Source organism: Phascolarctos cinereus, unplaced genomic scaffold, assembly GCF_003287225.1.
Source record: "Phascolarctos cinereus isolate Bilbo 61053 unplaced genomic scaffold, phaCin_HiC Scaffold_4;HRSCAF=312, whole genome shotgun sequence".
In the NCBI taxonomy this organism is placed as follows: Eukaryota; Metazoa; Chordata; class Mammalia; order Diprotodontia; family Phascolarctidae; genus Phascolarctos; species Phascolarctos cinereus.
The window spans coordinates 436,131,814-436,203,902 of NW_027555847.1; positions in this window are offsets into that span (position 1 = coordinate 436,131,814).

Here is a 72,089-nt window from a genome sequence, read left to right on the forward strand (position 1 = left end):
TCTCCCCCTTCCTCCCCACCACCCTTCCCAAGATGGTGCACAATCTGATATAGGCTGTACATTTGCTTTCCTATTAAACATATTTTCACGTTAGTGAAGTTGTAAGTAAAAATTAAAACCAACAGGAGGAACCATCAGAAAGAGGAAACAAAACTCAACAGAAGAGGGGAAAAAAAAGATAGCAATTCAACTTCCCTAGTTCTTTTTTGGATCTGGATAGCATTTTCTGCTATCTGCTTCTGTTTTATGGGAGAGTTCATCCCATTCACATTCACAGTTATGATTACTGTCTGTGTCTTTTTCTCCATCCTTTCCCCCCCCTTTATGCTTTTCTTTCTCCTATCTCCTTCCCCCCCACTAGTGTTTTGCTTTTGACCACCGCCTCCTTCAGCTCCTCCTCCCTTCTATTATCCCTTTCCCTTTTCTTCCCCTTTACCCTTACTGCTTCTTCCCTCCCTTCTATCCCCCTCCCTTTTCTTTCCCCTTTTCCCTCCTACTGCCTATAGGGCAAGTTAGATTTCTATACCTAACTGATTATATTTTTCCCTTCTTGAGCCAAATCTGATGAGAGTAAGGTTCAAACAATGCTCACCCCCTTCCCTTCTTTCCCTCTGCTATAATAGGATTTTCTGTCTTTTCCTGTAATGTAATTTACCTTTGTCTGCCTCCTCCTTTCTAAGTACATTTTCTAAGACCAGACTAATCCACTTACTTGGATCCATTTAACCCACTTGATTATATATTTTTTTATCATTACATCAAAGTCAACTAATATCCACCCCTTTATGTATACTCCTTTAACATGGTGTAATAACAATACAGTTCTCAAGAGTTGCAAGTGTCATCTTCCCTTGTAGGGATGTAAACAGTCCTCCCTTATTAACAACATTATTGTATCTTTCTGTCCCATTTACCTTTTTATGTCTTTCTTGAATCTTGTACTTGAAGATCAAATTTTTTGTTGAGCTCTGGTCTTTTTATCAGGAAGTTTGGAAGTCCCTATTTCATTGAATATCCATCTCCTCCCTTGAAAAATCATGCTCATTTTTGCAGGTAGTTGATCCTTGGCTGCAATCCAAGCTCCTTTGCCTTATGGAATATCATGTTCCGCCCTGGTCTTTTAATGTAGAAGCTGCAAGGTCCTGTGTAATCCTGACTGTGGTTCCATGATATTTAAATTTTTCTTTCTGGCTGCTTGCAGCACCTTCTCTTTCATCTGGTAATTTTGGAATTTTGCTATTATATTCGTTGGTGTTGTCAATTTGGGATCTTTTTCAGGTGGTGAGCGGTGTTTTTTTTCTATGGTTATTTTACCTGCTGGTTCAAGGACTTCAGGGCAGTTTTCCTTTATGATTTCCTGAAAGATACTGTCCAGGCTCTTTTTTTCATCATGATTTTCAGGTAGTCCAATAATTTTTAAATTGTCTTCCTGGATCGATTTTCCAGGTGGTTGTTTTACCAATGAGGTATTTTACATTTTCATCTTTTTTTTCATTTTTTTGTTTCTGTTTGACTGATTCTTGCTCTCTCATAGAGTCATTAGTTTCCATTTGTCCAATTCTAGTTTTTAACAGATTGTTTTCTTCTGTTAGTTTTTGTACTTCCTTTTCAATTGGCCAATTGTATTTTAAGGGATTTGTTTTCTTCAGTGTACTTTTTTCCAGTTTGCCAATTGTTTTTTTAGGGACTTGTTTTCTTCAGTGTACTTTTTTTCCAATTGGCCAATTGTATTTTTAAGGACTCTTCTACCTCTCTCATTGACTTTTAAAATCCTTCTTGAGCTCTTCTAAGAAGGCTTTTTGGGCTTCAGACAGTTCATATTCCCTTTTGATGTTGCAGATGTGGGTTTGTTGACAATGTTGTCCTCTTCAGAATTTCTGTCTTGATCTTCACTCTTCTCACAATATGACTGTATGGTATGTTTCTTTTTACTCATGGTGTCTTTATTCCCTGTCCTTTAAAGAGATTGAGCTCTCCTGCTGGGGAACAGAGGGCACTGACCCAAGCTTCTTGTGTTGGGAGCCTAGGTCTTGGTCACTGGCTTTGTGTGCTGGGGCCTCTTATATTGGCAATTGGAGGCTGTAGGGTTCTGGCAGCTTATCTTGTGTTGGGCTGGAATCAGCAAGGCTGGAACTTTTAGGCAATTCTAGGTTGCCTACTTTTCCTTTCCTTTAGCTTTCTTCAGCTCCTTTTAGATGGGTGCTTCAGGGTATTTTTCTGCCTGGGGTCCCTTGCAATGCTGCCTCCCTTGTTTCTGCTAATGCACTGGGAGATTCCTTTGAGGTATAATGCTGAGGCACCTGGTGGTTTTCTGAGCTGGTTTCCACTGGTTCCACACCCTCACTGAGGCACTAGGAGGTCCAGGTGTTGGTGTTTGTCTGCTCTACCACCTGGGCTTCTGGATCTCCTCCTGGTTGACGACTGGAGGCTGTAGGGTTCTGACAGCTTACCTGGTGTTGGGTTGGAATCTGCAAGGCTGGAACTTTAGGAAGACTCTAGGTTGCTTTCTTCAGCTCCTTTCAGATGAATGCTGTAGGGTGCTAATCTTCCTGGAGCCCTTTGTAGTGCTGCTTCCCTTAGTTTAGTTCCCTTTGTAGAGGCACTGGAAGATCTGTTTGCTGGGCTGCTGCACCGCTGTTCCCTGTCTTTCTTCCAGTTCAGGGTTTTCTTTTTTTTCTGGGGTGATATTTTCTGGGTTTTCAGAGGTTGATAGGGGAGGGTGAGAGCTACTACCTTTTTACTCTGCCATCTTGGCTCCCGGAAGCAGAAGACTGAATAAATTTTTAAAAAAGAAAATGGAAGGAAACATAAATTCAAAATATCACATTTCAAAAAAAAATATTGATCTACCTGAAAAACATGATGAAACAAAGAGCCTAGACAGCATCTTTCAGGAAACTGCCCTGAGGTCCTAGAATCAGACAGTAAAATAGTCATCAAAATAATCCATTGCTCACCTCCTGAAAGAGATCCCAAATTGAAAATACCAAGAAATATAGTAGCCAAATTCCAGAATTACCAGATCAAAGAGAAAATACTGCAAGCAGCTAGAAAGGAAGAATTTAAATATTATGGAACCACAGTCAGGATTCTGCAGGACCTTGCAGCTTCTATATTAAAAGATTGTAGAGTGAGAAATACAATATTCTGTAAGGTAAAGGAGCTTAGATTACAACCAAAGATCAACTACCCAGTGAAACTGACATGATATTTCAGGAAAGGAGATGGAGATTCAACAAAATAGGGAACTTCCAAACCTTCCTGATGAAAAGACCAGAGATCAACAGAAAATTTGGTCTTCAAATGCAAGACTCAAGACAGGCATAAAAAAGTAAACAGAATAGAAAAAAAAAACACAACACATCATTAATAAGGGCAAACTGTTTATATCCAAACAAAGGAAGATGACACTTGTAACTCTTGAGAACCATATTGTTATTACACCATTTAAAGGGAGTATACATAGACAGAGGGATAGGTATATGTTGACTTTGATGTAATGATAAAAAAAAATCTAATTAAGTGGGTAAAGTGGATCTAATTAAGGGATTGTACTGAGAGAAAAGGAAAGGGAAAGGCAGACTAGTATAAATTACATTGCATGAAAAGGCACAAAAACCTATTACAGCAGAGGGAAAGAAGGGAGGGAGACAAGCATTATTTGAACCTTACTCTTATCAGATTTTGTTCGAAGAGGGAATAACATAATCAGTTAGGTATATAAATATAACTTAGCCTATAGGAAGTAGGAAGGAAAAGAAAAGTGAGGGGTTGAATAGAAGTGAGGGAAGAAGTAGTAAAGGCAAAGGGGAAGAAAAGGGAAGAAGATAATAGAAGGGATGGTTGACTGAGGAAGGCAGTGGTCAAAAGCAAAACACTAGTGAGGAGGGAAAGGAGGAAAGGAGAGAGAAAAGCATACATGGGAACAAGATACAATGGAGAGAAAAACACAGATAATGATCATAGCTGTAATTGTGAATGGGATGAACTCTCATACAGCAGAAACAGATAGAAGGATGGATTAAAAAACACAATCCTACAATATGTTGTTTACAAGAAACACATTTGAAACAGAGGGATACACACAGGGTAAAGATAAAAGGCTGGAGTAGAATATGTTATGCTTTAGCTGAAGTAAAAATGCAGGGGTACAAATCCTGATCTCTGACAAAGCAAAAGCAAAATTAGTTCTTATTAAAAAGAGATAAGGAAGGAAACTACATCCTTTTAAAAGGCACTATAGACAGTGAAGTAATATCATTACTAAACATATTTGCAACAAGTGGTATAGCATCCAGATTCTTATCTGAAAAGTTCAGGAAGTTACAGGAAGAAATAGCCAGCAAATCTATACAAGTGGGGGACCTCAACCTCCCCCTCACTGAACTAGATAAATCTAACCACAAAATAAACAAGAAAGAAGTTGAGGAGGTGAATAGAATTTTAGGAAAGTTAGTTATGGTAGACTTCTGGAGAAAATTGAATGGGGATAGAAAGGAATATACATTTTTCCTCAGAGGCACATGGCACTTACTCAAAAATTGCACATGTACCAGGGCACAAAAACCTCACAATCCAATGCAAAATGCAGAAATATTAAATGCATCCTTTCCAGGTCATGATGCAATAAAATTAGATGTAATAAAGGGCCATGGAAAGATAGACTAAAAATTAATTGGAAACTAAATAATCTAATCCTAAAGAATGAATGGGTTAAACAACAAATCATAGAAACAATCAGTAACTTCATCCAAGAGAATGACAATAATGAGACAACATGCTAAAACTCATGAGATACAGTGAAAGCAGTTCTCAGGGGAAGTTTTATATCTCTAAATGCTTGCATGAATGCAATAGAAAATGAGGAGGTCAATGAATTGGGCATGCAACTACCAAAAAAAAACTTGAAAAATGAACAAATTTTAAACCCCCAATTACATACCAAATTAGAAATGCTGAAAACCAAAGGAGAGATTAATAAAATTGAAATCAAGAAAACATAAATAAAACTAAGAGGTGGTTTTATGAAAAAAAATAAAGTACATAAACCTTTGGTTAATTTAATTAAACAAAAGAAAGAAGAAAACCAAATTATCAGTATCACAAATGTAAAAGGTGAACTCACCACCAATGAAAAGGAAATTGAAACAATAATGAGGAGGTTCTTAGGACAGGAATGGGTAAAGAAAAGGCAAGAGAAAGGTAAAAGAACAGAGGGCAGATTAAGGGAGATGGTAGTCAGAAGCAAAACAATGATGATGAGGGGCAGAAGGAAAGGAGAGTGAAAGGTATAAACAGGGGAGAAATAGGATGGAAGGAAATATGCAGTTGGTAATCATAACCGTGAATGTAAATGGAAGCAGAAAGCAGAGTGGATTAAAAATAGAATTCTACAATATGTTGTTTAAAAGAAACATTTAAGACAAAGAGACACAGAGAATAAAGGTAAAAGGCTGAAGCAGAATATATTATGTTTCAGTTGAAGTAAAGAAAAAAAAAGCAGGGGTAGGGATCCTGATCTCAGACAAAGCAAAAGCAAAAAAATAAATAAATAAATCTAATTAAAAGAGACAATGAAGGAAACTACACCTTGCTAAAAGTTACTGTAAACAATGGAGTAGTATCAATACTCAACATGTATGCAACAAATGGTACAGCATCCAAATTCTTAGAGAAGCTAAGTGAGTTGCAGGAAGAAATAGACAGCAAAACTATACCAGTGGGGGAGCTCAACCTCCCACTCTCTGAACTAGATAAATCTAACCACAAAATAAACCAGAAGTTAAGGAGATGAATAGAATTTTAGAAAAGTTACATATCATAAAAGACTGGAGAAAATTGAATGTGGACGAAAAGAAACATACCTTTTTTCTAGGTGGTACATGGCACCTACACAAAAACTGACAATGTATTAGGGCATAAAAACTTCACAATCAAATGCAGAAAGACAGAAATATTAGATCATGATGAAATAAAAATTATGTAGAATAAGTGGCCATGGAAAGATAAACTAAAAATTAATTGGAACTAAATAATCTAATCCTAAAGAATGAGTAGATAAAACAACAAATCTTAGAAACAATCACTAATTTCATCAAAGACAACAACAATAATGAGACAAAATACCAAAACATATAGGACACAGTCAAAGCAGTTCTTGGGGGAAATTTCATATCTCTAAATGCTCACACAAATAAAAGAGAGAAAAAGGAGATCAATGAATTGGACATGCAACTATAAAAAAATAGAAAAAAGATAAATTAAATGTCCCTAATTAATTAACAAGTTAGAAATTGTGAAAATGAAAAAGGTCAATAAAATTGAAAGTGAAAAAATTATTGAACTACTAATTAAAACTAAGATTTTTGTTTTATTAAAAAAACAAATAATAAAATAGACAAATCTTTGGTTAATTTAATTTTAAAAAAAGAAAAACATATTACCAATATCAAAAATAAAAGAGGTGAATTTACTCCCAGTGAAGAAGAAATTAAAGTAATAATTACTAGCTAGTTTGTCTAACTGCATGACAATAAATCTGACAATCTAAATGAAATGGATGAATATTTACAGATATATAAAATGCCTAGATTGACAAAAGAGGAAATAAAATACTTAAATAATCCTATTTTAGAAAAATAAATTGAATAATTCATCAATGAACTTGCTGAGAAAAAAATATATATATACAGGGTCATATGGATTTACAAGTGAATTCTCCCAAATATTTAAAGGGCAATTTAATTTTGATACTGTATAAAGTATTTGGAAAATAGGCAAAGGAGTCCTATGAAATTCCTTTTATGACACAATTATGATTCTGGTACATAAACCAGGAAGAACTGAAACAGATAAAGAAAATTATAAACAATTTTCCTAATGAATATTTATGCAAAAAGATTAAATGAAATATTAGCAAAGAGAGTACAGCAATTTATCATGAGGATAATACAGCATGACCAGGTGGGATTTATAACAGGTTTTCAGGGCTGGTTCAAGAACAAAACTAACAGAAATTATATGATTATCTAAACTGATGCAGAAAAAGTTTTTGACAAAATACATCACCCATTCCTATTAAAAGCACTGGAGAGCATAGGAATAAATGGACTTTTCCTTAAAATGATAAGCAGAGGAAAAATATGGAAAAACTTGGACTTATGAAGGAAGATATTATCCACCCTCAGAGATACAGAGTATGAAGAAGTATAGTATGATTTTACATAAAGATGCATAGCAATGTATATTACTCTCTATATCTCTATACTCTATATTAGTATAGTTATAAATATCCAAGTATATGTATATTTATACAAGTGTATATATGTATGTATGTTTGTGTGTATGTGTGCATATATATGCATGCACACATACACACATATGAACATGTGTGCATGTATATATGTATGCATGTATACATATGCATGTATGCTTGTATATCAGTGTATATCATATGTGTATGTATGTACACACATACGCATACACACATGCATACACATACGCGTGTGTGTGTGTGTGTGTGTGTGTGTGTGTGTGTCCACTTTAATTGTAGCCTTCTTTGCAGAGATGGAGAAGGGGGAAAAAAGAAAAAAGTACATAGCCAAGAACAAAAGAAAACTTAAAAGGAAATGTAGAAAAGATGGACAGCTCTGAACACAATGTGTAGTATTTCATATATAGGCTTTCTTGAAATGGAAATTTATTGCTGTATATTTTGAATCCTTTTTTACATTCTACTGTGCACATGACAATGCTTGTTTTTCTTTTCTTATTTTCTCATTGAGTTTTAGTATTTAAGTTTGTAATCTGTTTATTTTTCTTCACTTATTATGTATTTAAATTCTAGTATTGAACTTTAAAATTAATTGGCATAAAAATGATCAGCAGTATTTATCTAAAAGCATCAGCAAACAATATTTGCAATGAGAATCAGCTAGAAGCATTCCAAATGAGATTAGGTTTGAAACAAGGATACCCATTATCATTGTTATTATGCAATATTGTACTAGAAATATTAGCGTTAGCAATAAGAGAAGAAAAAATAATTGAAGGAAATACAATAGGCAGTGAGGAAGCAAAACTATCACTTTTCGCACAAGATATGACTTTATACTTAGAGAATCCTAGAGATTCAACTATAAAACTATTTTAAACAAATAACAACTTTAGCATATTTGCAGGACATAAAATAAACCCATATAAATCATCAGCATTTCCAAATATTACCAACAAAGCCCAGTAGCAAGAAATAGAAAGAGCAATTCCATTTAAAATAACTGTAGGGAATATAAAATATTTAGGAGTCTACCTGCCAAGAGAAACCAGGAATTATATGAACAAAATTATAAAATAATTTTCACATGAATAAAGTCAGATCTAAACAATTGTAAAAAATGTCAGTTACTCATGGGTCAGCCAAGGTAATATAATAGAAATGACAATTCTACCTTAATTTAGTTATTCAGTGCCATACCAATCAAAGTACCTAAAATTATCTTATAGATCTAGAAAATAATAGCAAATTTCAATTGAAATAACAAAAGGTCAAAAATGTTAAGGGAATTAATAAAAAAAATGCAAGAGTAAATTGCCTATCTATACTCATTCTAAAACTATATTACAAAGGGGCAATCATGAAAACATTTTGGTACTGGCTAAGACATATGTGATAGATAAGTGGAATAGGTTAGCTACACAAGACATAGTAGTAAGTGATTATAGTAATGTACTGTTTGATAAATCCAAATAACTCTAGCTTCTTGGATAAGAACTCATTATTTAACATAAACTTCTGGGAAAACTAGAAAATACTGTGGAGAAATTAGGCATAGGCAAACATCTCACACCCTATACCAACATAAGGTTGAAATGGATACATGATTTAGACATGAAGGATGATATGATAAGCAAATTAAAAGAGCAAAAAATAGTTCACCCTCCAGATCTATGGAGAACAGAAGAATTTATGACCAAAGAAGAGGTAAAGATCATTATGAAATTCAATATGGATATTTTTTATTACATTAAGTTGAAAAGGTTTTGCACAAATGAAACCAAAGCCACCAAGATTAAATGGAAAGCAGAAAGCTGGGAAATATATATTTTTTTACAACCATTGTTTCTGATAAAAACCTCATTTCTAAAACATATAAAGAGCTGAATCAAATTTATATGAATATAAGTCATTCCCCAATTGATAAATGGCCAAAATATATGAACAGACAATTTTCAGATGAAGAAATTAAAGCTATAGTCATATGAAAATGCTCTAAATCACTATTGATTAGAAAAATGCAAATTAAAACAACTCTGAGGTAGCACTCTGCACCTATCAGATTGTCTAATATGACAGAAAAGGAAAAAGATAAACTTTGGAGATGTGGGGAAATTGGGACACTAATGCATTGTTGGTGATGTTATAAACTGATCCAACAATTCTTAAGAGTAATTTTGAGCTATTCCCAAAGGGCTATAAAACTGTACATATCCTTTGATCCAGCAATACCCCTACTAGGTCTATATTCCAAAAAGATCATAAAAAAGGGAAAAGGACGCTTTGTCCTTTTTTGTCAAAATTATTTATAGCAGATCTTTCGTGGTGGCAAAGAATTTGAAATTGATAGTATACCCATCAGTTGGGTGGATGGCTGAACAAGTTGTAGTGTATGAATGTAATGAAATACTATTATCCTCTAAGAAATGATGAACAGTTGGATTTCAGAAAAATCTGGATAGACTTATGTGAACTGATACTTAATGAAGTGACCAGAACCAAAAGAACATTTAACTATGATAGACGTAGGTCTTCTCAGCAATAAATTGATCAAAGACTATTCCAAAGGACTCATGATGGAAAATGGTATCCATATTGAGAAAAAGAACCATGGAGTCTGAATGCAGATCAAAGCATACTATTTTTACTTTTTTTCTTTCTCTTTTTTTTCTTTTTTTCCTGGTTCTTCTTTCACATGACTAATGTGGAAATATGTTTAATATGATTGTACATGTATAACCTATGTCAGATTGTTTACTGTCTTGGGGAATGGAGAGGCAAGAAGGGCAGGAGAAAAATTTGGATCTTAAAATCTTGGAACTAAAAAATCAATGTTGAAAACTACTTTAAATGCAATTACAAAAAAAAAATCAATTAAGTACAAAAAACCCCCCTAGAAAACATAGGAATCAATGTAGCTTTCTTTTTAAATGATAAGTAGTATCTATCTAAAACCAAGAGAAAGTATTATTTGTAATGGGAATAAACTTGAAGCCTTTCCAATAAGATCAGGAGTAAAGCAATGTTGTCTGCTATTATTCAATATTATACTAGAAATGCTAATTACAGCAAAAGGACAAGAAATTGAAATTGAAGAGACAAAAATAGGCAATAAGGAAACAAAACTATAACTCTTTGCGGGTTATGATGATTTGCTTAGAGAACCCTAGCGAATCAAGTAAAAAAAAATTAGCTGAAAATTTAATAAGTTTAGCAAGTTGCAGGATAACATGGCCATATAAATCATCACTGTTTCTGTATGTTTGTAACAATTTCCAACAGAAAAAAAAAGATAGAAAGAGAAATGTCATTTTAAATAATTGCAGACAATGTAAAATATTTAGAAATTTACATGCCAAGACAAACCTAGGGACTATATGAACACGACTATAAAACACTTGTCACAAAAACAAAAAATCTAAACACTTTGAGAAATATTAATTGCTCATAAGTAGGCCAATCCTACCCATATCATAAAGATGAATAGTGTATGTATATATGACAAAATGATATAGTATACAAAATATGACATATTCTATGTTATATAATGAAAATGGCACTTCTACCTAAATTAATTTAGTAATTCAGTGCCATACCAATCGTACTTCTAAATAATTATTTTATAGAGCTAGAACAACAGTAACAAATTCATCTGGAAGAATGAATTTCAAGAATCAATTAAAAAAAATGTAAAAGAAGGTGCCTAGTCATACCATATCTCAAACTGTTACAAAGTGTTAATCAGCAAAATAATCTGGTACTTTCTAAGAAATAGAACGATAAATCAATGGATTAGATTAGCTACATAATACATAGTAGCAAATGATGATAGTAATCTAGTGTTCAATAAACCCTAAGAGCTAAACTTTTAGAACAAGAACTTTCTCTTTGACAAAGATTGCTGTGAAAATTTGAAAGCAATTTGACATAAATTAAAGATAAAACTCTCACACTGTATATCACAATGTCAAAACGGACAAATATTTTAGACATAAAGGACAATATCAAAACTAAATTAGGGAAGCACAGACAAATGTACCTTTCAGATCTGTGGAGAAAGGAGGAGTTTATGACCCAAGAAGAGACAGAGAAAATCAAAAGAAGTAAAATAGATAATTTTGGTTACCTGAAATTAAAAAAGCTTTTCCACAAACAAAACTAATGCAGCCAAATGAGAAGTAAAGAAGGAAACTGAGGAAAATGTTAACAAGTTTCTCTTATAAAAGCCTCATTTTTCAGATACATAGAGGACTGAATCAAATTTATTAAAATCAAAAAAAACCCCTAAAAGCTATTTCCTTGTAGAGAAATGCTCAAAGGACATGAACAGGTAGTTTTCAGAAGAAAAGATCAAAGCTATCAATAGACACATGAAAAAATGTTTTAAATCACTACTGATTATAGAAATACAAATTAAAGCAACTCTGAGATATCATTTTATATATATCAGATTGACTAACATGACATAAAAGGAAAATGAAAAATGTTGGAGTGAATGTAAAAAAAAATCAAGACATTAATGCACTGTTGCTGAAGTTGTGAACTAGTCCAACCATTCTGAAGAATAATTTGGAACTATGCACAATGGGCCATAAAACTGTGCATATTCTTTACACTTTGACTCAGCAATACCAGTACTATTTCTGTATCCCAAAGAGATCAAAGGAAAAGAAGAGGTTATGTTTGTAAAATAAGCTCTTTTGTAGTGACAAAGAATGAGAAATTAAAGGGATGTTCATCAATTGAGGGATGGTTGAACAAATTGTGGTATATGATTGTGATTGAATTTTCAGGTAAAAAAAAAACATGGCAAGACCAATATCAACTGATCTAAAGTGAAGTGAGAAAAACAATCATAATATCATTCACATTAACAGCAATATTATAATGATGACCAACTGTGAAAAATTTAAGTACTCTAATAGATACAATGAGCCAAGACAATTCCAAAGGCCCAATGATGGAAAAGGCTATACAACTCCAGAGAGAGAACTGATGAATTCTGAATGCAGAGTGAAATATACCTCTTTTTTTACTTTTTTTCCCTTTTTTTTGTCTGTTCTTTCTTTTGCATAATGGCTAATGTAGAAATATATTTTGCATGACTTCACATGTATAATCAATATCAAATTGCTTTACTTCTCAGAGAGGGAGAGAATTTAAAACTCAAAATTACAAAAATAATTCTTAAAAATTGTTTTACATGTAATTAAAATAATTAATGAAAAGAATGAAACACATTTTAAATAATCTATACATTAGTTTATGATCAATGTCAAAACAAAAGGAGAACTAGAGGCAAGATAACATATGGGACAAAAGATATAAGATGGCTAAAAAAGAGTCAGGAAAAGGAAAGGGAGGGGGGAGTTCATCTAAACTCCCTTAATAAAATGTTCATTTCCTTATTTGTTTTTCTTTTACAGTGGAGGGGGGAGAGTGGAAATGAGGATGATGATGAAGACTTAGATACAATTTACGTATCAAGTACAATAAGAAGTGAAAACATCAAGTGGGAAAATATTAGCAATAAATATCTTCAATAAAATAGGATTCCAAGATGCATAGGAAATGAACATAAATAACAAAAACTAAGAGCCATGACCCAATAGAATGAGTAGCAGTTGCTTATGTCCTTGGTAAGGAATATGATTACCGTACAGTTTTTTAAAAAATGAATAACTCTTGCGTTCTCAGCCACCAAGAAAGTTCAATCATCCTCCCAAAGTTTACTCTGTTTCAATGTATCCCAATATTTTGACCAGTCCGTAATAGTATGTGCTACAAATTGAATAGACAAGGTTATAAATGGCATATTGTTTCTTTACTCAATAACAGAATCAACAAAATGGAATAAAATGGATTTTTTGTTACATTGCCATATGTCAGCACCCATAACTTTATCCAGACTCTAGCTGCTACAACTTAGGAGTTTTACAAAGTTCTAGCTCTAGTGTATAGATTGACCTCTCATCCACTACTTCCCTCAGAAAGAGCCAGAGTATCCCCTAATGCCCATCTACTCAGAGCCTCCCAGAAGACATATTCTTTTATCAGTTTTCAGTATCACCACTTTTCTGCTCATAGTTCTGTTGGTGACTGTAGCTCCAAATCTGCCTTAAGACTGCTTACTCAATGTGGTTGGCTACTCCAGTAGGCAATCTGGGACTGGGATTAAATCTTCACTAAGTGCTCATTATTTACTGAGTGGCAGAATAGGGTCAAGGGCAGACTGTACCCAGACAGAGAATCCTCTATATAACAATCTTTTTGCCTTTTCTCCTTATTTCTTTCTAGTCTATGCCCCTCTGTGTGTCCCTGGCACACAGTGAACACTCAATAAATGCTTGTTAATTGACTGCTCAACTGACTGAAAATCTCAAAGAATTTGACCTTTTCTTTCCCATCTCCTTCACTTCCTATTGGCCCAATAATCCTTACTCCCTGATGAGGTGGTGAAGCTGCTTGTACTCCCTGTTTAAGGGATAAAGATCAGTATAGATGAACTATAATATATACATGCATACAAACTACAAATGTATCATATAATTTTTGGAAGGGAATAAAGTCATTTGTAAAGCATTGCTAACTGAAATTAGAATCATAAAGAAATAAGTTAAAATCCTGCTTCTGATGCTATCTCTATGACCATGGGCAGATCACTTACCCTATCTGAGATGTGGATAACTTGCTAAGACTATAATATGAAACAAGTTGCATTATATTTGATGGAAGTAATCACATGTAAACAATAGCCCAGATTCCTGATGCATTTATATAATTTAGCCATGGATGCAGAATTCTATTTCTATTTACTTTATGAAGAGGCTTTTCTACTTTATTTTCTATAATAAATTAATATGCCTATATCCACTCAATTTTTGTTTATATTTTCTCACAATGAGTTGTTTTTAAAGTATTTTATTGGGAAATAATTTTTGTTCCTAGAATATTACCAACTTTTTATGATATATATTAAATTCTACATATAATTTGGCAGATATAATTCTCCATACAAACGTGTATGCTATATGGCTGTCACATAGGCAGTGTGATACACTGGGTAGATAGATGACTTTGAAGCTAGGGATATCTGGGTTCAAGATTACCTTTGACACAGACTAACTGTACAGCCCTGTACAAATCATTTAACCTGTCTGTGTTCCCAGGAACTTACTGTGATTATCAATTTCGGAGCAGGTGCTGATCTGCATTGATAGAGACAATTTATTTACCTGGAGCTCTGTCCAGCAACACAATCAGATTCAATCCTCCCTGAACCCTGCTAAAAATACCATATAGCAAAAGGTCATATTATTCCATATTAGACTGTTTCAGTGATTCCAAAGAAATCTGTTTAAAAATGAAAAAAAAATTGACAGATTTGTCTTTGAAACATCAAACAACTCATCTATTTGATTTGTTCCACACTAAACTGAGTTTTGTTTTTTTTTAATGAATTGACCAGATGTGTTTGGTACTTCTAGACAAAGGATTGAAGTGTTATCGATTTCTCACATTTATTGGAGAATATCACATGTAAAAATAACATTTTCCCAACAATTATCTTGTGGTTTAAAATAGTCATACATCACTAGCAGTGACAACCCATGCAATTCTCCATGACCTTTCTGTGCTAGGCCTCCCAGCCTCATTTATCAAATGCTGTTTCTGAGTTTTCAGAGTTCATGATGTTTAAATATAAGACGGGACCAAGTTTGAAAGAAGTGCCGTCATATGTTAAAGTTATATTACTAGGAATCAGTCTATTCATTCACATTCTCACTTCCAGACTGAACTAAAGATGTCATGAAGTATTACATTGTAAAAGAGTTAGGAACCAGTAGTCCAAATAAAATCAGATGAAGAGGTCAGGTTAAGTGGAATGTTTTGTTTGTTTGTTTTTAGTGTTATTTGCTGATTCATTTCTTTCTAAAGCTTCAGTAACATGAAGGTAAAGTTAATGGCAAGAAATTATTTCACACACTAGTGGAAAATAATACAAAGTGACCTTGTAGCAGAAGAAAGAGGTATATTTTTAAAAATAAAATGTAGACTACACTATTGAATCCTTTAAACTCAGAGTTCAACTCTTACATGAATAACATGGTTCAGGCAAAGTATACTGGGTTTGTAATCTGAAGTTCTCAGTTCAAAATCTAGCTCTACCATTTATTACTTGCATGAACATGGGCAAGTCTCTTGACCTCTTTGGGTGCCAGTTTCCTCATCTGTAAAATGATGAAGTAGGACTAAATGGCCTTTAATGTCTCTTGCAGCTCTATATGTATGATTCTACTATCCCAATTTGAAGATAAGGAAAATGAGGTCAGAGAGTTTAAACGATTAGCAAAATGTTACACACCTGGTAGGCAAGAGGGCCTCAAGCCCTAGGATGGAGATCTCCCATCTCCAGGGTCAGTGTCTTTCTGCTACACAATTTGAATGTCCCCTTACTTGGACTGTGACCTGTACGTTTTCAGACTGATGAAATTTGTCAAAGTTTTCATATGGGAGATTAATTAATAAGATTCAAAGGACAAACTGAATAAGAAAAGAAGTAAATGAAATAAGAGAATGGGAGAAATGAGTAGAAATAACAATTCATTTATCATGATGACTACTATAACTGACAGAATAATCTCTACTTCATTTAAGGTTGTGTTTGAAGGAGCTCCATATTTGCATATGCTTTCTCTTTCTGCATTCATTTGTTATTAATAATGCTGTTGTTTGTAGGCTGAAGACATAATGGAAGGCATGATTCCTAAGTAAAGAATTTCTAAAATTCTTCAGGAGTGTGTGGCAATGGGCATATGGAAATACTGCAATGAGGAAGTAATAAATTCTAAACAAACTTGTCCTTGGTGACTTTCTATTAGGTACTTGGCCATGTTCAGTGTTTGGGGATCAATATTTCACAGTTGTGTTGGTTCCATTAACCATGTAATAATGAGAGCATTTCTAGAAACTGCAGAAAGTAACTGCTCTCGTAGGTATGGAAAGTGATCTCTGTCCTTGTTGCATTGCCATGGACTTATTTGCATCACCATTTTGTGCTGCTTTTCTCCTTTGAAATCTTTTAATTTTGCATTGTCCTTTTTTTCCCCTCTTCTCTGCAGTCAGGAATTCTGATTTTTGAAAAAGGAGAAAACAGACTGCCCTCCATCTTACAGAAACCCAAAATGGATTTAAAGTCAATTCTTGTACCAGTCAAATACATATTCCTTAAATCCTCTTTCTCCTACTGAGAAAAAATGTCAGGCACCAGAAAACATTTCTTGAGGACCTCTTGGTTAAAACACAAAACAAAAATAAAAGTAAATAAGAAATAAAAAGCATAGTGCCTTGCAAATAGTAAATGGTTCACAAGTGCTCAACTCATTCAAAACACAGAACTAGGCCTTACATGGGAATACAGAGGATATAATTATGGTCAGTTCCACCTTCAAGGAAGTTTTGATCTAAATTATGAGAACTCTTCTCTAATTTAAAATTCTCTATAAAGTGACCCCCTGTGATTGATAATCCCTCCCCAACTATAAAACTAGTATGACACTAAGGACTTTCGTATCATGGAATTAAAACTTAATGAAAAGTTTTGATGTATACAGTTGTTGTGGGAAAAAATAGCATTTCTTCTGGGCATTAATCAACATAGATCCCTGTGGGATTTGGAGAGAATAGCCATGAACTCTGCATATGAAAAGAAGTTATATCAGAACTCTTCCATTTTAACTACTGGTAACATGTGAAATAAGGAATTGTGGGAATATATAGAATGATTCTTGGATATTATTTTTAGGACTTAGTTCTCTCTGAATAAGTAATAAGTAATCCTTCTTCTACCCAACATTAATGTAATTACAAGTTTCTATATAGGGAGTAAAAGAACCACCTCTATTCAAGTCTTCTAATGAAAGATATAACTTCCTATAAAAAGGAGTTAGGGAAATTAGGGAGCAATAGAAAGAGAACAGAAAGAACAGAATGATTGGATGACCTCTAAAGTGTCTTACAACTCTGATTTTGCAAAATCACTCCCCACCACCACCAATGAAAAGTTGAAAAGCAATTTTAGAATCCACTTTTAATAAACAAAATAAAAGCTTTTTTGTTATAAACTCTCCATTTGTAGTTGTTAGAATGCCAAAAGTTTATCTTTGGATCAAGGGTCTATTAACACCACGGAATTAAAAAATTGAAATTCTTTGAAGGTTACTATAGGATAAATCCACAAATACAAACTGATCTAGATATTCAGATTTGGGTATGCGACGATGAGGTTAGAAAAATGCCCTTGTCAATGCTTCCTTCATAATGTATTTTTCATTTATCCTTCTCCAACTTACACCCATTTGGAACCATCCTTATTTAAGCCTTCATTATTTCTATTCCTACACTCCCCATAATAGTTTCTCTCCTTCCAATCATCCCACCTTCATAAAATGAATCCAGGTTATCTTGCTAAAACACCAATTTCATCATGTCACTCTCCTGCTCACAAACTTATTATAAAAGCTAATTGCCTACAGGATCAAGTTCAGATACCTCCAAAATTTTATTGCTACCTACATTTCCCCTTGCAGAATTTCGCTAGGCAAATCTTTCTTTCTACTCAAAATGAATGTATTATCTCCACTGTTACTTGCCCCATTTTTTTTTTGGTCATGCCACATTCCCTGAAAAAAAAAAAGTCCTTGTACATTCTTTCCAGCTCACCAAATCTTACCATTCCTCAAAGGTCCAACTCAAGATCCTTCCTTCTCTTCCATACCACTCATTATTTTTATTTAATCATTGCTATTTGTTGTTTCTTACATTTATGCCTTTCTCTTCAACTAGATTATCAGTTCCTGGAAGACAGAGACTGTATAGTTTGATATCTTTTTATCCTCTAAAGTGCCACTGTGCATTACACAAAGTAAGAACTCATTAAGTATTTCCTGCATTGACTGAAAAACAACAAGCCTTTGACTAGGTATCCTGCTGCTAGTATCCCAAGTACCTACAACTTTTCATGCATCAGTAGACATTTTTAAGAAATACATCTGAGCTGGGCATGGAGGATGCTGTTTTCTTCTCAGCTTGAATGTATAGCTGGGAAGGGAATATGGGCCACTTAGCATAGTTCTTTGTGTATAATAGGCAGGAAACAACATTAGTTGACTGACTAATGGAAATTAACATATTTTGGAGATGAAAGGGGGGAAAATAGCATGAAAAATATGAATTTACAACATCTAATGTTGATCAGGAACCAGAGTGTCATAAAATGAGAGAAATTTCAGAGTAAAGGTATACTTTAATATAGGCTACTATAAACTTTCATGGCATCACTTTGCACAAATTTTAGTTTATGCCTGCTACAAATGTTTGTAATAGGAGGTGAAAACACTACAAAAATATTGTTGTGATCATTTTCAAGGTACCCCTAAGAAATGAGGATGGGCAAATTTTGAATTTCCATTGCCTAGGGGGGAAATGTAAAGTGAGATTTTGAGACATTTACCCAGTGATATACCACACAGAATAATGAGTCTCAGATGGTTTTCCAAGTCCAAATATCATTCTCTATATTCTAGATAATTGTTCTTTCTTACTCAATAGAATATTTCTCCAGACACTTTTTGGAGCACTTATAGTAGAATGACTATTATAGAGGTTCATGGAAAACTTCCAGTGTTCTAAAAATGTAAGAAACAAGCACATTTTTCTTTGTATATTCACAGTTGAGCAAGAGATGTTTGGGGGGTGTGTGTGTGTGTGTGTGTGTGTGTGTGTGTGCATGTGTTTCCTTTTCCCTACCCTCAAATGTTAAAAAGTGTGATCAAAGGCAAAAATTTTACTATTCCTCAGTAAACTGGAGGAATGAAAACATACATGAATTTTCATCAGTTTGCTCTAGGCAGAAATTTGCCAGTTTGCAGGAAAGTGGCTTAAAAAACTGAAGCCAAGATGAAATACTTGAACTTTTGTGTGCACCTATGAAAGTAATATTTCTCGTTTATCAATTGATATGAATTTCTGCCAAGCCCTGCATTACTTCAGTATAAAATAGCTTTAGTCCCTCCAAAATGTCATAAAATAGTTTTGATTCTACAGAATATTTTTGGAAAAGGATTTTTTTCACCTTTATTGAGGTACATACCATCATTTCACCTTGATTTCCTGGTGCTCTCATGCTTTGGAGAGGGGCCTACATGCATATACCTCCGTCTGACCTCCATCCATCAGAGCTGGGAGTTAATATGTGTGATCAAAGGAAAATAAGATGAGGGTAAAGAAGTTTATCCTGTATTTGGGAGGAGAAAAAGCACATAAGCAATAAACACACATTCCTTCTAAAACTGCAACCTGCAACTTTTAAGGAAGCAGGAGAGCTCTGTGACTAAGAATAAAGCTGAAAAAGAAAGCCCAGAGGTTATAGCCTTGACTACTCATGGTCACTAAACTGTGGCAATGCCAAAATGCTCATTCCAGCCATCTCTATGATTGATCATATCACCACAATCAAATCAATTGTTCGGTGTACCACATCAATTGCTAAGACTGATGGAATTATTGGGTTGAACAAGCTGCGGGCTGTTTACTGAGTATTTTTATAGTTCTACCCTGTGAAGCCTTCTCTTAACCAAGGCCTCACTTGTTATGGAATTTCTCCTCCAGCCTCACTTCCATACTCTATTATCTGTGGATGAATCCTCTAAGTTATGAAATAAATGTAATCAAATCACCCAAAATCTATAGGTCATTTAAGACGTATAAGCTACTGTGGCCAATGCTGTAATATAAAATTGAATCAAGAATATAACTATACACAAATACATACACACACACACACATACACACACACGTGTGTGTGTGTGTGTGCGCGTGTGTGTGTATGTGTACCATATACATGTATATTATAAATTGGCATGCACATGTAAATTCACACTCATAAGGAATCACGGGATGTTATTTACAAAAATTATTAATATACACATAATATATGATCATAGCATCAGAAGTCTAGAAACTATAGGGACCACTTAGTTCAAAACTTTCATTTTATACATAAGGAAACAGAGGCCTAGGAGGTCAAAATTTTTACCCCACACCACATAGATAATAAACATCAAAATTAGGAGTTAAACCCCTGTTCTCTGACCCCAGAAATCAGTATTCTTTCTACTATGCTACATTTCTATGTGCTTAGAGGTTGGTAGACTTATTGATAAATCATGCAAGTGCCCTTTAATTTATTTTTTTTTCCTTATGAAATCAATTCAATTCAGCTCCCTTCTATTCAGAAGAGGGAAGGCACTGGTGTTGAGACATGTTGGGGAAAGCCTCCTGTAAAAGATGTGATTTTAAGAGGGACTTTGAAGAATGCAAGGACATCTATAGAGTGGAGGACAGAGAATATTCCAGGCATTAGGAACAGCCAAAGAAAATGTCGGGAGTCAAGAGATGGAGTGTCTTGCTCCTGGAACAGCAAGGAGTCAAAGAGTGTCACCGGATGGAAAAGTGCATGTCAGGGAGTGATGTGTAAGAAGACTGGAAAGGTAGAAGGCAAATAGCTTAACAGGAGCTTTTAATGCCAAACAGAGAATTTTGTGTTTGCTCCTGAAGGCAATAGTAAGCCACTGAAATTTATTGAGTGGAGGGAAGGTGACACAATTGGAACTGTGATTTAGGAAAATCACTTCAGTGACTGAATGAAGGATGGATTAGAGTGGGTAGAGATGAGATGGGCAGAAGCATGAGGCTATTGCAGTAATCTAGGCATGTTGTGATAAGGGCCTACACTAGAATAGTGGTAGAATCAGAGAAGAGAAGGTGACATATTGCAAAGATGTTGCAAAGGCAAAATCAACGGGCCTTGACAATTGGATGGGGGGGGGTAGAGAATGAAGAGTCTAGGATGACTTCTTGATTGTAAGCCTGAGGGACTAGGAGGATTGTGTTGCCCCCTGAAGTAAATGGAAACATACAGGGTGAAAAGGTCTAGGAGGAAAGATAATGAATTACATTTTTGGAAATATTGAGTTTAAGACATGTAGTGGATATACAGTTTGAGATGTATGAAAGGTAATTGGAGATGTGAGACTGAAGGTCACCAGAGAGATTGGGGCAGGATAGGCAGATGTGAAAATCATCAGGATAGAGATAGTAATTAAATCCATGGAAGTTGATGAGATTACCAAATGAAGTAGCACTGAGGTAGAATAGAAGGGGCCCAAAGCAAAACCCTGAAGGACACCTTTGGTTGAATGGTGTAGTTAGAAAGAGGATTTAGCAAAAGAGACAGAAGAGGTCATATTGGTAGGAAAAAAACCAAGAGAGGCTGGTGTACACCTGAAAACCTAGAGAGAAGAGAGTATCAAGGAGGAGTGATCAAGTCTCAAAGACTGCAGAGGAGTAAAAGTGAATAAGAATTAAAAAAAGGCCTCTGGGTTTGACAACTGAGATGATTAGTAACTTTGGAAAAAGCAATTATTATTTAGGCCTCTTAATGTTGGTATTCCCCAGTGACACTTTATTTTGGACTATTTTATCTTCCTGTTTTATTCAATCCCTGAACATTTCATTCCATTCTATTTAGTCCCCTATATCTAATCAATTAACTATAGCAAGCCCTCCCAATTCCACTACTCAAACACTACCTTTTGACTATATTTTCTTTTTTCCATGTGTACTAACCACCACTACCCCCCATGTTCATGCCTTCCTCACACCTGGCCTGGTTTTTTCTGCTTTTAGTGTCTCTTCTCTCCAGTCTATCATTGATCCAGCTGCCAAATTAAATCTCCATAATGTTTGAGTGTGCTACTTTAATAATTTGAGTCCTGTTATCTTATGAGAAAAATAATGAGGTTGAAATAGATGAATTCTAATATCCTTTCCTGTATTGAGTCTATGATTCTATAATACTATATTATTACCTTTCTCAAAAGTATTCAGGGACTTCCTATTGACTTTATGATAAAAATTGAACCCCTTACCTAAGCATTTATGGTCTCTACAATGTTATGTTCATGTAGTTTTTTGTCTTTAATTCCCTTCACTTTCTAACAAAAGTGGACAACTCGATATTTGCTGAATAAGACACACTATCTTCCACTTCTGCACATTTGCACAATCCATCTTTTATGCTCTCAATGTAATCTTTTCCCAGCTCTGTCTTTTAAAATCATTAGCTCCCCCTCACAATGCAGCTGAAGTGCTACTAATTCCAACTAGCTTTTTGAGGAATTTCTAGTTTAAAATGTTCCTTCCCTTTTCATTTCCCTGAAACAGTTTATCTGACAAATTCTTTGGCTCCTATAAACACTAGCTTGAATTACACTTGTATGTCTGTGTATTGTGAATTAATGAATAATATGGGTTTATTTAATACTTCTTGATGTTGTTCAGTCATGTCCAATTCTGTGGGACCCCATATTGGGTTTTCTTGCAAAGGTACTGGAGTGTTTTGCTATTTCCTTCTCTAGCTCATTTTACACGCGAGAAACTGAGGGAAACAGGGTTTACTGAGTTGCCCAGGGTCCCACAGCTAGTAAGTGTCTGAGGTTGAATTTGAACTTGGATCTTCTTAACACCAGACCTAGTGGTCTATCCACTGTACCATCTAGCTGTCCCACTTCCTATGTGCCAAAAAATGGTCATAAGCACTGAATATGCAAGCAGTTAGTTGGTACAGTAGACAAGAGTCAGACAGAGTTAAACAACTGAACAACAACAACAATACCAAATGCAAGTAGAAAAAGAAAAAAAATATTTCCTGCCTTCAAGCATACAATCTAATGGGGAAAATAATACACAAAAAAGAAATGTGTAGAGTGAGGAAATTTATTGGACCAGAAAATTACAGGGATGACAGATGGAAACATATGTAAAGTACGTTAACATAGATCATTCAATAACTATGGTAGTGTTGTTTTTGTCATGGCTCCTGGTCTCAGAACTGGAGGAATAGAAGAGTTGTAAAAAGGGCACATGAATGACAGTGAGATGTTTAGGGAGGCAGTGATGAGGTAGCTAGCTAGAGAAGAGAGTAAAAGAGCTTTCACGAAATAATGTTTTAGGTTATAGAGCAACCAATTGGAGGTGAGACCCCAGGTAGAAGTTTTGCCAGGACATAGTCTTGCCTAGATGATGTCAAGGAGTTGGTGACAGACAAGTAATAATTGCATGGTTAGTTGAGTTGAATTTTACTATTGCATTATGCTGACATTATAGTTTATAGAGTCATCGATAGTGTGGAAAGAATGCATTCTACTGTGGAAATTGTTCTGTGGGAAAAGTGAAGGATTAATTGTAAGGGGGTTTTGGTTAAAATCCTACCTTTCTCCCTTCTACCAATGAGAAGTGGGGAAAGTCATTTCATTTATGAACCTCAATTTCTTCATCTACAAGATGAGGTTGTTGTGCTAGATGATCTCTAAGGTCATTTCCTGCTTTAAGACTTATGAACTTTGTAATTAGATGACTCGTGTTCAATTCGTTAAGCAACAAGAGCACTGGGCCTAGTATTAGGAAGATCTGAGTTCACATGTGGCCTCAGATACTTATTAGCTGTGTGACCCTGAGCAAGTAACTGCATCTGTCTCTGTTTGTTTCTTCAAGTGTAAAATGGGGATCATAATAGCACAAACATCCTAAGGTTGTGACTATCAAATAAGATAATATTTGTACAGTGAGTGACACACAGTAGATGCTATAAAAAAGTTCTTATTATATTATTATTTCAGTTACAAATCATCATTTAATACACATATGTTCATTTGAAGACACATGTTTCATTTATAATATTAATATAGAGATGTATCAGCAAACTGAGATTTAAAAAAATAAGCATAATACTATTTCTGTGAATTTTAATGATGCCTTCCCAAAAAAAGAGGACCATTAATTGGTGGTTTTTATCTTTTATGTAAGGATATATCTTTTTTTTTTTAATAACAGCACTAAACTGAGTTTTGCACTTGTAGATATTTTTGCAAATTTGTTAAGTGTGAAGTGGGACCAGAAAGTTGTTTTAATTTGTATTCCTTTGATTACTTGTGAGGTTAAACATTATTTTTAATTTATCATTTTCAGTATGTTAATACTCTTTTATAAAGTATCCATTCACATGTTTTGGTGGCATATTTTATTCAGAATACAAGTTATTTTAAATATTTGTATCAATGCCTTCTAAATTTAGATGCTATAATTTCAGGTACTATATATTATATTATAAAACATTACAAATATTGTTAATATTATTTCTTATTCAGCATAACTTTAAATCAGGATTATCTCCTTTGCCCCTGATACAATTTCTTATTCATTTAATAGATTAAAATTATTCACCATCCAAAACTGAGATTTTTCTCTTCTTATAAGTATTCCAACATTAACCTTCCTCTATTTAGTTCTTTGATCCAGCTGGAATTTTGTATGAGATGTCAGATGAGGACCTGAATTTATTCTAAATTCATTGCTAAACATTATTGGAATAAGTGCAATAGAGTAGCCAGAATGAAGAGGACAAAAGAACCCAGAAACTTCCTCAGCCAGCAAACTCTCATTTCTCTAGCCAGAAAGAGAAACACAGCAGCCCAGGGCAACACCGATTTAGAGTTAAAGCTCATTTGTACAAGATGGTGTGGGAGACGAAAGCATGTTACAGATTCAAGAAAATAGCATAGTTGAGCTATAACACAGTTGAGCTAAAAATAAGCACTTCCTCATGCCTGGATCTGTGAACACATCCTCTACCTCCTCAAAATTACTTACATTCATTTTGCATCCAATATGATTTCTTTTTTTTTGGATAACCAGTTTGTTTATACATTTCTCCTGATAGAACACAAGCTGCTTAAGGAAAAAGACTTTCACTTTTGCTTTGGTATCTCAAGTGCCCAGCATATTGCACAGAATATAGGTAGTAATAAATGCATATAAAATGCTTCTAGTAAGATCCTGATAATTTCATCCCAAGAATATATATAAATGATCCTATATAACTAATACACTTTAAATAGAATAGACTTACTTGCAGTTCCATCATGATTTCTTACCAGTGATTTTGTGTGTTAGATATATTCATTGCAGTATTCAGTGGAGAAATTAAGAAAAAGAAAAAGTCATCCAAAAATAGCTTGTCTTGAGCAAACACAAAGAGAGAAAATCCATGCTGGAGTTGGCACAACTTTATAGGCATTAACAGGTTGAGTGGGAAAGGAAAAATTAGAAGAAAGGGGTAACAAATGCCCAGCCTAAGTGTTACACTGGAAACACTGTGACTATTAAAGAAATATGATATAACTCTACCATGGAAGATAGGTAGAAAGACATTGACAAGAATTACATAGCATGAATATATATTTAGTATTTTTAGCCACCTTTCACAACAGTCTTTACTAAAAGTATGCCTTGAGAACAAGGAGAACATTGTAGACAGCACCAGCAACACAATGTTGTGATGATCAACTATGATTGTCTTAGCTCTTCTCAGCAATACAATGATCCAAGACAATTCAAAAAGCCTCATGATGGAAAATACTATCCACATCAAGAGAATTAACTATGGAGTCTGATTGCAGATCAAAGCATACTATTTTCACTTTTTTTTGTTTTTTTTTCTTTCTCATATTTTTTCCCTTTTGTTCTGATTCTTCTTTCACAACATGACTAATATGGAAACATGTTTAACATGATTGTACATGTCTAATTAGATTGCTTGTTATATTGGGGAACTGGAAGAAGAGGAAGGGAGGGAGAAATATTTGAAACTCTTGCAAAATTGAATTCTTACAAAAATTCTTACAAAATTGAATGTTGAAAACTATCTTTACATGAATTTGGAAAAAATAGAATGTTATTAGGAATAAAATTATGTCCTCTACCAGGGGTTTATTGTGTCAAGATCATAATTCAATAATAAAATAAAAAAATAATTTATCAAGATAATCATATACATATTCATAAATGTCTATCAGAAATAAAATACTATATAATGTATACATACTTATATGTATATGTAAGTGAGAATGCAAATACCATTCAGTTCTATTTCTAGTCTCTCAATTCTCTTCCAATGGTGTTTTTCAATTCCTTGCATAATATCAGAAGTTTTGATGAATGTTGTTGTTTGCTCAGTAATTTTTCAGTTGTGTCCAACTCTGGGATCCCATTTAGGTCTTTCTTGGCAAAGATGCTGGAGTGGTTTGCTATTCCCTTCCCCAGATCATTTTATGGATGAGGAAACTGAGACAAATAGGGTTAAGTGACTTGCCCAAGGTCACATAGCTGGTAAGTGTCTGAGGCCGAACATGACTCATGTAAATGAATTCTCCTGATTCCAGGTCCAACACTTTAGCCCCTGTACCACCTAGTCACCCCATAATTTTTTGTTATTGTTTATTTAATTTTTTTTCAGTCCTGTCCAACTCTTCCTTACTTCTTTTTGGGTTTTCTTGGCAAAGATAATGGAGTGGTTTGCCATTTCCTTCTCTAGCACATTTCACAGATGAGGAAACTGAAGCAAACCAGGTTAAGTGACTTGCCCAGGATCATCTGAGGCCAAATTTGAATTCAGATCTTCCTGACTCCAGGCCCAGCACTCTAGCTGCCCCATTTGATGAGTATTGACTTAATACATGTTCTAAAGCCTATAAGTTCAAGTCTGTTTTCATTTCCTCTTCCTTTTCCAAATTATACTTGGGAATATTTTCTTTAACAAAAAGAAAAACAATATCATCTGTTTTCAGGAATCTTTAATAAGTTTCTCTAGTTGGGGTCTATTTAGAATTAACATTACATCCATGCAATAAATATATTTATGGCATATCTGACTTGGAAAGGTCCTCAGAAATCATCTAGTCCAATCTTCTACCCAAAGTATAAACTTTATTTTTCAAAATGCATCTGCCAAGATTTTTGTGCAGTATTCCTTTATCACTTCATTTTACTGCTTAGGACTCTGGTGCTCAGAAACTGGTAATGCAGGTGCCCGAATAGCATATTGTGGTAGATGAAAGTAGTGCTTATCTGGAAGAACATCTTAAAGATGTTACCTTTCTTTAAATTACGTATGATTTTTAAAATTAAGAGAAACACATACTTGGCAAAAAGTATATGAGTTCTGCCAAATAAAAATGTTTGAAAAATTGGTTGAATTGTCTGATAAGCTAAAAACAGAATGCCATCTATCCCCTTTACTGAAGAAATGATGAATGATCCATTTGATTGAGTCTCTATAAAGTTTGATGATACCAGAAGCACTTTGGTCCAGAAATCTTTCTCGTGACATCCCAAGCACTTTGTTATTTCCCACACTTTCAAAAGTTTATATTTTTCACAAACTTTCTCAGATTTGTCCAGCACTGAGAGCAGAAATATTGCCATGACAGAGGGAAGAAAGAATATACAGATCATATTGGAAAGGGAAGTCAGATCCTCCTGAAGGAGCAATCAAAATCCTGGCTGTGCTCTCATATGTCAGAAGGATAATAGATTGTGTTCCCTTGGGGATGAAGCAAATGACCAACAGCAATGATATACTCATAGATGACTGAAATTAAGGAGGAAGCCCAGAAAGCACAAAATGCCCAACACATCGATGAATGCTAGCTAAGGCACCATAAGAAAATCAAGAAGGGAAGCGAACCTTTCTCAAATACTCAAACAGAAACAAAACAAAATATCATTTCTGTGATAGAAAAAAAAATTTTTCCATTGATCTTTTTTTTTAATCCTGCTAGTAAAAGACATCAATGTTTATTTGAAAGTATGATGTAAGCCACATTTGGCAAGGGTTTGTTTGAAATCCTTTCACAATTTATTTTTGTTCTCAATAAAACAACAGAATTTGGCCTCTCCCCACCTTCAGGAATTCATGTGTATACTCATATGTGTATTTATATTATACTCCCATATTTGTTTCAATGGAAATAAAGCTGAAAGCTATGAGACATATTACTCTCTCACATTCAACATAAATAAATTTACATTTCATAACGATTTGAGACTACCTGAAGTGCTGGTAGGGACACACCTGTCTTCAAACATTTGAAAGGTTATTGAGGAAGGAACGGCTTATTATATATCACCAGAGAAAGAACAAGGAAGAAGCAGATTTCAGGTCCATCTCTGGAAGAATTTGGAAATAAATGGAGTTGTCTATTAGTAAATTGGACTGGATGCCAAGTAGTGTTAATGGAAGTCTTCATGTAAAGGTTGGATAGTTAGGTTTCAGGGATTCTGAAAAGCTTCAGATGAAAAGTTGGATTATGTAATCTGTGAGGTCCCTTTGAACTTTAAGATTTTATTGTTAAATGGACATCCAAATGCAACATGGAAAATATTGGATAGCCATTTGGGATGCAAAGACAAAAGTAAAAAGCAGTCATTGGCTTTAAGGAGTTTATTGAGTCCAAATATTAGATTGACAAGTTGTTGAAAAAAATGTGATAATATATTAAGAAGGATCATTTTCAAAGTGATCAGTGGCACTTCTTTGTCGTTTAATATAAATACAGTATACACACAAATGTATATATATATATATATATATATATGTGTGTGTGTATATATATATATACATATATATATATATATATATATACATATATATGGCTCACTGTAACTTCATCTCACATCTGGAATTTTCCTTTATTCAAGTTTAATCTTATAATATTCCTATAATTTGAGAAGATATCATTTTATGGTCACTGAGTTTGTTGTATTTAGGGGAAAAAATGAAATAAACCAGGTTCTCTTGCCTGGAGTTTACACGGGCTCATTTATAATTTTTTGCTAATATATGTGTGTATGTATATGTATATATATGTGTGTGTATATATGTATGTGTGTGTGTGTGTATATATGTATACACACATATATATGTATACACACATATGCATACATATATTGTGTATATACATATATGTGTAAATATACACACATATATAATCTATAGATGGATAGATAGATAGATAGATAGATAGATAGATAGATAGCCTGCGCCTTTCTCTTGAGTTCCAGCACACCTTATTAGCCTTTTGAACATTTCCCAATGAAAGTCCTGTAGGCATCTCAAAAACAGCACGTTTCAAACAGGATTCTTTTTCCCTAAAAAAAAACAAAACAAAACAGAAACAAAAACAGAACAAAAAAAGTCATGAAATCTGTCTTTCAAGGGTATACCTTCCTTCTAATCACTCCTGTATCAATCTCACTTTTAGCCTTGACTTCATAAAATCAACTGTCAACTGTTGCAAATTCTGTTTGCAATGTATTTTGGATCTGGCCCCTTTCTTTCCACTCAAACAACCATTACGTGAGCTTAGGCTCTTATTATGTCTTGCTTGGATGACGAAATAGCCTCCTGATAACCCTCTCTGCCTTAACTGTCTCTCTACTACAATTCATGATCCATATAGCTGCCAAAGTGATTTTCCTACAGTTCAGAGCTAACCATGTCAGTCTCCTATTCAATAAACTCCAGCTGCAAACTATTACTTCAACAATCAAATACAAACTCCTCTTTCACATTTAAAGACCTTCACAACCTGGCCCCAACCTATCTTTCAAGCCATATTACATACTATTCCCCTTCATGAACACCATAACCTAGCTAAGCTGGCCTTCTTATTATTATGTATATTGTGTTATAGATGATACTCATCTCTCCATTCCTTGGCATTGGGTCTCCCCTTTGCCTAGAATATCCTTCCTATTCACCCCTGGCTCTCAGACTTTCTCATTTCCTTTATTGGTCAGTTCAAACACTTTCTTCTAAAAAAAGCCATTCTTCTTCCCTCTAGTTTTTAGTACCTTCCCTCAAAATTACCTTGTTCAGTTTTTGTATATATATCTGGTATGTTTGCATCTATATGTGCATGTGGATTTATCTGTATATGTGAAAACATGTAGAATGAATATAATTACATAATAGGCACATATGTTTATTATGTGTATCTGTACATGCATACGTATATACATACACACAAGTAGACATTGTTTTCTCCGGTCAGACTGTAAGCTCCTGAGAATGAGGACTGTTTCACTTCTGTCTGTGTATCCCAAAGCCTATGACAAGTCCTGACATCTTAGGTACATAATAAATGCTTGTTGATCAATGAAGTAATTGAGTGTTTATCTACCCATTTGCTGGTTTCTTTCTATGACTCTTACCGAAAAATTTAAGTCCTGAGAAATAGACAAATTAAAAGGGGTGTGTGTGTGTGTGTGTGTGTGTGTGTGTGTGTGTGTGTGTGTCCTGGACTCCAACATTAGATGGACATGGGAGATCAAATGGGAAAGTAAAGGTTTCACAATGCAAGTCTGGCTGTTCCCTTCTCTCAGTTCCTCATTTCTCCATGGCCTTGAATACCTGGACCAATCCCAGTTCTCTGAACTTTGCCATGGCAATGACATTCTCTGCATTGTCAGGAGGGAGCTCTGTGTCTAGCTCTCCTATGCACTATTTCTGATATCCACAAATACACTTTGGCCACACAACCTACAACCCTAAAATTCTAATTTCTAAAGTCCACTGTGAAATACTCAGTGACAGGCAAGGATCCTCAGTCCGACTGTGTTCACTTCAATGGTCTCTGAATGAATAGCTGGTAGAAAGTTTCTCAATGGAAAAAAAATGTTATAGGCAAGGGGAAGGGTAGATCTAAACCTCCACACCACAAATACTTGACTCTTATCTCCAAGATTTCAACCCTGTTAAAAGTATATGCTTGGAAATTCCTGCTTCCAATATCCAACCTTGCTGACTCAGTTTACCCTCTGCTTACATAGAAATGAAAGGCATTATACAACTCCCAATGCACATCTATATGACCATCCAGAAAAGTTTATCTAAGTCATGAAGTATATTTTTGACTCCAATTTTCAGATTTTTTTTCCCCACATCAATGAACTAAAAGGAATAATGAGAAATTTCTACTACATTTGTTGCTATAGGTTTAAACAGCTTAAAAACAGACTATTTTGAGTAGAGAAAAGTCATTTTGGCCATTCAAGAAACCACATTTAGATTGTCAACTGTTTGTGGGGGCTAAAGTATATCCATATAGATCAAAGAGAGAAACTGGAATGACATCTTAGCCTTCAAGGGTCTCAGGGGAGAACAATAAATGCTCCTAAACTTGGAAGAATAATTCTTCAGGCATCTCGTTTATTGTAGGTCACTTGTTTACTTTTGCTTTCCTCATATTTTTCTGTTAGTTCTTTTTTCACTCTTTTCTGTCTTTCTCCCCACATTTTCCCATCCCATATTTCATTATAGTTAGTTATTTATTCTCTCTGGGCCTCAGTTTCCTCATGTCTAAAATGAACTAGCTGACTTTAAGTGCCTCTTCTGAGTCTAAGATTTTATGAATCCATGTGTAGATAACTTTCACAGAGCCACACACTTTGTCTTTTTCTCTAATTTTAATAGAGATTCAGCAATGAATTCTCATTAAGGTCAAAGGCAGAAATATCTGCAGCACCATCTCTCAGCTTGCCAAAGCACGAATGGAAATGAAATGCAGGGAACTTATCCAAAATGAAAAGGGAAAGGGGGAAAAATATAAGGCCTTTGAAGAAATCTGCTTCTCTTCTATTTAGCCTTTGTGGTATCCCTTCCCTTCAGTTTTAACCCCTTTGAATTTCTAAGTTGAATAATTTGTCATCACAACTTTTCAAGATTAGTTTCATTGAGTTTCAAAGAGGCAGTTTGAGTGGCGTGAGGTGGGAAATGGTTTCTACGTAGAAATATATTTGTAATATTGAGAAGCAGGAGGATTAAGTTTTGAGACAACTAAAAAGAAGCAGCCAAGGCAAAATAATAGGAGGGGTGGAAAGACATAATATACAAAAGCAAGAAGCTCAAGCCTGCACTGTGACCAGATGTAGAGAAAGGAATGTGGTTGGCAGTTCTGGCAGTTATTGCCAAAAGAGCAGTACTGTAAGGCAGAGGCAGATGTCCAAATGACATCAACATCCAGCCCCAATCCTCCTACTCTGTACTCAAAACATCCATTAAGGGCTAGGACATAGCAGACCTGGCTCTGGGCCTTTTGGAATACTTTCCAGATTCAGTTACCAGAGTACCATTATTATTTCTGACTCCCCTTTTTTCCCTTACCAGACACTACAATGATGAGTACTTCCACTTTGACTTGTCCTGGCATTGTCTGAAATTTAAAAAAATAATAATAATAATACTTCTCTTAGCAAGAGAAAGAAAAATGATTAAAATCTATCTTCATTATGAAAATTTATGCAGCAAGGCCCTGCAACAAAACAACTAGTTGTACTAATTGTAGAAATATGATAAAAATACAAGAAAGTAAGAGAAAAAGAAAAGAACAGGGGAGGAAAAGGAGTAGCGAGAGGGATAGAAGGGGCGAAGTATGAAAGAAATGAGGAGAGGAAGAAAAAAGAGAAGACAGAAATCAGGAAAAGAAGGGAGAGGAAGATGGGGGATGGAGGACAAAGGGAAGGAAGAGGGAAACAGAAGGGGGCAAAGCACAGGGAAAGTAAAGACAGACTAAGCAAATAAAATCAAATTCGTCTATCATCTTTTTTTTTTTCTGTACACCTAAGAGCATAGCAGGCTCCTGTTGAGGAGTGAAGTGAGGAGAGGAAAAAAAAACATGAATACAATTTAAAATTGGGTGTGACTTTTTTTGTGTGCACGTACAGAACCCATATTTGCACTGGTACAGTGAAAGTGAACTCTTAAGAGAAGATTCTTGGGGGCCAGGGACTAAGCCAAGGTGGCAGATCAAAAGCAGTAACTTGCTTGAGCTCACCCCCAACCCCTCCAAATACCTGTAAAAATGCCTCTAAACAAATTCTAAAGCAGCAGAACTCACAAAAAGAGTGAAACAAATTTCCAGCCCAAGACAACCTGGATGGGTGATTAGAAATGTCTATCACATTGGGCAAGGAGAGGAATGCAGTTCAGCATGGGCTGCAGGCAAAACAGGCCTCAGTGAACCTGGAAAAGCCCTCAGAGGACTGAATCACAGGCACCTGTCGTGGTTTCCAGACTTCTCAACCCAATGAACTCCAAAGACAACTTACAAGGTCAGTAGGAAAAGTCTGTGACTGTGGTGGGAGAGAACCCCAGTTCCAGAGCAGCCGCAGGGTGGCAGCTGCTTCCTAAGCTGCCAGCCCATGGACTGAGGGGAAATCCAGTGGTTGATCAGAGGGAAATTTCAGGGATCTTTTTGCTGGTGCAGGATTCTCTTGCTTTGCCCATGTTTGGATCTGGGTCACAGTTCTGGTTGGCAGTCCTGGGTTGAAGAGGAGTGCTGTCATGGTTGAGTTTGTGGTGGTAGACAGGAAATTCTCCTCACAGTTCCAAGGCAGAAAAGAGTGCTTGTGGTCACTCACAGACCAGAGCCCTGGCCAGGAATGGAGTAAACATCTCATCCTTGATCATACCACCTTGGATAAATTGAAAATTCACAGGTCCCTAGAAGTATCTCTGAAAACAGCTACACAGAAACCCTGAAGCTTGGAACAGTACATTTTCCACACTGGAAGCAGACCTCTACCTTAACAAAGAGTTTATAACTCAAGTAATTGGCTGCGATCATTAATAAACTGAGCGAAAAAAGTCAGACCATAGAATCTTTCTTTGGTAACAAAGAAGATCAAAACATACAACCAGAAGAGGAAAACAAAGCCAAAGCCCCTACATCTAAAGCCTCCAACAAAAATATGAATTGGTCCCAAGTCAAAACGGATTTTGAGAAGTAAGAGAAATAGAGGAAAAACTGGGGAGACAAATGAGTGTAATGCAAGAAAATCATGAAAAACAAGTCAACAGTTGCTAAAGGAAACCCAAAAAATACTGAAGAAAAAGCAACTTAAAAAAAAAAGCCTAACCCACATAGTAAAAGAGGTCCAAAAAGGCAATGAGAAGAAGAATGCCTTAAAAAGCAAAATTGGCCAAATGGAAAAGGAAGTCCAAAAGATTACTGAAGAAAATACTTCCTTAAAAATCAGAATGGAGCAATTGGAAGCTAGTGACTTTATGAAAAATCAAGACACTGGAAAACTAAGCCAAAAGGATGAAAAAATAGAAAACAATGTGAAATATCTCACTGGAAAACAACTGACCTGGAAAATAGATCCAGGAGAGATAATTTTAAAATTACTGGACTATCTGAAATCCACGATAAAAAAAGACCCCAGACATCGTCTTTCAAGAAATTATCAAGGAAAACTGCCCTGATATTTTAGAACCAGAGGGCAAAATAGAAATGGAAAGAATCATCTCCTGAAAGAGATCCCCAAAATAAAACTCCTAGGAATATTATAGCCAAATTCCAGAGTTGCCAGGTCAAGGAAGAAATGTTGCAAGCAGCCAGAAAGAAACAGTTCAAGTATTGTGGACACACAATCAGGATAATACAAGATTTAGCAGCTTCTATATTTAGGGACCAGAAGGCTTAGAATATAATATTCTGGAGGTCAAAGGAGATAGCATTGCAAACAAGAATCACCTACCCAGCAAAACTAAGTGTAATCCTTGGGGGGGGGGGGAGAAATGGACATTCAACAAAACAGAGGACTTTCGAGCTTTCTTGATAAAAAGACCAGAGCTGAATATAAAATTTGACTTTCAAATACAAGACTCAAGAGAAACATGAAGAGGTAAACAGGAAAGAGAAAACTTAAGGGACTTACTAAGATTGAACTGTTTGCCTTCCTTCATGGAAAGATGATATTTGTAACTCATGAGACTTTGTCATGAGACCTTATTAGGGTAGTTGGAGGGAAAAAATTACATGTGTTGATAGATAGATAGATAGATAGATAGATAGATAGATAGATAGATAGATAGATAGATAGATGGATAGATAGATAGATAGATAGATAGATAGATAGATAGATAGATAGACAGATAGATAGATAGATACAGGGCACAGGGTGAGTTGAAGATGAAAGGCTGATATCTGGAGAATAAAATTAAGGGGTGAAAGAGGATTATATTGGGAGAAGTAGAAAGGGAGAGGTAGAATGGGGTAAATTATCTCACACAAAACAGATAAGAAAAGGTTTTCACATTGGAGGGGAAACAGGGGAAGGTGAGAGGGAATGAGTGAATCTTATTCTCATCCTATTTGGCTTAAGGAGGGAATAACATACACACTCAATTTTGTATGGAAATCTATCTTACCCTACAGTAAAATAGAAGGGGGGGGAAGGGGACAAGAGAGCAGGGGGAATATAGAGGGGAGGGCAGACTGGGGGAGCGGCAATCATAAGCAAACACTTCTAAGGAAGGACAGGGTCAAAAGAGAGAATAGAAGAAATGGGGGTGGTGGGATAGGATTAAGGGAAACATACTTTAGTTTTTTTAAAACTTGACTACTATGAAAGTGTTTTGCATGACTGCACATATATAACCTGTATTGAGTTGCTTGCCTTGTCAATGAGGGTGGGTAGGTAGCGAGGAAGGGAAAAAATTTGGAACCCAAAGTTTTAAAAACACATGTTAAAAATATTGTTTTCACATGCAACTGGGAAATAATATATACAGGACATGGGTTATAGAAGTCTATCCCACCCTACAGAAAAATTGAATGGCAAGAGAATAAGTGAAGCAGGGGAGAAATAGAAGGGAGGGCAGATTAGAGGAAGGGATATTCAGAATTCATGTTATCTTGGTGTAGAAGAAGGGGGAGATGGGGAGAAAATTTGGAACTCAAAATCTTATGGAAATGAATGTTGAAAACTAAAAGTAAATAAATAAACAAATTTTAAAAAAAGAAAAAGAGAAGAAGATTCTTCTATGAAAGTAGATGTACAGCTATTAGGCAACTTAGAGTCAGAGCTGTATTTCAACCTAATTGGCTTCCTTTGTAATCGTATGCATTTTATCTTATTCATTTAAAAACTTATTCTAAGAAAGAGTCCTTAGGCTTCACTTTACCATATTAACAAAGGGGTCCATAACAAAAATAGTTATACCTCTCTTAGGTAGTTGTTTGGGGCATGGAGGAAAGGTGACTTGTCCAGTATCACAAAGAGAGGAAGAGTGAGAGATGGAACTTGAATCCAGGTCATCTGAACTTCAAGGCCTGCTCTTTATGTGTTACAATTTTCTGTCTCTCATTAGCTGTCATAAATCTCCTACATTAAGCAAGCTTGATACATGGTAGACAATCCATCATGTGCACTTGAAGTCTTTATGGTTCTGCAGCAACTGCCGATCAGAGCCCCACTGACTTAGACTTCAAGAATTCAATGTGACTCAAACATCATGAAGGAGAAACAGAGTAAACCTATGGTAAATATGGTAGTGTCTACTCTGTTGCCTCATCATGTTGTTTGGTCTCCCTCATGAATTTCTTTGTTTTTGTTTTTTTTAATTCAAACTAAATTCCATTTGAATTAAGAACTTTGTAGAAACATGTTCAACTCTATCATATAGTCTTAGAGAGGTTCCTGGATCACTGAAAGGCTGTCATACAACTAGTATGTATCAGATACAGATTTTTAATGAAAGTCTTCCCTATTTACATACCTGCCCTCCATACAGTATAGCATTTTCCCTCTTGGTGCTTCTGAAGTAGGAAGGTATATGTACAGAAGAAAGAATATTGAAACTAACTCTAATTTTGAGATTCAAGTACCACTTCTGACAGTTAGTAACTGTGAGTTCTTGGGTAAGTCTCTAGGCCTCATTTTTCTCGTTTCTAAAGTGAGAGTGTTGGACTACATGGCTTCTAAGGTTCTACCCTCTGTGACCCTATTCTCTAATAATGACATAAAACCTAGTAGCTAGAGAATTGGAACTTCAAATTAATTTTGTTATTATTATTCTTGACAGAAGCTATACTCACACATGTGCTACATATCTATATATATAGAGATATATATATATAGATATATCTGTAGATAGATGATAGATAGATAGATAGATAGATAGATGTAGATATCTATCTATCTATCTATCATCTATCTATCTATAGATATATATATTTATTATTAAAACTGAAATATATACATATGTGTTCATGTGCATAGATACATATAAAGCTACATATGCACACATATGGAATTGATCATTATAAAAAAAATTATGTTAGCTCAGTCCCATTTCTTATTTATGTAGCTCAATTATTCTGCCATGAATAATCATCTTCTGTGAAGGGGCTTTCACATGAGAAGACAAAAAATTCTATGCTCTCTGTGATTCACTGAGAATAAAACCCTTCCCTAATTTTTTTTTTCTTTCTAATGCAGACTTCCTAAAGGGACAAGGCAGCAAGGGAGGAAGCAGGGTCATATGTGGATGATTATTTTGCTATTTTTTTTTTGCTTTCTATTCCCATTAGTCCTAAGCCAGGTAATATACAAATAGAGAGAAAAGGAAAGTGAGTCTGTTCTAATTTTGATTCTTTCCAGTTATCACAGAAATGTCAAAGTACAGGATAATGATGGATCCTGCCTGATTTCTAAATCTTCTAAGAAGAAGATTTATGTGGTTTGCTTTTTTTCTTTTTCTTTTTTTTAATATATTATTTAAGCCTACTTGTCCCACCCTTTGAGAATGTCATAGTTAATTACTTGGCTATTTTTCTAGTACTGAAGAGGAAATTATAAAAGGAAAGTATAAGTCCTCTCAAAAAACTCCTCAACTCACATAAAGAAAATCTAAAGTAAAGACACAATATAAGATTTTTTTTTAACTTGAAGAAACAAATTAGGTTCAGCATGAGTTTGTAGTCACTCCATTTTAGAATATAATAGCTTTATGTTCTGCCTGCTACCAAGGAAAGGAAAACCGATAAATCAGTATTTCATTATTCTTTCCAGACAGTAATAGAGAGGTTTTTTCTACTTTAGAAGGACATCATTTATGTATACTTTTCTGTTAATGTCTTAAACCTTCTTCACTGAGAAGGAGGTTAATTCTAGTGTATTCTGTTCTCATTTGGAATCATTCTCTCAAAATGGAATACCAGTGAAAATCACATTATCCCATCTAAACCAGCCTCATATATTGTTTTTCAGCACAAAAATTAACTGGACAAGTTGTCCCTTATGTATATATGCCCTTGAGCCCAGACATGCAAAATTAGCATTAATGGTCAATGGTGTTATGGGAAAGCCATTATAACAGACTTTGAACATCATCAGATCAGCAGATTTCAATTTGTATAGTGCTTTTATAATCCAACATCAGTATATTGAAGAAGTGACTCATTCTCAGTTGGCAGATGTGCTACAACTAGAAACATAATTTTCTTGGATCTGTTCTTAAGATATTGACGTTGAGATGGCCTTCTCAATGATAAAGGCTTTGGAAGCATAAGAGATTGTATTTAATTTTCTCATCTGCATGATGACAGTGGGTTTTGATGAATTTAAGAGATAAAGCTGAACTCTGTGTATTTTCCTTGATAGAAAAATAGACATAGCTAGGCTATTCTAGTCTCTAGCTCCCTTTAGGAGTAAAGTCCATTAATATACTGTGGGTGAGTTAAGATTTGTTAGGGCAATTCCAAGCTATGTTTTTCTAACACAATAGCCATTTTTGTCAGTACAATGAGTTTCATATTGCAAAGAAAGAAAATTTCAACTAAATTGAGGCAGTGTGGCAATATGCTGAGTTTGGAATAATGAATACCTGACTTCAAATCATGTTTCAGACACTTAGTGTTCATGTTATTATGGGTATAGTACTTAACTTATCTAAGCTCCACATTCGTAACCCAGAAACGTTAATGGATGATGATGATGATGATGATGATGCTGTAAGAGTTTTTGGCTCACAAAGTTATTGTGAGGCTCGAATGAGTTAATCTATGTAAAGCACTTTTTAAAATTTGAGTTACTGTATAAAGAACAATGATTTTTAAACTGGTAATGATTACTGTGATAGCATAGTGATAATAGAAAGTAGTTCACAAATATAGAAGCTAAACTGGCATGAACATGAATGTCTTTTCTCTAAATACTTGTAAGTGGAAATGAAAAATATTTTCTTCATCAAAACCAAGCAAAAAATCCAACATAAACTACAACAAAAAGCAACTATTAAATCAAGTTAAAATGGTCATCAGAAACAAGACAGGTCCTTCACTTCACACATATTTCAGAAACATAAAGACTGCAAAGTGTTTATTAGTTGTCTGTGTGTTCAACACAGTAAAATGTCACTGAGCTTGTGGGAAGAAGTGTGTAGACTTTGTGAGTGATTGAAGAAAAAAAATAGTAAACACTCTTAGTCACAGAGGCATCAGTAGCAGGAAGACTGTAGGGGGGAGAGAAAAAGAAAAGATGATGTTCTTTTTAATCTTACCTCCTACTGCCCCAGAGGAAATTTGTTGATTCTTGTGCAATTAGTTTCCACAAGAACTCTGCTCTAATGAGCCATAGGCTATCTCTTGGCTTTCTAGTTGCTATTATAATAATATTTTTAATTATTATGAACCCTCTACCAAAATGCTTAGGGTGCTATATGAACAATTAAAACATAATCACCATAAACAATAATAATTAAAATGACATAAAGCACAAAGCACAAAATCAGGAACAAAGTGCTGGGCACAATGCCACTGTCCAAGGAGAAAGGCAACTTTTTCACTGAGTTCGCAATCATATGACAACAGATCTTCTCACTATGGAGGATTTTTTGTTTGTTTGTTTGTTTTTGTTTGTTTGTTTTGAAGTCAGGGTCAAGAAGTAATCTAAAAACATCATTTGGCTGCCAGTGACAAAAGTTTCACTGACATATTCTTGAGACTTTTGAAGTTTCATGATTTTTATAATTTGTCTTCAAAGCACTATCTTTCAAATAGGAGCATCACAACAATTAAAAGTAGAAAAGTTATAACCAGCAATACCTTTCTGACTAAAGCCATAGATGTTTCTTTCAGAGGAGCAATAGGGGCCTGCAGATATGTAATGTTTCATCAAATGTCAAGTTCAGTTTGTTGATTGTGCTAAACCTGTTCCATGTTAGTAAAGACAATTTAATGGGAGAGTTGGTTCAGGAAATGACTTCCATGTTTTAAAAAAATTATCAATGCAACTTTAAAAAATAAAAATAAGAAGTCGATGGCTAGGCAACTTTCTAAATGTTATTTGAGGTATCAATCTATTTGTACATTAATTTCACCATTGGTTACTTATAAGGAAGATATTTGTTTCTGGTAACAGATAATGCTGAAAAAGGACTTTATTATGCTGAAATTAAAGTTTTTCCTGTGCTAAATATCTCTGGACATCACTATCCTTATAATCTTTCTTCCTCATCTCCATCCAATTCTTCTAAGTAAATCTGGAGTGTTTCCTTTAATTTTTAAAACAATCCAGTTTTTAAATTCCATGTTTATTTAGACACTAGTCATGTAATGATCCTTTTATTTTTACTTGGCTATTTCTTTATGATTCAAATAATTATTCCCTTATATAAAAAAGAAAATTTCTTTGAAAACACAAAAGAAAGTTTTATATAGAATTTATACTGTCATGAAAAAACATACTTTGTTATGTCTTTGGCTTTTCTCTGTAAGGTCCAGAGACTTATTACAAGCCTACAATTCCTGGTCCTTTCTCTATTCCAACTGTTCTTTTGATGTAACCCAGAAAAGTCACTTAAAATGTATATACCTCAGCCTACACATCTGAAAAGTTGGCATATTAATGCCTACCTGTATTAGAATATATTGGAATCTTAAATAATTAATCAAATCACAGAAACTCATTGATTAAATCTTACAAGTAAGATATTTAAATGTTTGGATTCAGCTAAATATTGATCTTTCACTCTCTTCCATTTCCATACACACACACACACACACACACACACACACACACACACTTGTTTTTCAGTCATGTACAAATTTTTACGACCCAATTTGGAGTTTTCTTGGTAAAGATACTGTACTTGTTTACCATTTCCTTCTCCAGTTCATTTTACAGAAGAGGAACTGAGGCAAACACGATTAAGTGACTTGCCCAAGGTCACACAGCTAGTAATTGTCTGAGGCCATATTTGAACTCAAGAAGATGAGTCTTCCTTAGTTTAGACATGACGATCTGAGTCACTTAGCTGACCAGATATACATACTTGCATGTATACATTCATATATATGCCTGTGTACATATTTCTGTACAAATATATAGCCAATTCCATAGCCAGTGGTGGTGTCTGCTCAAGATCTCTGATATTTTTTTTTAATGTAGAAGCAAAATCATTCTGAGATCAGTAGATTTGTCAGGGTAAGAATCCAGTTTTCGCTTCTTCCCTATCAAGTCCATCTTTTGTTTGTGCATCTCACCTCCTTGTACAAACTGAAATAATAAAGTAAGGTATTTAATTTAAATTCATTGGAATTTATTGAACTGTTCCTCCATATAAAGCAATGTGCTAGCTAGTGCAATAGCTTACAAGATGAATAAGGCATTGTTCCCTATTAAAAGGAAATAGTGTCTGTTCAGTGTGACAAGATTTCTTTTAGTTAGGAATAATATGTCTTGAGCAAAATATTTTGAGGCCTATGGAATAAAGCATAAGATGAGGAAAAAAGAAAGTCAAACGCTGAATACCACCTGATAGCAGAGGATGATCATTACAGAATGAATATATCAAATTTCCTATGACTGACAAATTCTCAGATCCACTGACCTGTTAACTCATCCCAGGCTCCACCCTTTCATTAGTTTTGGGGTTTGTTTTTCTCAGTTTCAGGAGGGTGGTACCCTTCAGCCAAATTTCTTAGCATGTCTGGCTCCACCTACTGGCAAGATTCCCATTCTCCTCTTAGCCGTAGTGTTTCATTTAAGCTTACTTATAAGGAAGGACATACTTAGTAAAGATTTTAATGGGAATAGCAAGAATAAATTTGTTGTTGTTCATTGATGTCTGACTAGTTGTGACTCCATGGACCTTACTTTCTATGGCATTTTTCTTGGCGAAAATATTGGAGTGGTTTGCCATTTCCTTCTCCAATGGATTAATGCAAAGAGGTTAAGTGATTTGTCCAGGGTCACACAGCTAGTAAGTGTCTGAGGTCACATTTGAACTCAGGTCTTTCTGACTACAGAAACAGTATGCTATCCGCTGAGTTATCTAGATGCATCAAAATATATATATAACAGCTTAAGTTCAAGTCACACAATATAATAACTCCCAGTCCTGCAAGAAACTCCCAAGTTGCAAAGATATAGCCCAGAATTTCAGACCTCTTGTCATGGTGCTAGCTGGTGTTTTGCTAATGAATGCCAAAATTGAAGGGAACCTGATATCTCTCTTGAAGGCCACAGATGATGGTAGCAGTTTCCTGGGCAAACCAAACAGTTGAATGATAGCTAGTGCCTCAGACACTGTCATGTCCTATGATTCAAGATCTCATGGTTTGATCCATCCATGAAAGTTCCTAGGACTGAAAAGGAGTGCAGGTAAAATATTCTAGATGCCATGCCTCTGTGATGCAATATGATAGCAACAAGTCTTCAGTGTTGGGAAGTGGAGGGGGGTAGCATGATCTCAGGAATCATTGAGACTCCTGTATCATCAGTTCACACTTTCCAAACCTCAATTATATCCTCTCCCTCAATCAACCTTACTAGTATCCATTTGCTGTTCCCTCCAGGTGCTTTGAATCTCAGGAGAAAAGCTGGGTAGATGAAGTTGTACTAAGGCATCAATGTGTTGGCAAACTTGTTACAAAATCCTATTGGGGATTAGAGATGGGTAAAATAACCCACAACTGAGGGGATCAAGGAAAGCTTCACGAAGGAAATAATATGTAGATTATGTATTGGAGGAAGGATAGAAGAGGGTATTCTAGAAGGAATAAAAAAATTAGGGACAAAGAGAAAGGAGATAAAGAGCAGATGGTTAGTTGTCCTTAGTTTCTCCAGTTTAACTGGAGAATAGGTTACACATAGGAGAGTACTGTGAGTCAACAAGTCAAGTCAGTAAGTATTTATTTTTTGGGGGGGCGATGCAATTGAGGTTAAGTGACTTTCCCTGAGTCACACAGCTAGTAAGTATCTGAACTCAATTTGAACTCAGGTCTTCCAGAGTCCAAGTCTGGTGCTCTATCTACTGTGCCAACTAGCTGCCCCCTCAGCATTTACTATATCTATGGCACTGTGCTAAGTGCTGGGAATACAAGGAAAGGCAACAGCACAGTCTCTACCTTTGAGCATCTTACATTCTAATGGGAGAGAAAACATAATTCATTACCATGATGTTGTGTCATATGGGCATGGCCTCTGGGGTATTTTACATGTACTCCTTTTGGGTCCTAGGGGGTTTCATAAATAGACAAAACCATAAGGTCTTAAACCACAGGACCTAAAAAGGCTTGAGTCTCTTAGGTCATTATCCAACTATGGTTTTTTTTGTTTTGTTTTGTTTTTGTTTGCGAGAAGCTGCTCCTGGAATTCATGGCTGTCTAGAGAGAGATCAAGCACCCTGTGATTTTCACATTCATTACCTCAGAAACAGCTAGGACCCAGTTTATAAGTAAGAAACTGAAGCCCAGGACTATTTCCCTGACTATGCTTCAAAAAACCATCTGTGGGGTAAGGGTGAGAGTTGGGATTCATATGTCACTGGGAATGATTACACTACATATGTTAAAATTAACCTGTACTAATTTATTTCTACCATTTTGATTAAAGGTATATCTGGAAGAAAGTAAAGGAAAATAAGAAGGAGTGGGGGTGGGGTAGAATATTCTAAGCATGGGGGACTGCTAATACAAAGTCTAGATTGAATATTTTGTTGAAAGAACTGCAAGTAGGATAGTATTGTTGAAATTTGAAGAGCACAAAGAATGAAAATTGTGAGAAATTGAAATAATAAGAAAGGTCCAGGTTGTGAATAATTTTAAATGCTGAACACTGTTTTATGGTCTTATTTTTCTTCAGCAATATCCTTTATGCTATTTAATGAAAGTTAATCAACAAAGAAAATATGCTGAAATTTATTTTTTCCCACTAGGACTGACTCTCTCTTCTCTCTCTCTCTCTCTCTCTCTCTCTCTCTCTCTCTCTCTCTCCTCCCTCCCTCTCTCTCTTTCTATCTATCTCTCCCCTCTCCATTTTGTAAAAGTGAAACATTAAATCCTTTGAGATGACAGTATTCAGAGATCTGTGTTGAAAAGGTTGCTTTATATTAGGGAGCAGCATTAAAAGTACTGCACAGTTTCCCAAATGGAAGTCTTAATATCAAATATGAAATCCTAATATCAAAATCCTTTTCAGTTCTGCATCACTCTGTATGGACTATGTTCCAAATACATGTATTAAATGTGTAACTCAATGGGCTGGACTACATTTCATAATCTTGATAATAGACAGTTTTACCTATTTTTTTTATATAGATTATTAGAACAATCTCATTTGAATAATCATGGATTCATTAAGGTCTTGTAATATTCAGCAGTATGATGCAATAAAGAGAATTTTCTCTGCAAACAGGAGCATCTGATTGACCTTACAATTTGTAGAGAATTCCTCTTCCACTTTAACATTGTATAAGATATCTTCTAGGACAGTGGAAAACACTGATGTTATGATATAATGTTGCCCTTGTTTATTCCTTCCTCAATATTACCAGTCAGGAGATCATTGAATGTAGAACATAAGCTCTATGAGGGCAGGAATTATTATATTTTTGTCTTTGTATCTTTAGTGCCTAGTGCACCTAGTGGGTGCTGGCGTGGAACAGAATTAACTCTGTGTTCACATGTATAATGGAATTCCACCTGACTTTTATAAATGATTTCTACTTAGAATAGGTGGAAGAAATATCTCACGTCAGTCATACCACATACCACTTCCATAGTATAGAAAATACAAACATTAAAGACAGGAAAGTATAGTGTGGAGCAAGAAACTGTTGATACCTTGAGAAGAACTCTAAGACGTGACTGAAAAAAAAATTGAACATTTAGTGATTTATGATCCAAAATGAGCCTTTGCTCTTTCTATAAATGTAAAGCACTTTCAAACCTTAAAATGTTACATAAACTCAAGTTGTTATTTTTTGTAAGAGGGAAGAAAATGTCCTAAGTTGTTTATGAGCAAAAGGAACATTTACTAATGAAAATAATGCAGTAGATAGATCAAATAACCAGTACAAAGTATACAATTTTTAAGACAGGTCCAGTAGGAGCAATATCCTAAGACCTTCTCCTATGCAAGTTTGCTTAATTTTACCGTGAAAGGGGACAAAGCTAATCTCAGAACTTGTTTGGTCCCAGATCCTCAAGCTCAAGCTGGGTTTCCCTTGATGCAGCTTCCTTGGTAACCTTTGGTAGTACTCAAATCACTTCTCAGTCACCCATGGGCGTAAAAGGTTCACCCATGTAGAATCCAGCCTTTTAGACTTGGTCAATTTTCCAAAACTATAGGAGTTGCCATACCCTGCTCTCCTGAACAGATGCATTTCCATACGGAGGCAAAGTGGACCACGTCTACCCATTCTAAGTGCTTTGAGAATCCTTTCGGGATATCCTTTCTATGCTACTGCTAAATAAACGTGCTTTTAAAAAAAGAAAAAGAAAAAGAAAAAACTGTTGCATGAGCTGCGAGAGCCTAATTTTGTTCCAACATGAAACCTAAATTAACAGTATACTGTCCTGAGTGAGGCCATTTGCTTCCAAACAGAAAATTATTTTATATTTATTTTGTAAGAATACTCATATATCCCATGTATTGAAGCAAAACTCCTGGAATGCAGGAATTGTTTTATCTTTATCTTTGTATTTCTATCACGTAACATAGTGTCTGGTACATAGTAGGCGCTTAATTAGTAATCATTGATCTATTTCTTGATTCCCTTATTTGAAAGCGCTAACAGCATGCAATTTGGGCTGTGATAATGCTCTCCATTCAAAGCACCATGTGTAGACAACAGCCAAGTCACTTGTTTTGGAAGCAGCTGAAGCCCATTTTCAGAGCACAATCTTGCATTCCTTTAGTGTGATACCAAATTTAGAATAAAATAATGAAACTTGGGTAAAAAAAAAAAAGCAGAAGACCTGGGAGGTAGTGTCTAGAATCTCTCCTGTCACAAAGAGGAACTATAGCGAAGATGGGACCACTAGAAATAGTTTCAATAGGTTTTACACCTTGGAATTGTTTCCAAAGTCCTTTCAAGTGAAATGGAACTTGCTAAAATGCATTTCTAAATCTGTCCAGCTGTGCACATGTTTCTCTGTATAATCCAAAGTATTGGGATTCTAGCCCATTTCTTTCTGAACCTGTTCTATGAAATAGAAGGTGTTTGCACTGTGGTTTGAAATTTTCCTTAGCCTTGTCTGTAGCCACAGTTAATTCAACTGTACTTTCCTGAATTATTCCATTGATCAATTTACCTTTTAGATTGCCTAGGACTTCTATGGACCCTGACCCATCTTACCCTTAGTAGGTCACAGAATTAGATTAAGGCAAACTTTTTAAAAAAAAGTTTATTTTAGAGATCCTCCCCACCTCTTGGAGAATATACCTATTATGGGCTAACTTCTTGCTGACCACTGATTCCAGAAAAGACAACCTACAATCAGCATGGAATAGTTGGTCCTTAAGGTATCATGGTATATAAAAAGATCCCTGGACTTAAGAGTCAGGAGAAATTTGGATCCAAACTCTGACTGTGATCCTTCCTTGCTGTGTAACCATGTATAAGTTAACTGCTTAAAAACTTACTATGACATCTTTTGCAAGGATATTTGCATTTGATACATCACTGTTAAACACCAGAAAGTCTCCAGTGCCCAAAGGAGAAGGACAATGCTGAAATCTCTTTCAGGTGTGGGAGATATGCTCTAAGTAATATGAACTTTCTCATATCCTCCAAATATCACTCTATGAATAGATGCTTACCCTGCCTATCCATAAGGCTGTCCTTCACATGCATTAAACATTTGTTTCAAAAATTTCTCAATTACAGACTGAAAAGCCTTTCAAAAATCAACTAAGTCTCCTTGAGCTAGAGCCTTCAGATAAAATTCATGAATTCCACATTTCAGATAATATTTGATGAATAAAGGCTTAGACTTTACTGACAGGTTTGATTTGGGAGAGTTCATAGGATCATAGCTTTAAATCTAGAAGGAACCAAAAAGACCATCTAATTGAACCCCTTTATTTTGCTGATGAGGAAACTGAGGCCTAGAGAGGTTGAAGTGACTTGCAAAGGGTCACATGTATATTAAAGCAGAGGTGCCAAAATTTGAACCCAGGTTTTCAGACTCACAAATCACTTCTCTTTCCATGACAACATGTTTTCAGGATTCAGGGAGACTTCCACATTATACAATCGTAGGCCTAGAGCTGGAAAGGGTATTAGAAGCCATCTATTCAAATCCAATCATATTACAAATAAGGAATCTAATCAAATGAAATTGAATGACTTTCCTGAGTCACATCAGTAATATCAAAACAGGCATTGGACCCAGAACATCAGAGAATATATTCAATTCTTTTTATAAGCATTCCCATTCATAACAGACTTCGAGCAAAGATTGGATTTGAAGACAGGAACTGCATTTGAATTCTAACTCTATTCCTACTTAAATGTGGAAGGGACATTTAAACTATATGATTTCTTGGCTCCCTTATATCTGTTAAATCCATGATGTTATGTTACTAGGTCATTGTGTTCTTAATATAATTTTATTTTTTTAAGTCTAATGTACTAGCACTAAATTTGATTTCAAAGGGACGGTAACACCTACTGAAAAAGAAGTTCCATGTTGTTGCTGTATTTTGGAAATAGAATGTGATGTTAAAACAGTCATCCATGTCACATGTACACTAGAGTTGTTTCCTTGTCAATCTTTCCACTAAATCTTTCGGCACCTCTCTTTTTCTTTTAAAATGTTTATTTGTAACAGTGAAAATAAGCAAAAGATTAATTGCCTAACTTAAAACCCTTTGTTTGCATTAAAAAATAAGTATTAGGACCAAGTTTTATTATTACAGTTCTACCGATTTCTCTAATGGTCTTTGATACTACAGTGCGAATGGAGGATATTTTTTTGTGAATACCCCAAGTTTAAGGCAGAGCTTAACAAAACTCTGCATGATTTGACATACACTGGGAAAAAAGATTAGAGCCTACAATTATGTGGGTAATTGCTGAATATATTGAAACAAACATACTCTGCTGGAGCCTAATGTGACACAGTCTTTTTAGGTTTTATGCCACACTGGGATAATATTCTATGTAAGTTAGGCCCATTTTATGGACGGTAATGTTATTGCAGCTTCAAAAACTGAGTTCCCTTGAAAAGAGTCCAAGGTAGACCTAATGCATGGCCAAATCTCTAAATATGAGAGTTGAAGCAAGTTTCAGTTTAATGAAAAATTACAGCATAGTTTGAAGTGCATTAAAATATTTGGGTGTAGGGGCAAATATGTTGGTGTAGGGGCAGAACCAAGATGGTGCAGTGAAAACAGTGACTTGTTTGAGGTCTCCCCTAAACCCCTTCAAATATCTATAAAAATGGCTCTAAACAAATTCTAAAGCAGCAGAACCCACAACAAGACAGAGTGAAACAAATTTCCAGCCCAAGACAACCTGGATGATTGATTAGAAAGGTATATCTCGCTGGGTGGACAGAGGAATGTAGTTTGGCATGGGTGCGCAGGCCAAAGTGAACCTGGAACAGGCCTCAGAGGACTGAATCATGGGCAGCTGTGGTGGTTTCCAGACTTCCCAACCCATGAATGCCAAATACAACTTAGAAGGTCAGTGGGAAGAATCTGTTTCTGCAGTGCTGAGAGAGAAGCAAGGTGGTCTCATCTCCATTGCCCAAGTGTGGCCCGGGGCCGGGGTTGCATCCTGAGCTTCTGGCCTACAAACTGAGGGGGAATCCAGTGGCTGGTCAGAGAGGGATTGCAGAGATCTCTTTGCCAGTGCTGAGGCAGGAATCTCTTGCTTTGCTCCTGCTTGGATCTGGGTCACAGTTCAGGGAGGCGTTGCTGGACCAGGAGGAATGGTAGCACGGTGGAGCTTGTAGTACCTGTGAAGAGAAAACCCTCCTCACAGTTCCAGGACAGAAAGGAGTGCTTGTGGTCATTTATAGACCAGAGCACAGGCCAGGAATTGAGTAAACACCTCCCCCTTATCATACCACCTTGGAAAAACTGAAAATTTACAGGTCCTTACAAGTATCTGAAAACAGCTATACAAACCCCTGAAGCTTGGGACAGTACACTCTCACATTGGAAGCATACTCTTACCTTAACAAAGAGTTTAAAACTCAAATAATTGGCCAGGATCATGAGCAAGCAGCACAAAAAAGAACCAAATGGGAAGAATGGGACAACTGTTGCATAAAGAGGATTCATCAGTATCATATCACAAAAGAATAAGTACTCCTCTGTCCATCTGCCATAATTATATTTAAATGAAACATAAGCTATTTGTGAAATTTATCATGTGCTTCATATGTCCAATAGACTACAACAATATCTCTCACATCCACCACCACTTTTCAACTCCTGCTATAAGTACAATTTTATAATTACTAATCTAACCTGTCTTCCCTTTGTAACAAGGTAATTGTATAATCCTTCCCTAATTGATTCCTTATATCACTCACTACAGAGACTGTTCCAAACTGTTTCTTCACTCTGTGACCTTCCACGCCACTCTGATGAGGACCTCACCTTATAATTCTCAAAAAAAAAAAAGTGTCCATTCACTTAGACATGGCTTTTTCTTTCCTTTTTCCTCATCTTGTATTATTTTGATATTTTTCTTCTATTATTTCCTCCTTCACTCCTATCCCTAATTATGACATGGCCCTTCTATTAGCCAAGTCTAACCCTGTTGTCTATATGTTTGATGTCATCCTCTCCTGTCTTCTTCAGAAAATTGATCCCATCATCATCCCCACTCCCTTTAACCTTCAATCTGTACCTAAGTATTAGATTCTTTTCAGTTCCCTACAAACACACCCAAATCTACCCCACCTTTAAAACAAACAAGTAAACCAAAAATATTTGATCTAACTACATGTACTAACTGTTATATCTCTTGCTCCTTCTTAGCCAAATTCCTTGAAAAATTTATCTACAATCTCTGCTTTCAATCTCTCTTACTCCCTTCTAAACCTTCTGCAATTAGGCTTCTGATCTCATCACTTAACTAAATCTTCTCTTTCCAAAGTAATCAATTAACTCTTAACTGACCAATCTAATGGCATTTTTCTGATCTTCTTCCTTTTTGACCCAAATGACTTATCACTGTTGCACACTTACTTGTCCTATGCACTCTCTCTTCTCTGGATTTTAATGTTTGTATTCTCTTAATTCCCCTGCTACTTTTCTGACTGCTTGTTCTGTCTCTTTTGCTGTACCTTCATATCAGTCACACAGAGTAACTAGGGGTTAACCCAAGCTGTCCTGTATTTATTTTAACTTGTACTCTCTCACTTGGTATTATTATCAATTTCCATGGGTTTAATAATTATCTCTATGTTGATGGCTTCCTCAATTATTTTTGAGTCATCCTTAGTCTCTCTCCTAAACACCAGTGCTGCAACACTAATGGCATATTGGATATTTTATGAATCCGAACTCTATGTCCGAAACAGAACTCATATGTCCTCCTCCCTAATCCCCCCCAAACAAAACCTACTCCTATTTTTAGTTGCTTTTATTTAAGACATGGTCTCTCTATCTCCTCCAGACTACAGTTTCAATGTCTACTTACAAGCATAATCCCATTACTGGTTAGTATGGGAACTTTTACCCCTCCTGTTTCAGACTTGGCATATTTTTCTCTTCTTCAGTCAAACTGGTGGCTCCCTGTCCCAGTGTATGACCATATTACTTCTAGACTTAATGTAGATACCCTATCAGCATAACTACAATAACTCAGAATGCCCAAGCTCAAGGTACATGTCAGCCTCTGACTCCCTAGTAGCATGCTCCACTATGTTTTGTTAGAACCCCACCCTTCTTCCAAATTCTCTTATCAATATTGAGGTCATCACAATTTTTCTAGTGAATAAGCTTTACAACCTAGAGAACATTCTCTATTCCTTCTTCACCCTCTTCACACAAATACAATCATTTGCCAAATGTTTGAATTTCTGTACAACATCTCTCACCTGCATTCCCTTTTCTTTTTGCCTCCACCATCCTAGTTCAGGTCCTCATTAGTTCTCACCTGGATTATTTTAGTAGCCTTTTCGTTGGACTTTGTGAAGAGAGCACTATTCCAATCCTAGCCTCTTAAATTCATGTTAGATTAGTTTTTTCTAAACCTGTATTAAAATAATCCTTGTGGCTTGATTGGCTCAGGTGGCTAAAAGCTCTATGGCTAAGCAAACCTCCTTTTGTTAATTGTTCAATGACCTACAAGTATCTAAGTTCATTGCACTGTTGAACACATACAACCAGGGTTTTGGCTTGAGTTAGACTTAACCTAGATTAGACTAGTTTCTTCAAGTGTCTCTCAGGATTGTTTAATCCTCCACACTTCTGCCAAGGTGATTTTCCATAATTACATGTGAACCATATAACCCCTCTGTGCAAGAAATGTTAATGGCTCAAAAATACCTGTAGGGTCAAATCTAAACTCTTTTATTTGATATTGAGGGCATTCATAATCAGGCATCCTCTCTTTGCAGTATCTTATTGATTTCTGCCCCCCCACATAATCTACATCAGTCATACTGACATACTTCTTTTTCTGACCTAAGTTGAACTATCTCCAGTCTCTTTGCCTCTGCTCTAAAGAAAAACTTGTGGGAGGAGCCAAGATGATGGAGTAACAGCAGTGATTTACTTGAAATCTCCCACAAACCCTTCCAAATACCTACCAAAAAATGGCTCTAAACAAATTCTAGAGCAGCAAAACCCACAAAAAAGACAGAGTGAAATAAATTTTCAAGACAGCCTTGATGGTTGATTGGAAAGGTCTATTGTGTCACGCTGGTAGAGGAGAGCAGCTCAGTGTGGGCATATAGGCAAGCACCAGGCCTCATTGAACCTGGAACAGGCCTCATGGGATTGAATCACAAGCAGCTGTAGCACTTTCCAGACTTCTCAACCCACAAATATCGAAGACAACTTAGAAGTTTAGTAGGAAAGTTCTGTGACCACAGTGAGAGACAAGTTGATCCCAGCCCCAGTTCCTGGCGCAGCCCTAGGGAGGCAGCTACTTCCTGAGCTTCCAGGCCACAGACTAAGGGGCAATCAAGTGGCTGATCAGAGGAGCACTGCAGGAATTGTTTTGCGGGTGCTGTGGAAGGATTCTCTTGCATTGCCTGTTGTTGCATCTGGGTCACAGTTCTGGGTGGGGGTCCTGGAGCAAGAAGGAGTGCTGGCACGGTGGAGCTTGTAGTGTTGGTGAAGAAGAAATCCTCCTTACATTACCAAGGCAGAAAAGAATGCTTGTGGTCACTCATAGACCAGAGCCCAGGCCAGAAGAAGAGTAAACACCTCACTCTTGATCATACCACCTTGGAAGAACTGAAAATTTTCAGGTCCCTAAAAGTATCTCTGAAAACAGCTGCACAAAACCCCTGAAGCTTGGGACAGTACATTCTCCACATTGGAAGCAGACTCTTACCTTAACAAAGAGTTTAAAACTCAAGCAATTGGCCAGGATCATGAGCAAGCAGCACAAAAAGAGTCAGACTATATTATCTTACTTTGGTGACAAAGAAGATCAAAACATACAACCAGAAGAAGAAAACAAAGTCAAAGACCTTACATCCAAAGTCTCCAAGAAAAATATTAATCAGTCCCAAACCATGGAAAAGCTCAAAAAAGAGTTTGAGAAGCAAATAAGAGAAGTGGAAGAAAAAGTGGGAAGAGAAATAAGAGCTACGCTAGAAAATTATGAAAAACTAGTCAACAGCTTGACAAAGGAGACCCCCCAAAAAATACAGAAGAACATAACACTTTAAAAAATAGCCTAACCCAAATGGCAAAAGAGATCCAAAAAGCCAATGAGAAGAATGCCTTCAAAAGCTGAATTGGCCAAATGGAAAAGGAATTCCAAAAGCTCATTGAAGAAAATACTTCCTCAAAAATTAGAATGGAGCAAATGGAAGCTAGCGACTTTATGAGAAATCAAGACATTGTAAAATGAAACCAAAAGAATGAAAAATAGAAGACAATGTGAAATATCTCATTGGAAAAGTGACTGAGCTGAAAAATAGATCCAGAACAGATAATTTAAAAATTATTGAACTATCTGAAAGCCGGGATCAAAAAAAGAAGAAAAAGAGCCTACACATCATCTTTCAAGAAATTATCAAGAAAAACTGCCCTGATATTCTAGAACCAGAGGGCAACATAGAAATTGAAAGAATCCACCAATGACTTCCTGAAAGAGATCCACAAAGGAAAACTCTTAGGAATATTATAGCCAAATTCCAGAGTTCTCAGGTGAAGGAGAAAATATTACAAACAGCCAGAAAGAAACAATTCAATTATTGTGGACACACAATCAGGATAACACAAGATTTAGCAGCAGCTTCTACCTTAAGGGACCAGAGGGCTTGGAATATAATGTTCCAGAGGTCAAAGGAGATAGGATTACAGGTAAAAATCACCTACCCAGCAAAACTGAGTATAATCCTTCAGGGGAAAAAATGGACATTCAGCTAAATAAAGGATTTTCAAGCATTCTTGATGAAAACACCAGAACTGAATAAAATATTTGACTTTCAAATATAAGACTCAAGAGAAACATGAAGAGGTAAACAGGAAATAGAAATCATAAGGGACTTATTAAGATTGAACTGTTTACATTCCTGCATGGAAAGATGGTATTTGCAACTCATGAGATCTTTGTAAGTATTAGGATAGTTGGAGGAAAAAATTATTTCAATAAATAGACAGATAGATGGATAGAATACTTTTGTGAATATGAAATATAAATATATTTATACTTCATAAATAATTGTATACATTTATATATACATATATTATACAAATATAAATATATATGTATAAAGATATAAAAGGATTATATAAGAAATTGTAAAATTCTCTGGGATGATTTTTTTTTGCAAAAGAAATATATATTTGTGTGTGTGTATGCATGTGTTCATGCACATGTTTATATCTATACCTGCATTTTGTATTAATGTGCATTGAAGTATATGTATAAATACATACTTATATGTATGTTATGTGCATACGTATATGTATATGCATCCATTCATATGCATATGTATTTCTGTATTTTTGTGTGTAAGAATAAATGCACTGATAATTTGGGAGAAAAAAAGCTAATCCATTGATAAGTGGTTAAATGGAACTGGGAGTGTGACAATTAAAAATGTTCGAGACACATGAAAATAAATGAATAAAGAAGGATTTGTGAAAACAATTATTTTGTAATTATATTTAATTAATATAATTTATTTATCACATATCAACAAATGGTGTTATGATCATTGGCTAGGCTGTAAGTAGTTTTCTTACACAAAAATAGATATAATACATATAATTATATTCTATATATATCAACATCATTATCAGAATATGTTTATTCATCATAGCACTGTATGTCCATCTAAGTCATAGGACTATATTAGGTAAAACAAGGATGATAGTTCAAAATACATTGGACTTCAAGTCAAAAAATAGGGGTTCAAGCCCAGATTCTTCCATTTGCCTGTGTGAGTGTGCTCTAGTCCCTTAACCTCTCTGAACCTATGTTTTCTCATCTGTAAAATGGGTAACAAAATTCATTGTCACAGCAAATTTCTGGAACTTAAAGTGGAGCTTTTCAGAAAAAAAAATAAGGGACAGTGATACTAAAAGTAATAGATCCTTTCATTCTCTGTGCTTAAAAGAGTACATCAAAGGGAAGAATCTCTTGCTTAAGTGGAGAAACCCAAGAAAGTGGGAGGCAGGGACAACAAGGCATTTGTGCTTTAGGTCCACTTCAGGAAGGCCTAGGGTCAGGACAGTTTCTGGGTTAACTCAAGTACGTGGGGTTATTTCAGAAAAATAAATGTTCAGATATTTTATAGAGAGGGAAAGAGGTTTTCTTAGGAGAATCTGTTTAATTCTCTATCCCTTAGATTGAGGAATACTAATCTTCTAGGGAAGTAGATGTTTCCTGATGGTAATATTCCAAGTTTAATAAGCACTTCTGCTGGTCCCAGGTGTTCTGTGGTTCTGCACCTTTTCATTCTCTATGGAGGGAGATTTTCAGCTCTAGACTCATGCACAAGAAACAGGAGAGAGAGACAGACAGAGACAGAGAAATAATTGTGATTTAAAGGTCCCCACTAAGTGAGACACTTCTAGATTAATGGCCAATTTTATTTCACACAGCTCAGGATAGATGACCCCTACCCTCTACTCAGCCTTTTCAGGGCAGAGGACCAAGGGACACATTTTTGCGTCATGTTAAAGCAATGGATCCTTTAGAGGTGTGCACATTTCTGCCAAAACGGCCAAGGTAACTTACTATGTACTTCATAGGATTATCTCAATAGACCCATTCCTATGCATGCTTTGGGTTTAATCCCATTACAAAAACATAGGAGCATCTAGATATGGTGGTGGGGCAGTTCCAGAGAAGGGGCAGAGCATAAGGGAGGGGATATGAAGGAACAAAGGAAAGAAAGAAGAAAATGAGCATTTGTGAAATGTCTCATGTTCCTGGCACTGTCCTAAGCACTTTACAAACATTATCTCATTTGATTGTCACAACAACTCTGTGAGGTAGGTGCTATTATTATCCCATTTTACAGTTGAATAAACAGAGGTGAAGGAAGGTTAAGTGACTTGAAAGAGAAAAGAGGAAAAATGGAAAGGTGGTAGGGAAGGGAAAGGAGAGGAAGAGAAAGAGAAAGATAAATGCTGGACAGAGTGTTTTGAAAGGACAATAAGACTAGAAATTCTCTTCTTCTCTACATGGAAATGCAATGAATTCTACATTTCTCAGTTCTTTAAATTGCTCATAATTCCTTATTTTCAGAGGATCTTGAAAGCTATTTTACTCAATAAAAATTTTGACCAGTCTTAACTGCTTTGTTAATTTTCTAAATTTTTATTTACAAAGATAAAGGCTAGCTATTATATTATTAACATTATTATTATTAGCTGTTATGAATAGGAGGTAAAAAAAAAGGAATAAACCAGTGGTTTGTGGGTCATTGAGATAAAATGCATGACCTGAGGAAGGAAATGTCCCCTGACCCCGAACTGGAGGCCTCCTTGGCTAAAACCAAGAAAGAATTTAATGTCTTTAATTTTTTTCATATATAAACTTTCCAAAAGGAAGGAGAAGACTTAGCCATAAAGGAATCCTCCATTTTGCTTTCCCCTAAGTGGGTAGTAGTGCTGTTCCTGTCTTCTTCGTTATTTTCTCTCCAAGGATTCTCAGTGGAACGAAGGAGAGGATTAGGGAGTAGGTTCATCTGTTGGAAGGTAAAAGGAATGGCTTTAGTAAAAGGAGAAATTTTCACATTCCAAAGGTGAGAATTGCCTACAATTTTAAACCCCCAAACCCTCCCTGATAGTAAAAATACACCAGCTACGTGGAGGAGCAGTAGATAGAATGCTGGACTTGGTTTCAGAGAGATTTGAGTTCCAACCATGCCCCAAATACTTACTAGCCTTGTGATCCTAGGCAAATCATTTGACCTTTCTAAGCCTTGGTTTCCTCATCTGTAAAATGAGGAATGAGCACCTAACCTCACAGGGTGATAGTGAGGGTCAAAGGTGATAACATGTGTAAAGCACTTAGCAAAACTTCAAGAATTATACAAATGTGTGTTATTGATATTGATATTAAAAACCATAGCAGTTTAGTCTCTATTTACCTAGAAGCTCCCTCCCTACTCTAAATCTTATGATTCTACCTTTCTAACCCATTTACTTGCATTTGTAAACCATGGGCACTAGTCAAATAGGTTATTTTCTTCAAACATGTCTTGCGTGTTTTGGCTTACACAATTTTGATTCCCACTACAGGACGCCCTCTTCACCTTCTGTCCTTCCCTTAACAATTATTGCTGCCTATCCAAATCCTGTCATTCTTGGAGATATAGTTCATCTCATTTCTCAAACTATCCCAGCCCATAGGGAGCCCTGCCATTCTTACGTTCTGTACCAGTAATGTGGTAACAAATTATGGAAAGCCTTAGGATATCTCACATGACTGTAATGAACTATAAGAAGAATATTTGCTTAGCACTTTAAGCTTTGTAAACTTTTTTACAAGTATCATCTCTCTCTTTTTTTTTTTGACTAGGCAATGGGGTTAAGTGACTTGCCCAGGGTCACACAGCTAGTAAGTGTTATGTGTCTCAGGCCACATTTGAACTCAGGTCCTCCTGAATCCAAGGCCGGTGCTCTATCCACTGCACCACCTAGCTGCCCCATGTTATTTCATTTTTATCTTTAAAACAACACTTGGAAAAAGATGCTGCAGGTATTTCAGTTTTACAGATAAAGAAACTGAGACAGAGACAAAGAGATTTGCCCGGGGTCACACATTACTACTATCATCATAGGAAGAACCTGAGTTCAAATCTAACCTGAGATATTTACTTCTTAATAGCTATCATTTATATGGTGCTTACTATGCACTAGGCACTGTGTAAAGTGGCTTATGATAATATTATTCTTATTTTAAAAGCAAGGAAAATGAGGAAAGCAGAAATTAAGGGACTTGTCCAGGGTTATACAGCTAGTAAGTGTCTAAGGCCAAATTTGAACTCAAGTCTTTACTGACTCCAGGTATATTTCTCTCTCCCCTGGGACACCTAGCTGGTATTGATACACAATTTTGTACATCTTAGCCTCCCCATCCAATCAAATGTAAACTCTATGAGACTAGAGACTCTCTGCCTTTCTTGCTTTTCCACACCCCCACTTAGTACCCTGCCATATGAGGAGTAGCTCCACAATATTTATTTTCTGAGTGAATGATTAATTAACTTTGGTGAAAGCACACAAAAAGAAAGTGCTATAGATATGAAGAATATATAGAATGGGTAAACATATATCACTTTACAATTCGGACCCTTCTTTACGGTGGGAGGGGCCCCTTTAACAAAGTTTTCGATAAAAACAATTGGCCCAGGTAACAACTAAGCAGCAGGAATGGTTGAAGTTGATCCAAGAAACACTTCACTACTATTGAGGGCATCTGGGATAATAGTGAGCTTTATGTCAAATCAAAAGCTCAGTACATTTGGGTCCAGATTTCAAGGCTCTCATCTGAAGTCTTAAAGGGTTTGTTTTTGAACTACTTAGACAAGGACAATAGAAGAGCTAGTTTGACAAATCAAGAAAATACTCTAAGTGCTTTCTAAGAGCATATTAATTAAGCAATGCTTGTGGCCAGATCTTCTAACAACTGCTTTTTGAGAAGCCTTTTTTCTGATTTGAGCAGAATTCTAAGCTTGGTCTGATATTGTCATTTTGATCAATTAAATCAAAAGGGAATCTTCCTTCTTTCCCATATTTTATTTTCAACGTCAAACTGAAGCTTGCAGCTCAGTGGCCCTGCCCTGACCTTTATTTGCTGTTCCTAGGAGAGTATATTGTTAATCTCTCCAAGGAAGATGCAGGGTATTTGTCATTAATTTTATAGCTTAAAAAAATGTATCTGGGCTGTGAGTGCTGTGGGTATCAGATTAGGAAACAACCACTTAGAAGGAGACACCAACTGTGCCCTTGTGATAAATTGCTTTTTTTCCCCCATTGCATTTTTTACCAAGTTATATGTAGTTTACAGGATTAAGCTCCATATGGATGGCATACTTGTGAGGTGACTACAGCATCACCTGTTCTCAGTAACAGGAATACCTGCCATCCTTTGGGGATGCATTTTTGGGAATAACATATCATAATAAAGGATTTAGGAATCACAAAGGTTTGGCATTCATCTGTAGTTCAGGGATTTTTTCAGAACTCAGTTGAAAGATAACAACCACACAGAAATGCTGCATGTGATAAGATTGATGCACACAGACTGACATTTGCCAGCCACGATTAAGGGTGACACAATCACACACAATGTGACAGAGAAAGACATAGATACAGAGAGAAATGAAGAACGAGAAAGGGAAAGAAACAGAGTACAAGCGCTTTCATTGATTTTGAGTGGTTGAAAAGAAAATTGCATGCAGTCATTCAAAAAAAGTCAATGAAACAGTTAATGTGCATGTGTGTTTGTTTTTTCCCTCAGAAACCCTTACTATTTAAGAATGAATAACAAAATGATTTTTGCTGTGTCATGAAATGGGGACTGTTCTATTTTATTCTGATGCTTTGAGGGCACAGAGCTCTATTCTACAAAATTTACCTATTTTACTTAATACATAAATATATATAATGGAATATATTATAATAGCCAGATGTATATTCCTCAAAAACTCGATATTTTATAGTTTTGAAAGGATTTCTAAACTTAGAAGAAAAATTGTAATTCCATGAAACTATAGATAAAAGAAACCAGAGAATACTATGGCTTTTTCTTATATGTACAATAGAAAGTTGAAAAATGAAACAAACCTCAGGAAAATTTGAATGTTTAAAAAATCACTTTTGCTAAAGAAACTAAGCTTTTTAAGGCCAAAAAAGTTTTTCTGCCCTAAATACTCAAGCTAGATTCCTAAATTCTGTGCTTCATTTTGTGTGTGTTGATCTGTGTAACTTAGAGAAAATCAAGTCATCATACTCTTAACCAAAGATTGAATGGTATTATTAACTATGGGAGGGTGGTGGGGGAGGCTTTTCAGAGGGAAGGGATTACGTGTTACACATATTTTTCAAATTTATTACAAAATTTAATCAAACATTTAAAAAATGCTTTGGTCAGAATATATACCAGCAATTCATGCTGAATTAACAGCTTCCATGGGTAATAAATCATTCAAAAATTTGCTATATCATTTATATCTAGGTTTACTGACTAATAATTTCAAAGGCAGGTCAGAGATTTAACCTTCCTATACTTCTGCATTAATGTTTTACTCTACATGTAATTTGAAGTGCTCAAAAACTTATCTAATACTTGAAAACAAATAGAAAAAGAGTCAGTCTCAGCTATATGATCTGATAAATTTAAAATCATTTTAGAACCCATGGAAATCTAATCAATAAAAAAAAGTCCATAGCATTTCTCTTATTTGGAAATATTTCCTTCTTTGGCCTATAATATCTTTATTGGGGGTTCCCTAAAGTCCAATTTATTTAGGCAAAACTCCCTTCAAGATATTCCTACAGACTTCAAAAGACATTTTTCTACAGGTGCATGATAACTCAGTCTTTTTGGTGTATTCATACTCATAACTTGAGACTGCTAGATTTTAGTAGACATCTAGACTTAGAGTGAGGTAGACCTGAATTTGAAAACTACTGCAGATACTTGTTAGCTGTGTGACTGTGGTCAAGGTACTTGATCTGTCTTTGCCTCAATTAACTCATTACTAAAATGGGAATAGTAATAGTACCTATCTCATGGTGTTATGAGGATCAAATGAGTTTATACATGTAAAGCACTTTGCAGATTCTAAAGCCCTACTTAAATGTGAGATATCATTATGTGTATTTGCCTACTCTCTAATGATAGTCCAGGAAATTTCATAAAATGACTGACTGAACTCTCATGTGACTACAAGGTATCTTTCCATGTGTTGATAGCTCCATTCTAAACATGTCTACCCACAGGCTATCAAATTAACCTTGAAGTTAATCAAAATTAATGGTATGGCCAATAATTGCCTTCAGTGCTTTCAGTTAGTAAATGGATTTACATAAAATGCTCTGAAAAAAATAGTTTGGAGAAATTAAAAAATACATTTTAACAGACATTTATTAAGGATGCAGAGCAATATCCTAAGCACTAGAGAAAAGCTAATGCTGAGATAAGACCTGCTTTCTTACCTTATGATGAGATAGATGATAAAGGGTACAGAGCAGTTTTAGTTCAACTCAACAATTCTTTAAGCCCTTATTGAGCCAATAGCAATGTCTTATAAATAATAGTTCCTGACCTCATGAAGTTTGACTTCAAAGAGCAAGATATGGTATACACATGAAAAATTATATCATATAAAATAATATGATACATGAGGTCTATAGGTGGAAAAATAGTCAAATCGGGCCTCATGGAATTGGCTATCTCTCTTTCCAATATATATGTATATATACATACATACATACACACACAACACACATACATACACTGCCCTTGAGATCTTTCCATATGAAAGACTGGCAGGAATTGGACAAGTAAGAGGAAATGCTTCAGGCAAAAACATGGAGGTACAAAAGTACCTGGCATATACAGAGGATGCTGAAAAGGTCAGTTTGGATAGAAAATATACAGGAACAGTAGAAGACAAAACTTAGAGTTATGATGGCAGCAGATTTTTCAGGGTCTTTGATTTTAAGGAACTTTAACCTTATTAAGTAGAGAATAAGACTTTTTTTTTTTTAAGGGTTTGGAGCAACATTATACAATTAGGTCCATGCAGAAGCAAGATTAGACTGGAGTGACAGGAAGGATGAATGCAAGAAATATTGTAGAGACAGAACTAATATAAATTGGTGTTTAGTTGGATAAGGGAGGAGACAGAATGAAAAATTAAAGGCTGCATCAAACTTTCAGATTTGGGGAACTGGGTAATAGTGCTGTCATTGACAGAAATAATGAAACCAGAAGCAGGATGTTGAGTTTGAAGTGATATAAAACATCCAGATACAGAAGCTGTAAATACTCAGTTGTGTGCCCAGAGTAAGAGACACAAACCATGCCTTCAGTGTACGTGTGAGGGAAGAGTAAGGGTGGAGTGAAAGTAGAGGAAGTTTTAATACCTAGAAAGATAATTTTAGGTACTGACAATTATTTTATTTTATTTTATTTGTCTTTTTTATTAATCTGTTCCTTCTTGTTTTTTCTCTTTATTCATCTAGCTAAGCTTATCATTCAGTACCTTTTCCCTGCCCTCCCCCTTCCCCCTCAGAAAACTTCTTAGTTAAAATAACTTTGTTTTCGGTAACCTTTTCCAAGAAGTTTTCCTTTGTCTTGTTTTATGCATTATTTATTTCTTTCCAATATATTCAGAATTCTACTTTTCAGTTCACAGGCTATATCCATACTCATTTCTTCTTTGTTCTCCATGTGTCTCTCATGAGGTTAGAGCTTCTGAATTCTCTCCTCAATCTGATTTCTTTCCTGTCTCAGACTCTATGTTACTACTACAACCTTTGATGCTGACTGCCTTTGAGAGCTCTTATCTCTCCCTCTCTTGGGATTGAATGTAATTATGAGAGTTACAACAATTTCTAATAGGATTCTCCTTATATCAAACCCAATATAGGTTTTTTTTCTCTTCCTACAGATGTACACAAATTACCCTCCTCCTTTCCCACCTTCCTATTTTAATATTCTTTAGTGGCACCCTTCCAGGATAAGACACACTGCCTCCAAGTGTCCCTTCCCTCCATTGCTTTTAGCCTACTCTCCCACAGTCTCTACACCTGTACTAAATACTTATATATATATATATGCTTCTCTGTTCATTTACGGACTTAATGAAGGTACATCTCCAGCTCTCCTTGTACATGGAAACTCTGTCTCCTTTAACCAGCCTTAAGCATCCTACAGCCTCACTCTCCTACCCACATCCTAATTGCTCTTAATTTCCTTCCTCTGGCTCAGCATAATCAGTGTGTGTGGAGCCAGTGGGGTTCAGGCTGAATCAATGCCAAGGGAGGACAAGGTAGAGAACATCGCTATCATACCCAAGTCTATGAAATTCTTGCAATGCCTGTGTCTGAATTATAGAATGGCTTGAGGAAGAAGGAATGACACTGAATAAGACTAATAGGCACTTAAGTCACCTTTTATTGTTACATGGTGGTTTTTTTTTAACCTCCTGTATCATTTCTGTCTTATTTTATGAATTTGACTTTGGTTACTTTACCTTTTAGGTGTGATTTCTTATGCTAAGATTTTTGTTTGGCAGAGCTTTGTGAAAAATAGCTGCTTGGCACCTTGGCAGTGTATTTTATAATTTTAATTAATTATTCTTGCTAATATCTGTTATGTTTTGTTGTTGCTAGCTGCTGAAGGACTGAAGGTACCTTCAATGCTTTCTAAACTTGATGTCATATAGAACAGCATTGAACACCCTACTCTATTTATGACTTCAAGAAGAGTAGAAGTTTTAAGTCTTAAACAAAGGAGAGACGTCAGGAATAGAGATTGATATTTGTGAGAATTTTGTTCTTGATGTAACCTAATTCTCACCCAATCTGTATAGAGAAGGTGCACCTTCATGTACAATGCTTCATATGCAGAAGGGAATTCGACTGTTAATTAGTGGAAAGAATGCTAATGTAACCCTACTGACCTGCATGAGGGAGCAGCATTGGTACCACAGCATCTGGGGAAAAAGAAATGTCATGCCAGATATCCTTCAGATGAGAGACATGTAAAACTACTTTTGAAGTAGCATATGTATAAGGGAAGCTGGATCTTCAATATGCAACGAATCAATGGCTTTAAGTAAAGAAGATTGTTGGCTTACAGGAAAATAAAGGACTTATGATCACAGGATCATAGATACAAAATTGGAAAAGATCTTAGGAAAAATTGGGTCTACCATCCTCCATTTCACAGATAAAGAAAGTAATTTAAGAACAGAGAGCTTAAGTGATATGTTCAGGGTCACTCAGGTTCTAAGAGTCTATGATATGGTAGGATGTGAACTTAGACTATAAGTCCAACTTCTTACTACTACTTTAATTTAATTTAATGAATAAATAGGCAAAGCAAAAAATAAAATGAAATTTCTGATATCTAAAGAGATTTGCCTCATTTAAATGTGTATTAAATGTTTTAAAAGAGTAAGATGATATAATATCCTCTTTGAGATATATTTACATTAGAAAAATACAATTTAGTGAGAGTAGAGATTGCTGGCTTCAAAGTTTTCAGTTCTCGGAGACAAGTTGTCTATTCTTCATCCTACTGATGCTACTAATTCCCAGAGAGTTAATAATAGCTGGCATTTAGGTAGCACTTTAAGGTTTGCAAACATATGCAAACACATATGCTTTCTCACTTGATCTTTATAACAATCTAGGGAGGTAAGTGGTATTATCACTATTTTGCAGATGGGGAAACTGAGGCAGACAGTGGTGACTTGACCAAGGTGACAGAGCTAGTAACTATCTGAGGCTAGATTTGTCCTCAAGTCTTCTCAAATCCAAGTCCAACGTCATCCAGAAATCAACAAGAGCCCAATAGCCAATGCCTTTTATATGTATATATACACATATATACATATATATGTATATATACACATATATACATATATATACACACATATATATATACATATATACATACATATATGCATATATATATACACACACACATATATATATACATATATACATACATACATATATATATACACACACACATATATATATACATATATACATACATACATATATATATACACACACACATATATATATACATATATACATACATATATGCATATGTATGTATATATCTCCTTAGTTCACTGGCAGTTGAAAAACAGACACACATGTTGAATTTGCCCAGTGGCCATGATTTATTGATGCCTGCTGGCAAGCTGTACCATCTAGCTGCCTATTTAAAAAAGAAGCTAATGTCTCTACACAGTAGCAAATGGTTCATTTTTTTCAATTTTGTGAACTATTTTTATAATATTATGGCAGAAATAATTAATTCCTTTATTAACAACTACACTACTTGTTAATTTTCTATGTCTCTTTGTGTCTTCCTTTATCTGAAAACGTATCTGTAACATTACTCCTTTGCCTTATTATTCGCTCTGTAATATGGCTCTCTTATTAAAGAGATATTGTATCTTTACTCTTTTAAAGGGAGTTGAACCAACTATTAATTAATAGCAATGCCAAGTAATTTTGAGGACTCTTTCCACCCTTAAACCCAACAATTACATTATCAGACCCAGAAACCATACAATAGGCCTTTTCCAATGGAATAAGGCTTAGGTGCCATGAACTGTGCATAATAAAATAACATTTCCGAGATCACTGTTCTTGAACATCAAGCCAAGAAGCATATTTCATTTGATTTCAAGAGAAGACAATTTGGTAGATAGTGATCACAAGATTGTTAAGTTTGGGATTCTAAAGGAGTTGACGGAGAAAAGCAGTAAAATAAGAAAATTAACTTGAAAATTAATGTTTTAGCCAGCTTAGAAAACTGATATCAACCACAGCCTGATATTTGTTTGAGTTTCCAGCAGGAAGAGTGAAGTATCTTGGATGCTATGCTTATGGAATAAATACAAATTAAAATAACTGGGTAACCCAAAATTGTTATAGGAAATTGCATTCTTGCCTTGCGTTGGACCTGGGGAAGCCCACAAAGAATTTTGGAGTTGTTGGAACAAGTGGATTGCCTTCAGAACAAACAAAAACCTCAAAATATTATTCTATTTAAGGGAGCACTTGAATTTCTAACAATAATGGCAAATCTCCTCCAAAATTCATGTGCTGGAATAAGTAGAAGGTAAAAGGAATTTGAATAAAGACCAAAAAAAATCCAAGCACTCCATCCTCTAAAATCAAAAAGGGAAAAGAAAAATAACAAAATAATCAACCAAACTCATTTAAAGAAAATGAATTTTAAAATAACCTAAAATTATGCAATTGTTCAAATAGAATTATGAAAGATTATAAAGTGGTGGGAAATCCAAAAGAAGCAACAAAATAAGTATCAGCTAGAAAGGCACAATGATTTACTATTAAAAACTGAAATGAGGTATATAAATGAAAGTGATAGAAAAAAGGAATTAGCTAAAGAAAAAGATGTAAATGCACAGCAGTCTCATGAACTAACTCAGATTTTTTTTAAAAAAAATACATGTACAGAAGTTAGAAGTCAAGGCAGATAAGTGATCAAAAACACAAAGGATCAATGCAATCCAAAAAGATTGTGACAAAAATCTTACAGAGAAATAAATGCTAAGTTATTTGAGTAAAACAGGTTGGAGATATCATTGTCAGCCTTCTTGTGGTTGTGAAAGTGAACCTCATAATTTGGTAAACAAGTAGGGAACATTACATTAAAATTTGAGGCCCTCTACATAACCTATCTATCCCTATATGATTTATGTAATATCAAACTGATTAAAACTGATTGGAATACAGTAGGGATCCAAATGAATTATTTCTCACAAGGTATAGCATCTTCCTACTTAACAGAAAAAGTTAAAAGAATTACAAGGAGAAATGGATGACAAATTTATAATATCTGAAGACCTAAAATTTAGATTTAGATAAATCTAATAAAAAAATAGATGAACAAAAAAGTAGATTAAATAGATTGAAAAGTTGAACATAAATTAGAAAAATATAGCTACACTAGATCTCTGGCAGTTACTGAAAGAAATTCAAATGGAATTCACACACAGACATACTCATTTATGTGTATATGTACATATATATATGTATATATTTCTCACCTAGGCATAGGATCTATACATAATTTAACCATGTTCAAAAATCTTCAAACAAATATAGAAAAACAGACATAGTAAAACATTCTTTGCTTAGTACAGCACAATAAAATTGTTATTAAAGAGGGGTCTTTGAAGAAATGGTTCAATATTGAATGAAACCAAATAACTCAAAGATAAAGGAATTTTTTTTACATCAAATAAAAAAGTCGGATAAAACCTGATAATTTCATTTTAAGATGACAATTAGACACTTATCACAACTGTTAGCGTGTAGCCACAGAAGTTTTCAGAGGAAAATATATCTAAAGAATTTCATTAGCAAATGAATGTAATAAAAGATCAATTCATAAAAATAAGAATAAAATAATAGAAAACAACACAAAAGACACAGAAACAAAAATTCTCAAAATCAGATTTCAATGAAAATCCTTAATCCAAATATATTAAATGGGCAAACAAATGAGCAAAAAAGTTAAACTATTAGCTGATTTGATATTTTTTAAAAAGACAAATTGCCTAAAAATGGAACAGAACTCTCAACAAATGAAAATAAAAAAGGAAATTTTGGCAAATATTTTGCCCAATCATTTGCCAACATAATCTATGAGTTAAATGAAGTGTACAATTTACAAAAAATATAAAATACTCATATTAACGGAAAAAGAAATGGGAAATTTGAATATTCCATACTCAGAAAATAAAGAAGAAAAGCCATAAATGAACAAAGAGCAAGAAAATGCTCCAGAACCAGATGCATTTATAAACAAATTATAAGAAGCATTAAAACAATATTTAACTACAATATTACATAAAATGTTTACAAAAACAGAAAAATAATCCACCAGATCAATTTTTGCTCTGGTAGACAAATATTGTACTCATATCCCAACTAGGAATGGCAAAAAGAGAAGAGAAACTAATGACTAATATTTTTAATGAATATTGAAACAAAACTGTAAAATAAAGAATAGTTCAAGGCATGTCTGCATGGCTACTCACATGATGGTGACTCATTTATATCTCTTACACAGTTGCTGTAAACTTCTATCAAACCTGTTGGTTCACAAAACTCAACCTTCTCAGAGACTGGCAAGTCTGTCTAGATTACCAAAGAACTATTAAAATCATATTGTTACAATTAAAATCTAAACTCTATCACAATACTAGAGATGAATCTGTTATGAGAACACTATTCTCTGTCTATTATCAATTTTAATTCTCCTTTTAAACAAAATCATCCACAATAATGGGACTCTGAAATCTTAAACGAAACCACTTGCTAATATGGTGAAAGATATATTAAAAACTTCATAATAATTCATATGTTAAAGCAAATGCAAAAATAATAAATGTATAGCAATTGAAACATAAATATGGGTTATATTCCCTTCTACTTGTATTCAATATTTATGGAGGAGAATGAGAACATTCTTATAGAAACATGAAAGTACATGAGGTGAAAACAAACCATGTTCTTGAGGTAACTGGCAAGTCTACACTGCAAAGTGTGATATCTGTATTCCATTCTGCAAAATATTGCACCAGATAACATTGCTTCTCTAATAACAGCTCCACTTCTCTTCCCTGCTCTCCATCTTGGCAAATCTTTTTTTTTATTTTCCTTAAACTTTAACCAATTCACAGCAAAATAGTTACAAATTCTTTATTTTCTCCTCTGCATTTCATTCTCAAATAAGAGGCATCAGCAGAGAATGATATGCACTTCTGAGAAACTGTACCCCTCAGACCACTTTAAGAACCACTGGTCTGGTTGATTTCTGAATATTTTTACAAGTCTTATGATTCTGTATTTTGCCATGTTTCTAAATCATTTTTTGTCAAATAATTATCTGGTTGGATTAGAGTAGTACATGTTCCAATCATCAATATAAACATTAATAGCTATTGCAGGGAGTAAACTTCATTCATAAACTTTTGCTCCCACCATAAACCTGGATATAACATATCCAGTGACCCAAGAGGAGATTAAAAATAAAAGTGGACAAAAGCCATTTGTTAGCCTCCTTCTATCAGTCATAAAACAAGGACATCTCTTCACACAAGAGGTATAAGATCATAGAGTTAGAACTTGAAGAAACCTTAGAGGTCATTTAGTCCAAATACCTCATTTTACACATTAGCAAATTAAAAGCAAGAGGCATTGAGTCATTTGTCCAGGGTCAAACTAATCTTAAGGAGCAAAGTTGGGATTTAAACTTAAGTCCTCTAACTCCAAATCTAACACTTTTCCCACTGTGGCTCTCTGAATATTCTTCTAAGACTATTCTGCTAACTATCCTACCCAACCACTTTAGGGCAGCTCCAGTCACTGGAAACCAATCAGGAGTTTTCTTTGTCTCCTTTCTTTTTTTTTCAGATTTTATTAATATATTTATTTTTAGTTTTCAACATTCACTTCCACAAGATTTTGAGTTCCAGGTTTTCTCCCCATCTTATCCCTCCCCTGACTCCAAGATAGAATGTGTTCTGAATACCCTCTCCCCTAGTATTCCCTCTCTTCCATCCCTCACCCTCTTCTCTTATGTCCTTTCCCTTCAATTTTCCTGTAGGGCAGGATAGATTTCTACACCCCATTGCCTGTATATCTTATTTCCCAGTTGCACGTGAAAACAATTTTTAACATTTGTTTTTGAAACTTTGGGTTCCAAATTTTCTCTAATCCTCCATTCCCACCCACCCTCATCCAGAAGGCAAGCAACTCAATACAGGTTATAAATGTGTAGTCATGCAAAACACTTCCATAGTGGTCATGTTTTGAAAAACTAAGCATATTTCCCTTAATCTTATCCCACCCCCCATTCATTCTGTTCTCTCTTTTGACCCTGCCCCTACTTAGAAGTGTTTGCTTCTAATTATCCCCTCCCCCTCTATCATCTCCCTGTTCTTTTGTCCCCTTCCCATCCTATTTTCCTATAGGGTAAGATAAATTTCTTTTTTTTTGTTTTGTTTCGTTTTTAGGCAGTTGGGGTTAAGTGACTGCCCAGTGTCACACAGCTAGTAAGTGTCAACTGTTTGGTCTGAGGCTGGATTTGAACTTAGGTCCTCCTGACTTCAGGGCCAGTGCTCTATCCACTGCACCACCTAGCTGCCCCCAAGGTAAGATAAATTTCCATGCCCAATTGACTGTGTATGTTATTCTCTCCTTAAGCCAAATTGGATGAGAATAAGATTCACTCATTCCCTCTCACCTCCCCCAACTTCCCCTCCATTGTAAAAACCTTTTCTTGTCTGTTTTGTGTGAGATAATTTACCCCATTCTACCTCTCCCTTTCTCCTTCTCCCAGTATAAGCCTCTCTCACCCTTTAATTTTATTCTGCAGTTATCACCCCTTCATCTTCAACTCACCCTGTGCCCTCTTTTTATCTATCTATATATACATGCATATATTTTCCCCTCCAACTACCCTAATACTTACAAGGATCTCATGAGTTACAAATATCATCTCTCCATGCAGGAATATGAACAGTTCAACCTTAACAATTCTCTTATTATTTCTCTTTCTTGTTTACATCTTCATGTTTCTCTTGAGCCTTGTATTTGAAAGTCAAACTTTCTATTCAGCTCTGGTCTTTTCATCAAGAATGCTTGAAAGTCTTCTATTTCACTGAATGATCATTTTTTTCCCCTGAAGGATTATACTCAGTTTTGCTGGGTAGATGATTCTCAGTTGTAATCCTATCTCCTTTGCCCTCTGAAATATTATATTCCAAGATATTCCAAGCCCTCTGATACTTTAAGGTAGAAGCTGCTAAATCTTGTGTTATTCTGATTGTGTTTCCACAGTTCTTGAATTGTTTCTTTCTGGCTGCTTGCAATATTTTCTCCTTGAGCTGACAACTCTGTAATTTGGCTATAATGTTCCTAGGAGTTTTCCTTTGGGGATTTCTTTCAGGGAGTGATTGGTGGATTCCTTCAATTTCTATTTTACCCTCTGGTTCTAAAATATCAGAGCAGTTTTCCTTGATAATTTCATGAAAGATGATGTATAAGCTCTTTTTTTTTGGATCATATTTTTCAGATAGTTCAATAATTTTTAAATTATCTCTCCTGGATCTATTTTCCAGGTCAGTTCTCATTCCAATGAGATATTTCACATTGTTTTCTACTTCTTTTTCATTCTTTTGGTTTTGTTTTACAATGTCTTGATTTCTCATGAAGTCAATAGCTTCCAATTGCTCCATTCTAATTTTTAAGGGATTATTTTCTTCAGTAAACTTTTGGACTTCCTTTTCCATTTTGACAATTCTTCTTTTGAAGGCATTCTTCTCCTTATTGGCTTTTTGGACTGCTTTTGCCATTTGAGTTAGGCTCTGTTTGAAAGTGTTATTTTCTTCAGTATTTTTTTGGGTCTCCTTTAGCAAGCTGTTGAGTAGTTTTTCATGATTTTCCTTCATCACTCTGATTTCTCTTCCCAGTTTTTCATCAACTTCTCTTACTTGTTTCTCAAAATCCTTTCTGAGCTCTTCCATGGCCTGGGACCAATTCATACTTTTCTTGGAGGCTTTGGATGAAGGAGCTTTGACTTTCTTGTGTTCTTCCGGTGGTATGGTTTGATCTTTGTTACCAAAGAAAGATTCTACGGTCTGCCTTTTTTGTGAAGTTTGCTCATGATCCCAGTCAATTACTTGAGTTATAAATGCTTTGTTAAGGTAGGGGTCTGCTTCCAGTGTGGAGAATTTACTGCCCCAATCTTCAGGGGTTCTGTGCATCTGTTTTCAGAGATATTTCTAGGGACCTGTAAATTTTCAATTCTTCCAAGGTGGTATGATCAAGGGCGAGGTGTTTACTCCTTTCCTGGCCTTTGCTTTATTCTATGAGTAACCACAAGCACTCTTTTCTGCCTTGGAACTGTGAGGGGGGATTCTGTCTCCACCATCACTACAAGCTCCACCATGCCAATACTCCTTCTCACCCCAGGACCACCACCCAGAACTGTGACCCAGATTGAAGCACAGGCAAAGCAAGAGAATCCTGCTTCAGCACCAGCAAAGAGATCCCTGCAATCCCTCACTGATCAGTCACTCGATTCCTCCTCAGTCTGTCAGCTGAGAGTTCCAGGAGCAGCCGCCACCCTTGGACTGTGCCAGGACTGGGTCTGGGACCGACTTTCTCTCTCATAGTGGTCACAGACTTTTCCTATTGACCTAAATTCTCTTTGACATTTGTAGTCTGAGAAGTCAGGAAACCTCCATAGCTACCTGTGATTCAGCCCTCTGATGCCTGCTCCATCTTCCCTGAGGTCTGTTTTGCCAGTGTGCTCAAGATGAACCATGTTCCTCTCCACACCTGGTGCAATAGACCTTAAGATCAACCACCCAGG